The sequence below is a fragment of the Periplaneta americana genome, chromosome 9, assembly GCF_040183065.1.
Source record: "Periplaneta americana isolate PAMFEO1 chromosome 9, P.americana_PAMFEO1_priV1, whole genome shotgun sequence".
In the NCBI taxonomy this organism is placed as follows: domain Eukaryota; kingdom Metazoa; phylum Arthropoda; class Insecta; order Blattodea; family Blattidae; genus Periplaneta; species Periplaneta americana.
In genome coordinates, this window is record NC_091125.1 from 64,206,244 (window position 1) to 64,267,191 (window position 60,948).

Consider the following 60,948-nt stretch of genomic DNA (forward strand, 5'->3'; position numbering starts at 1 on the left):
TGCAATCGAAAGACGAAGGAAATGTCACGGAGGCTGGAAATCCAATACTGTCGCAGAAGGTTATGTTCTGTTACTATAATAATTAGCGTTAATTGTAAATAATATTCAAATAAATTCAATTTGTCATCTCGTTTTTCAATTCTAAATCAATTTCCAGGTTATACATTCTCTGAATTACATCAAGGTCAATGACATTATTGTTCCTCGAAAAAAATCAATACTTTCGCGTCTGCGCACATCTCACAATTTCGAGCTATGAACAAGGTCACTTCCGATCTTCTGTCAGATACAAACATAAAATGAATATTTCTGAATAATTTCAAGTTAGAAATATGATCGAGCATAAAAAGTCGTATGAAACTTGCCCATAATGGTAATTAAGACGCTCGTATGAAAATTATGAAACTCGCTTGCGCTCGTTTCATAAACAAACATACTTGCGTCTTAATTACTATAATTATAGGCTCGTTGCATAATATACCATTATAAAATCGTTTGATATAATATAAAATGAATGGTCATTTTGGAATATAATTCAAATGAAAGTGCATTACTTTTATACTAAACATTATTTCGTGTTCAGCGTTATTATCTTTTACTTGTAAATGCTCAATATGAATAAACATCGTTGGTTTAGGAACAATCTCTGTATGTACACATACAAATTTCTTTTATTAAGAATACTGAGACAAATGCAGTTCCGTGAAAATCTTCAACCATTTTTTTTTTCAATATCTCGACAAATTACATTTCCTTTATATTTCGCATAGTACAGCATAGAACAAGCAAAGCATTAATTTATGTTAGATGCTAGATATGTGGAGTTGAAAATAGGTTGAGACAGTAAAATTATTTTTTTTTAATTTCGAACTATATTTCCAAATCTAATCACAGGCCTACTAAAAAAAAACCAAGAGTATACAAAATTTTAATAAATTCGGAAATACTACATGGCAATGAAATTTGAATTTTCCGATGACAAAACTACAGTGATGAAATAGAATAGAGATTATATTTCTCAGAACAGCTAAACACGAGTGTTATATTAGGAGAGAAAGTAAGCAATTATTTTTTATAAAACTAGAAATTATATTTAGAATAATTATTGGATACAACACTTATTTGTATAAGAATGAATACATATTATTTAAACGAATTATTCCAGGTAGATATAGAACGTTTAGCAAACAAATATATTATCTGCTATTAACATTCGTGATTATAGTTTTATAGACTAGAATGTCAAATTAAAAATATCTCTTCATTCTCAAAGGAAGTAACTACATTAGCAAGAATTTTTAAGTGAAATATGTTATAAATTGAAGTCTTCTATAAATCTTTACTATAAAGAGCTACTAAAAAGTAGCAAACGGATATTAACATTAATACATAACGATAGATCTGCATTATTTTAATACAAATTCAATATTTGAAAACTTATTCGTTCAAACTAAGACCATTTTGCTAATTCCTTACCAAGAAAAGGACGCTCCGAGCAGTGCAAACAGCTGTTGAAAGCAAACCAACTGAAATGTCCTATCAGTACCCTTGATACTTTCTACCTTGTGGCAGAGCAGAATGCCGAATGGGGTGTGTTCATATTAATGCACGTATCCAATATGCATTTCAATTTGAAACAACACGGGTAAGAATTTGATTTAGAACGCTCTTCATATAATCTTCATCAGCGTCATAATATTTATTTATTGAATATAAAATTTCTTAATTCCTATTTTACCCTAAAGCACAGTATAGTTACAGAATGATACTTATAATTATTATAACACAGTGACATTTAACGTCGATAACCCAGTCTGTGCTAAAAAGTAACATTCCTACTGTAGGGGAACTGATTATACGTCCTTAATACACAATATATAAAATTAATTGAGAAAACTGTACCTCCAGATGAGGAAATTAATAGAGAAGAACGCCACGATGTTATTTTGCAGTTATTATTTTTTTTTCTTTTCTGCTTTGTTCCTATATTCTGCAACACTAAACCAATACGTATTTTTTCTGTCTCGCAAATTAAATCTTCTCTATTTATCGTATTTACTGATGAATTCATTTTCAAAACTAGAGGTGACGGAAATAACATTCTACACTAACGCTCTCTTTAGCCGAATTGACTTTAGGATTGAAAGTCGCATGAAACAATAGCTCAGTGTGAATTTAATCTACATTTTCAACAATGCTTCGCTCCATTCGTTTCAACTGTAGTTGTTGCTATAGTGAGCGACTGTCGGTGATATCCACCGCAGTCGTCTCGTCTGGGCCGATTTACGTGGTTGTGGTTTTACGTAGAACTACGTCTTTCTCCTCAGCAGGAGTGGGGGGATAAATTGGGAATTGACCGTCATAAGAAAATGCAACCCTTTCTCGCCTTGTTCTACTAGTATTCCCATTGTTCTCCTTGTCGCTCAATTGTCCTCCTTGTATTCCCCGTGTTGTCATTATATTCCCCTCGTTATCCTTGTATTTTCTTTTCCACCTTGTCTTCCCCTTGTTCTTCTTGTCTTCTCTTTTTCTCCTTGTCTTCGACCTGTTCTCTTTATCTTCCCGTTATCTTTGTATGCCACTTATTCTTCTTGTATTCGTCTTGTACTCGTAGTCCCCTTGTTCTCCATGTCCTTTTATTCTTCTTATATTGCCTTTATTTTCCATGCTTTCCCCTCATTCTCCTTGTATTCCCATTGTCCTCCTTGTCTTCTTTTTATCCTTATCTTTCCCTTATTCTTCTTCTATTTCCCTTGTTCTCCTGTCTTCCCGTTACTCTTGTATTCCCGTTCCCCTTGTATTCCACTTGTTCTTGTATTACCCTTGTTCTCCTTGTATTCCCCTTGTCCTCCTTGTCTTCTTTTTATCCTTATCTTTCCCTTATTCTTCTTCTATTCCCCTTGTTCTCCTGTCTTCCCGTTACTCTTGTATTCCACTTGTTCTTGTATTACCCTTGTTCTCCTTGTATTCCTCTTGTTCTCCTTGTCCTCCCCTTGTTTTCATTGTATTCCCTTGTTATCCTTTTTCCTGGGGTTTTCCTAATTATAGAGATATAGAGCCTAAAGAAGCTTTTTGTGTACCCGTGATAGAATAAGTTGCGTGTCAATTGTGTTGTCCGGTTAAGTGGGCTCCATCATCCGCCACACTACTCATTTCTCTCTAGCCATGAAATCAATATATAAAATCTCTGGTGGCGGTCTACCGTACCTCACAGATCTACATGAGTCGTCATGTCCGCATCAGGCAAGCAAAAACTGGAAGGCTCTGGTGTCTAAGGGTACGTACAAGTTGGAGCGACGATAAACGATAAAAGAAGCAGCGATGCTATATCAGAGAGAATTGAAGCATGCATTGTCATTGAGATGTGCATATTGGAGTAACGATAAAAGCGAAGATACACGATAAAAGCGACGAAAAAGGTAAGTTCCATTTTCTTCGCTCTTGTCGTTCATATAATCTCTGATTAAGATAATATTGATCTGTATAATGACCGGTGGTTATCAATATATCAGAATATTAATAGATTTATTATTATTTCGGCATATTAAATTAATTGTTGTGGATATTGGCAAATTGGTCAGTTGTGTATTTATTCGTGATACATTATGTGATCACAATAACCAATCACAGCACAACGAATTTATACTACCTTTGGAATGAGAAACGGGTTCAATTTCGTACGTATTTAAGTTATATTAAACTTGAACCTAGCAGCTGCTATTTCCTATATATCTTCTTTCATTAAGTGAATGTATAGAATATCTTCTACTGATAAATCAAAATGTTCGCTTCCCGCGTCCTCGTGGTTCCGATATGAACATTTGATTCTTTGATAATACCAATGCGTCGCTAGGTCATTTCTTTTATCGTTTATCGTTGCTCCAACGTGTACCTACCCTAATGCAGTCATCTAGAATCCACAACCACTGCCACCTACCGATCTTTGAACAAACCGCGAAGAGAATCTTCGAACGATTCGGTGAGACGATGATAATGAAATGGTTATTATGGAAAGAGTTAATCATTAACTGTTAATGGAATGACTAGGAAAAAGTAAGAACTCTGGCGTTTTCCACCACAAATACAACACCGCCGTCGCTGAAATTTGAACTCGGATCCGCGTTCGTCTTAAGACAGCGCTCTGTCAATCGAACAGGTAAGCTAGATACTAATATCGCTTATGTTTACTGAATTAATTGAACTCGCCCTCTGTTATGAAGGAATGCGGCTCCAAACTGTGATTAGTTGCGTTTCCTCCACTAGAAGAGCAGTTAACGTCCGTTTTCATTTAGTTGCAACATTGACAGCGGTCATGGACAGTCATTTGGAGGTAGGACTTAGTTCATAGTGCAAGATACGATGTTAATTTTCTTTGTGTATATAGACGAAGTGATAGTTAAATATAGTACATGACAAACATCATTTACAGTTCATATTCTGTAAATCTACTCACGAGGTGACTTTTCAGATTTCATCTACTACTGACGTTAATTTGGAGAGAGAGTTACACATTTCTACTTTCTCTATGTAAACGGGGAGAATTATCTTTAAGTGGAGTATTCAGTAAGTTACCTAGCGATTTATAGGCAAAATAACTGAGTTTAGACTATTATTAATTTTGCTGCGATTATTCTGATGGAAAGGTAGAGCTTTGGATTAGATTTTTTGTTAACTTGTTTTTCTTATTATTTAAACTCCATCACTGCATATTATCGTGATAATACACGTATAATCTCCGCAAATGTCATTACTCAATAGCTTAAAATGTTAGTTTAATAAAATTTACTTAATATCTAAATATAAGAATATGCTTACATGTTTTGATAATTTTATGCAATCCGTCACTAAAAAGTTAAGTTGACCCATTATCACGTCTCATTAATATAATTTCAGGCTTTCTTCGTCGTCCATTGCTATAGTGCTTTATTTTAAGACGCTGTATCAACTGCTATGGTTATGATTTGAAGGTGATAGTGCCAGCGAAATGAGTCCAGCGTCGAAAGCATTTGCTCGTAATGAGTTGAGGGAAAAACCCGGAAAAAAACTCAGCTAGGTAACTTGTCCCTACCAGGATTTGAACCCTGCCCGCTCGTTTTACAGTCAGGCATGCTAACCATTACTTCTCAGCGGTAGACTCCATCGCTATTAAAACAGAGTTAGAAATACGCACATAATAGTACGGAAAGTATTAGTAGAAGTCTGTACTAAAAATGAATAAAAAGTTTATTCTATACCTAATCAAATTAAAATTGCCACTCTTGGAACTTAAAACTTCGATTTATTGGAAATTGTTTTTGCAGCTCTCTGACAATGTACTCTTTAACTTCGTTCTGAAGAAACTGAAATTAAATAATGTTCAAAAAGTAATATTCCATATTATTAAAATGTAAAATCTTTTATTGTAGTTACTGGGGTTTAGAAAGACGCGTCAGCTACTCTGGCTATTTGCGCCCTTATCTAAAATTCAATAAAAGAAAAACAAACAATACAAGCTGAATACTAACACGAAACTAGAACACGTTGTCACAGTAAAAACGAGATACACAAATGCAGTATCCACACTATGATTCGTAAAAACTTTTATTGTGTAATTAATTTTAATTAATATATGAACAGTTTTATTTATGTAATGAAAATTCATCTTTCGGAGTGCATGCTGTTAGCACAGTCGTCATATAACATAATACGTATAAGATTACAGTAAAGTGTTCATTATTTTTTTTTCGTGCAGAGACATCTGATAGTTAAGATAACTTAAATTTCTGAATACACAGTGGTATGGTAATAAATGTATGTCATTGATTATAGGTGTAATTTACAATTATAATGTAATTGATAAAATGAGGGTAATTATTTAGCCCGTCATTACCCTATATACACCAAAAGTGTTTTTTTTGTCATTAATTTATTTGTTTAGTATATTTGTATTTAATAAGTGGCGCAAAAACTGTTGGAATTGTTTGTTATTACTGTATGTTTAACTTACAGCATTTAGAGAACCCGGAGGTTCATTGCCGTCCTCCTGTAAGTCAGTCATCGGTCCCTATCCTGAGCAACATTAATCCAGTCTCTATCATATTCCACTCTCCATTTTAATATTATCCTCCCATCTATGTCTCGGCCTCCTCAAAGGTCTTTTTTCCCCTCCGGCCTCCCAACTAACACTCTATATGCGTTTCTAGATTCGCCCATACGTGCTACATGCCCTGCCCATCTCAAACGTCTGGATTTAATGTTCCTAATTATCTCGGGTGCAGAATACGGTACTTGCAGTTCTGCGTTGTGTAACTTTCTCCGTTCTCCTATAACTTCATCTCTTAGCCCCAAAATTTTCCTAAACTCCTTATTCTAAAACGCCCTAGACCTCTGTTCTTCTCTCAATGTGAAAATACAAGTTTCACAACCGTACAGAACAACCTGTAATATGAATGTTTTATAAATTCTAACTTTCAGCTTTTTTTGAGAGCAAACCGGATGACAAAAGCTTCTCAACCGATTAATAACGGAGTATTTCTAATATGTTTCGAGTAATTTCCGACAAGACTCCGGTCTTTTACAATGTATGTGACAAGGTTAATGGGTTAGTTGAGTGGATATCTAAGTGATGTGAATTCAGTGATTTAAGATCATTGAATTTTTTTTTTTTTTTTCACATATTTCTCGGTCTCACGTCACTTACATATTCCCTCAACCAACTCACTAACCTCGTCACATACTTTGTAAAAGACCGGCGTCTTCTCGGAAATTACCTACCCGAAATAATAATTTCAACAATTTTTCCGTCATTTATTAAACATAAGTATGCTCAGCAAATAAAAAAATGACTATGAAACGCTTTTTGGGGTATGTATGTAGGGCCATGACGGGCTAAATAATTACAAAAATGAGATGACGAAAAGGAGAACCAAGGAGTTTTGGAAGAGCACAGTAAGGCTAGAAAAATTAATGTAATTCGTACATTTTAATGATTTCTTAGCCAAGAAAGATAACAAAGTTACTTGTGCCATACCTCTCCATTATATAGTAGTAAAAATATTATTATTATTATTTTTACATAAAGATTACAATGCTTCTAAAACAAATGGGGGGGGGGGGATTGGAGATGGACTATTACGCAGTAGGCTACATCTAATTTAATAACTGAAATTTTCGAGAATTTCGGTGACAAAATTTAAATGGCTTATAGGCCGTGTTTGTTTCAATAAAAATTTACAGAATTAGTTGGCCTACTAAAGAATTTCTTACATGACTTTCCCATAATCTGAACGAAGATATGGATCAAATCTTCTTCACCACCCAAATTGTACTTAATTTTTCAGTCTTCCTAATAAATACTAGAATACAAGAGAGCGAATGACGTAAACTACTCATCACTAGATACTAATAAACTAATATTAAAAGATTAGTTTATTTATTAGATATTAAAATATCTCGCCCAAAACACCATATTACCAGCGATATCCCGTTAATGTTAAGTGGCATAGGTATAGTGACGGATTGTATCAAGTTATAGAAAAACTTATTTTTCAATCGTTTTGCTAGCTTATTTAAATTGTATAAATAGTTCGATGAATAATTAATTCAGTAAATTTAATCCAATGACTTATAACATGTTAAACGAAGTAGTCAGACTGCTTCAATAGGTTTAACGTGAACAGATATGTTGCTGTGTAAACAGGATACAAAAAAAAAAATCCTAAACCAGTAATACTGATGGGCAGGCATATATACAGAGTGGAAGTGAAATAACCTGCACCTTGAAAGGGACGATAGGGTATACTTATATGAAGAGAAAACCTATATTACATTTTGTGATTCAATGCACGGTTAATTAGAAAATTAAGTTGGAAGTTTCAGCACTCTGACAACATCGCCTCTAACACAATGGTCTTTCTTCTCGTAAGAGGTCAACGAACTAAGGTCTGTCTCACTAGGTCAATCATGTCGAAGTAAACCATAGGTGGTATTTACCATACCCGTGGTTAGACTTTCCTAGTGACCCGGTGATTGACAACTCAGTTGAGAATTCGATTGCTCGAAAGTTAGTTGCTAGTGTCTTGTCATAGTAAACATATCTACTGAAAGCATTGGCTGTAATCTGTTTCAAAAGATATAAAGTTTTTTTTTTTTTCTGTTTTACTATTGATTGAGTTTACTTTTTTATAGTGTATCATTATTGCAGTATTATAAGACAGTTTTCAGTGGAACCAAGAAGTAAAACATTGATATAATTTGTGAACATCGAAAGTTTTTTTTTTTCAAGTACAGTTATGTGCTGTACAATATCTACGACCGAAGTAGATATTTTCTTGTGCAATATTTGAAGTGTGAGATAATATAATTTCAGTGACTTTAAAAATCGAATGTTTATAAACCTGTTTTCCATACTTCAAAATATTAAAAATATCACTAGTTTAGAATGCATTATTCGTTACGTGAGGGAGGGGGGGGTGGGAATATATTATGTCATTAGCTAATTAGATATTTTTCAATACGCATGTTTAATATTGCAGTTTCGGAGTAAACTGCTTGTATTCGTCTATTTCAATACGAACATACTGTACACAGAGTTCTGGATTTTACGTATAGTATCTTAAATGTAACATTGAACGTAAGAACATCGTACATATGTAAGTATCCCAAAGTTGTAGTTCGTAATAAATTATATTTTATAGGCGACAGCTGCTACGGGAGCCACCACCCTCTCGTACTGCTGACCTTGACAAGACACCGCTATACATATATATCTCTCAAGCACTGCAGTGTTGCAATCTGTTTCGCAGCGTTCAGAGGCTTGAAATTAGGTTTTAAATTAAATTTATACACGAAAACCGTCCACGCTATGGAAATACGCCAGAGGAATAAATAATTTATTAGATTTTCTGTCGATATGGATAAAAATCACGATCCTATTCGCAATAATTACTGAATAAGTGTGTGTTAAATATTAGGGAGAGAAAAAAAAAACATTTTTTTTTCTTAGAAAACTATGAACTTTCCACCAATATGGTATTAAACTTTTTTGTTACATACAATATGAGCTATTCGCTCTGAAAAGCTGCGGAGTTATTTCACTTCTACTCTGTATAAATGTAGAAAGGAAGTACGGCGCACTCTTCAAGAATAAATTGCATAAATACGGAAGCCGCACAGGGATGCAGTCTCACAAGCCTACTTTTTAATTTTTTATATTGAAACTGCTGTACGGTAGTGCAAATAAAATTTTCAAAATTAGGTATTAATTGGCAATTGCAATAAAACTAAGAACGTATTATGATTTCAAAATTAAAAAAAAATATATACAGTATATATAATATTATATATATATATATATATATACACAATTACACAACCAGGTTAACGTTTAACTTGTTAAATTTTGTTCCAAACTCTTAAGTTGCTTTGTCATATAAGAGGGATATTTATATAAAGAATTTAATTGAAAAAAAAGTATATTTGGTGCTACAAAGAGAATTCTAAAATGTGTAAGAAATATATTTCATAAAAGATAGTTACAGCATAGTCTAGGCCAGTGGTACGCGCATACCCAGGAGTACGCGGGGTTGTCTCAAGGGGTACGTATCCCACTGATTACGTATGTAAAATGCGGACATATTTATTTTATTATACTTGTTGATAATTATTATTGCATTATATTATAGTTTCTTTTGCAATATCAACTCTAGTTTTCCTTGATTGAATACCAATTTACGTAGGTACATCTTTTACTATTATTATTTCATCAATAAGTAATAATAATAATAATAATAATAATAATAATAATAATAATAATAATAATAATAATAATTTATTTTAGTAGCTACAACATCATAGTTTCTTGTTGATTCTTATATAGGTTAATTGCAATACAATTTGGGGAAACAAATATGTTTTGGGAGTACGCTAGCAAGAAAGATTGAATACCACTGGTCTAGGCGATGGCAAAATTTGGGGACTAAAATATACAGACTCAAAAATTATATTTAAAAAAAATTCGTTGTGAATGTTGCAAAAAAAAAAAAAAAAAAAAAAAAAAGTAGACTAAGAAATAAAGATGCACAGACATTATATTAATTCAAAATATTTATAAAGTATTACATGAAAAATAACGACCAGCTCATGTAAAAACTAGGAGATAAATGTGTAACGACCGAAAAGAGATAGTTCTGAATAATTTCACAATGAACTTCAGTTTGATGTTTGAAGGAAGATCTTCACACTCGTGCCTATTCGGTTACTTTTAAGATCTCCAATACACACCGATATACTCATTTACAATAGATGTAATAAAGCATATGGCCTCAAAGCACAACACACGGCCAGGGCGTGATGTTGATTACTTAACTCACCTTTTATTCCTCTTCTCTGCCTATGTATATGCGAAGAATTTCATCTTTTCTGTCTCTGTAGTGGCATATGAAACCTTTCTGTGATGTTTCATTTAATTGTTCTATTTTCTCCATAATTTACTTTTCCGGAATGTATATTAGTAGTATGTTGATTGTTTAGTTTCTGAGAGTACTACAAACATTGCTACACTAGTGTACCCGATAACGATGTCTGTTATCTAAAACTCTCTGTTAAATAAGAACTATTGTTTCTCAATATTTAAGTCTGAGTTTAACTTCTTTAAAAATATATTTGGTAATTGTGGAGATCCACTCCACCATCGATTTTCGAATGTTTTTTTCTGAAAATTCCCAATTTTTACTCTCTTTTTTAAAAGAACTTGAAAAAAACTAGCGAGATGACTTAATCTAACCTAAATTTGGACTTGGGCATCAATTTGACAAACACACAAATCTCTTATTTTGTTTGTCAGATTGATATCCTAAGTCGAAATTTAGGTTAGGTCAGGTCAGGTCAGGTCAGGTCAGGTCAGGTCAGGTCAGGTCAGGTCATCTCGCTACTTTTTTCCATGTTCTTTTGAAATGGGGATAAAAAATGAGATTTTCAGAAAAATTCGAAAATCGATGGTGGAGAGTGGATCTCACAATTGCCATAATTTTCCTCGGCGGTAATGCTTCTGTTATGAAGACTAATCTTGAATATTTTAAACTCCTGCTTTACTGTATAATACCAAGCGAATTGAACACAATCTTGCATTGCAACTTCTGCTCATAAATTTTATGAATTTCAAATGTCACTTTGGAATTATATTTCCAAATTTATGTAATTTGTGGAAGTTGCAATTACATACAGTGCCAGAAAAATGTAATGGGCCGTTGTAAAGTCCCACATAAAAGACGCTGCGCATGCTCAGATCTAGAGCACAGATACACATAGCCTACATATCGCTAACGGAGTTACTGGAATTCGCCCGATTTCGAGTGTTGTAACCCGTTCTGAAACGCATTGGAAAAAGTTGCAAAGAAAGTGGATTTGCTGTAAGTAATATGCATGTATATATAAATCGTGCAGTAAAATCGAAATATGGACGTTCGTAAGGATATTGTCATGCCGCGTAAAAACTACCTTCGGTCTCGTCTCATTTGCTCAGACGACCAAGACATCTGCGTGTCTTGTGTAGGGGAGCGGGTTCGAGCCTCGTCTGTATGAACTTTTTCTATTTTCTAATTAACGTTAAAATGTAGTTTTACCGATGTTTTAGTTTAACAAAAAATGGAATAATTACTGTCCAGTTTCTATCAGTTATTATTAGGCTTGACCTTGCCCAAAAACAAACTTCTTACTAATTGGAAGATTGTCTTCCTCAAACAAAACGAAGGTAAAGACACAATTATGCAGGGGCGTATTTTGCGGGCTACCGGGGCTACCGGCGGTAGCCCAAGGAAATTACAAAAGAAAAAGTTTATAATATAACATAATGTAATAATTTTGTATTATCAGTTTTACCATAGTAATTAAAATTAAAGTAATTGTTAGATATATTTTGTGTAATAATAGGGTCAGCGGTAGCCCAAACCCTTTAACCAGTATACGCCTCTGCAATTATGAAACATTTTTTCTAAAACTTAATTGTGACGTTGTTCCTTCGTGAAGTAATTTGATCAGCGTAAGTTAGTCTACTCGTTAATAATTCTCCCACCTTTAATTTTGGATTTCTTGCTGCTCTCCTCAAACAGTTTCCTAGGACGTTCCTGTTCTGGGACCAGGTATCAATTCAGGACAAGATACTGATGTTACACAAGATCTATTTGCATTTAAGACATTTTTCGAGAAGGTTACAGTAAGCCTGCAATATTAAACTACTGACTGTTCATAGCTAAAACTTTACTAAGAGTTCCATTGCTTCTAATCCATCTAGCTTTTTCAGAATGTAGCCGAGAACTTGTTCTCGCCAGCCATGTACTGTAATAACTCCCTCTACGTAATGTGCACCCCTAAATCTGAAATCTGCGATAAGATGCAGCTGAATTTTATACCGCTAACCCTTGTAATATTACTTAAAGGTCAGTCCTAATAATAACCAATAGGAGTTGGGCAGTAATTATTCCACTTTTTTTTTTTAAACTAGAACATCGGTTCCAAGACTGTAATACTCCATTTTAAGGTTATTCAGGAAAAAGGAAAGAAACTCGCTGGGATTGAAGCTTGATCTCGCTTCCTTCCTCACGACAAGCAGACGGCGAGTCATCTAACCTACTTCGACGAGACGACGAAAGGCCACTTTTTTAATCGACATTTCAATCTTCTTATGAATGTTATCGTGTGAATCGCTCTCTCAAACCACATCCAAAAGTTGGATCATGATTTTTTTGTGGTACTGTTGGTACACAATGTATGTTTTCGTCATAGTATAAAAATATTTCGCCTAGTTTTTGTAATCTACTGTTTTGTCATTACTCGTTTATTGGAATTTTGTATGACTGCTGTTTTCAGTAATCGGAAGATTATTGTACTATTTCTAGTGTGGTCGGAATTTAAGTTTCTGTTAACTCGTCACTAAGGACCTGATACTTTGGTGGAATAAGTCCTGCTTTTTATGCTACACATGCTTCTATTTCGATTGCTGTTTCGTGGAATAATAGCCATTTTAATGCATGCCGGTACCAGTATTTCTCATTATCAAATTTTATTTAAGATGAATATTGGCCAAAAATTTTACGCAATAAACATAATACAACTTTCTCAGCATTGAAATACCAGTACATCCCCAAAACGCACACCTAACAGTTTCAACATTATCTAAACGAAAGGTTGTGGGAGAGTCGGAAAGTAGATCTTTTGGTGTATGCAGTTTGTAAAATAAGACTTCCAAATACAGAGCAAATCTAGAGTACCTCTATGCAAATCAGAAAAATAGAAACTAGAACAGCACTGAATCGCATTTTCGGAGTACATTCCGTAATTTTCGTGGTAAAGGTGTATTTCGCGCCAACAGACACTCGCACAAACCAACGAAATTTAGTGATATTTCGTGGCTTTATTTAACTTAATATATTATACCTATCTAAAGGACAGAAGCCCTTTCAAAATTGGCATTTGGAATGTTTTCATGTTTATAGTTTTATCAAAAAATTTATCAAAAACTCGTCACACGCTAACTTTTTTATAATTTTGTCATAATTATTATTATTATTATCTTTATTATTATTATTATTATTATTATCTTTATTATTATTATTATCTTTATTATCTTTATTATTATTATCATCTTTATTATTATTATTATTATTATTATTATTATTATTATTATTATTATTATTATTATTATTATTATTATTATTATTATTATATATGCGTGTTTTTGTAGCTTCACTTGTTTAGTTTTTATTGCGGATTCTACTTGTTGAATTTGATATGCATGAAAATGTGAGTTGATCAGTGATGGAATAAAGTCAGGAAAAACCTAGGCCTATATACCTGGAGAAACTTTGTCGCATATTGTAAATATTTGTCCTACTGTTCCATAGGTAATTCCTCCAAATCATATCGCAAGGGAAGAGATCTTCCGTGAAGTTGTACGAGCGGGTTCCGGATGGATTCGCAGATTATACAGAGCTGGAACCATAGGACGTGATGCGTGGTTGATGGAAGTGAGTGCAGTGGACAGGGAGTGTAGGAACCTTCGAAATTTTCTGTTATCATTCGAAAGTAATGAAACCACGAAAACGGCTATAACAGAATCCGTAAAAACTTTTATAGATATAATCACAGCGTACAACTCTAATGTTGGTAGGCCTTGCCTCTGCATGCTGCTATGCGACAGGGACATCCATAAGCAGATCTGTCTCACAATGCTACGTTCCGTTCTGGTACCATGCGTATCTGTCTACAACATCAGGGATGTCCGGTCTGATTTTGTGAGGGAGCTTATGTTTGAATGCATCCCATGCATTGCTGCGGAAGTCTCCTCTCTTCTGATGCCCAGAGAATACAAGATAAAGTACTCCAACGTGCTTCTCAACAGGATAGAGACATTTAAGAACCTTCTTGAATTCGAATTTGAATTTGGTTGCTCCAATGAATTGGCAGTAGAATTAGCCAAAAATTGCACTAAGCTAAAAACACTTATTTTGCGATCATCCAGGCGTGTCGATGACAGCTGTATTAGATACTTGTACAAACTGAAGAACCTAACATTTCTAGATATTTCGGGTACTTCAGTATCGTTTAAAGGCTATGCAGTACTTCTTTCTTTTTTACATCTCCTTCAGAATATAATTTGGCATAAAGAAGTAGTTGACAATGTACTTCGAAGTGTTACAAAAGGTAGTTTACCTGAAGTGAAGATGTTTACAGGTGGTATATCAAATGCTAAGTTATTCTGCAAGTTTTGTAAAAATGTAACTCTCCTGGAACTTATAGGAGTTACAGATGATATGAGAGACCTTTCAGCATTAGAACATGTAACAGACTTACACATTGTGTCTTGTAACTATAAGATGGCGAAGTTTGTTGCAGTAATACAGTCAATAGGTAGAAATCTCAAGACAATAAAGCTGAAATGCGTTAAGAAATTGAATTATAGCAGTATCATACAAAACTGTCGAATTTTGAAGTCCGTTAAGATTGTCAATTCAGAAATAGTCCCACTCGTAAGCAGCTGTCTGATGTCAGTGCTCCCTCATTTCAAAAGCGTCACTGCAATCAAGCTTGTTAATACCACTGGCAGCAGCGATGTTATCAGTCTTCTTCACTATTATGTCAATCTGAAAGTGTTTAATGCCTATCGCATTGAAAGTCTCAATGATGAAGCTATAAGATCTGTCTTGCAGCGCGATGGATTCAGGCAGCTCAAGGAGTTTGTCGCAGAGAACTGTGAAGGTCTGGACACCGTGACGATATGGATGCTGGTGAGAAATTGTTCTATGTTGGAATTACTGGGGAATGTTGGCACCTGGAATTCTGTAACAAAGGGAGACTTGATGAGTATTGAACAATATAAAAGAAGAAATTGTCTTAGTGTGTGCATAAGGGAGTAAGATCTTAGGGTTTTAAAACAAATGGAAATTAAAATGAAAAATGAACTTCACAAAACCATCCAAATTATAGAACATAATAGGAGGTAGGAAGATTCATAATTTTATTAATAAAATGCAAGCACTTTTACTATATTCTGGACGATTTTAAGTCTCAATATTCACTGCTTTATAAGTAGTTTACGCAATTTTTAATGTGCAAGCAACTTTTATATCTGTGGAGCTATGTCTGATTTTTCTCATTAATTGCAACTTTGGATTTTAAAAATTTAAACGTTAAAGAATATTTAGCTGTAGTCACTGAATTAAAAATCGTATTACTATTACATAAAATTTTTTCTTATGTACTGTAATTGAATAAAGATAGAATTGGCATTTATATAATGTAACGGAACACAATAATAGAGACGTATTTAACTTCCATGCATGAAGCGTAATAAAATACTTTGTCAGAATGGGATCTAAAGCAATGCATGCTTCTTAAAGAATTAGATACCAAGGACATTCTATCATATATACGTATAGCTTTGTCTCTCACAAAATGTGAGAGTTTAATACAGAAGAATTGTTTTAAGTAAACATGTATAAACTTCAATTTCCTTAGAAACTGAGATAAATGTTATAAAATAAACTTAAAATTTCCTTCTATGTGGTCATTTAACTCATTTTCTTTGTATTGATAAAATTTTGAGCCAATTTGTAGAGGAAACTATTGATAACTTTAAGCAAATACATGTATAATTTTAAATTTACCTTCTTCAAAATAATTGTATTTGTCCCACTTCGACGAAGAGAACAGGATTCAGATTAATTCCTTTTTTCATAAACGAACTACTAGTTTTAGTAGGTATTTATTTTCCAAGTTTCCAGACATATTTTAAATATCTCAGTAATTTGACGAAAGTCCTTAAAATCAGGTTAGTTATCATAAGGGCTTTATTTATATGCCTATAAGATACCCATATTTTATGAACTAATAAACAACTTACCGGTATTTTTATTGTACTAACGATTTTTGATAAACTATTCCCAACTTCTTAATTTTATATGATTTATACTTCAGGGAATCATTGACGTGATGCAACATGAAAAGAAATGTTTATATTCAAACTAGGCTATATAACCTGGTAAATGAATCTCATTTTTGTAATTAGAAAAGTTGCACGACTGTTGTGATTTAAATAAAAAATGGTTACAGAAACGTGTTTTTATTTTCTAACATCCTCTCATTCGTTAGGTCTATCTTCTAGGAGTACTTTCTCTTTGCACCTTGCTCCTATTGTACTGTATGTAAAACCTTTTCGCGAACTATCTGAAGTTGATGTCTTAACTGAATGTCTGTACCGTGCAAAACTATTGTTGTTGTTTATAAAGGATTGTTGGCATGACAGAAGGAAGTCTGACCTACCCTACAGGCTGTCTGCAAATTTCTCTCAATGACAGTCTATTTAATGTGATAAATCTTCTTTTCCTGGAACTCCAGTTCTTGACCTGTAAACGTTCTTTTGCAGTAAATTCAAATTGTGTTTGTCACTATTATTACTTTATGTTGATTAAATTTGAATATAAATTATATTACCGGTTACTTCCGAATTCCTGTCGATAGTCTGTTTAATGTAGGCTATGTAGGAGAGCAATTTTGAAATAATTTAAACTTTAGCTAAATGCCACTATAAACTAGTTAACTTTTTAAAAACAATAAATCACATTTGTTTTATACAGATAAATTGTACTTCATTACTTAAGACAATTATAATGACATCTCTGTAGGCCAGGTTTTACATTAAGCGTGGTCCTTTAACGAAGTTCAACCTAAGTCATCCTTATTCTTCCTCAACATAAACATGTAGCGAATGTTTTATGTCGTATGAGTAATGTTTATACTCGTATTGACTTAAACGTTTCACTTAACATAGCAAGTTTTTATGTAAATTGGTAGAACACGGGGATCCTGGATGTAACTACAGCATTGTTTTTGAGAATGGAGGGTTCTTTGTGTGACAAAAAGGTCACTGCAATGCAATCATGTTGTTCTTCCATCATTATTCATGATGAAAATTAAGTAACCGATAAAAAAAATTTGATATAATCCTAGGGCTAGATTACGAATAAGAATAATTGAGAATACATTAATTCCAAATAAATACATTAACACAGTAAAGTAATTATTACATACTCAGTGATTATACAAGTGTTAAAAGAGAGAATCCAAGCTAAACATTTATTTTTGTATTACAAAAGAAAGCTACCAATATGAGGTCTATGACAGGTGTGCATAAAAGGACACCATGTAAAAAGATTTTCGAAAATTTAGAAATATTGACCTTACCTAGTAAGTACATTCTTTCCCTGATTGTTTTATATTAAAAACCAAGATAATTTAATAGATACCATACTAACAACGTTCATAATTTTAATGCACGACTCAAATCAGATCTCCAACTACAGAGAATTCCCAGATAGTAATGTCCTGTTGGCTTTGTGACTGAGTGCGGAGTGCCTGTCCTGGGAAGCTAAGCAGTAAAGGGTGGAGTGGGACCAGTCTGCGTAGGGCAGTGTGCACAGATTTGTTCATATGCTGGTGGATGATGGTCAGTCACTGCCCGGCAACAAATTTTGTTAGTAGATGTTGGAGTGGGACTAGTCTGCCTAGGAACCCACTGTACTCTGTTAGTTTCAGCTATTATTAAAAAAAGGAATTCACTGTTCATGTATTACAGTCTTCAATGCACTGTCTAATTTTCTTAAAGCTTTGCAGGACCAAGAGAAAAGATTCAGAACAAAATTAACATTTTTGCATACCTCCTATCAACTGATGAAATTGTTAATAATAATAATAATAATAATAATAATAATAATAATAATAATAATTAATCAGAAACCAGTGTACAAAGCTTGGATATGACATTGTTAGGTTGATAATATATGCATGCACACATGCACAAACAGATATATCGGTACATAAATAAACAATGACTTCGAAATATGTATGATAAGACTTTCCTGTAATCAAGATATATAAACAATATGATGTAGAGTAACACATTTATACAAAAACAAAAAGGAAAATTAAAATACAAAGAGAAAAATTAAAATATAATGGGTTACATTCTAAAATATAATATTTACAACATACTCCATGAGTTCATTTATTGAGTAGAAAGATCTATTCAGGAGCTATATATTCACACAGGATTAAATAAAAACCTATTTGTTGGTACCAACGAGTTGCTATTATATAGCTTATTAAATACCGGTGCTATGTTGATGCCATTAAAAAAAAGAAAGTTTTGAATCTGCACCTTCTGTAATCTAATTTATCTTCATTTCTAGCGTTAAAGGAATGTATTTCTGATCTAAGTTGATAAAGATCTATAGCAGCGGTCGTCAGCACAGAGCATCCTGAGCTAGCGTCTCTTACCTGCGGAGAATGCAGTGCACCATGGTGCACTCGTAGTTGATAGTGGGTATGCTCCCTACCTCTTCCTGTTGCATGACTGGGCACACAGGACAGCTCCGCTTACCCTTTGCACATTTCAGAGAGTGCTGATGACCACTGATCTATGGGCTTATTAAATCTAAGGAAGGTCAAGGTTCTATATATGAATAGACTGTAAACTGACCTTACCATATACTTGTAAATTCAATTAATCTGCTTATTAGATTAGATTAGATTAGATTAGATTAGATCTTTATTAGCCGAATAGAATTACAAGCATTCATGGCGTCGTCAGTACACAAGAAAAATGACATAACATACAATATAATACAAAAATAGACTTAATTCTAAATAAATTTAACAGTTTAATATTAAGTGACATGCAAAAAAAAAAAAAGAGAGAAAAAAAAAAAAATATATATATAGGACAAGCTTGATCTTCAGTCTCCACTGTTCTACCTAGTATCTTCTCTTTTTGCTTTCCCCTGTCTTTTCTTCAACTCTGAGTTACCTGAAACATAAATGGTCAAGGGCAGTATCAAGAAACGTGAAATTCTAAAATTTTAAATTTAGGTATTCATTTGTGCAAAATGGCATATGTGTTAATAAAATGTTCTTTACCTCTTTTTTTAATTTTCTTATGTTAAGTTCTTTGATTTTCTGTGGAAGTTTATTATATAAATTGCTGCCTCTATGTGATATGCTGTTAAGACTTCTGGTAAGCCTGTGGTAATTCAGATGTATGTTTTGGGATGTTCTGGTGTTATACTCATGATAGGTTGAATTTGTTTTAAAGGAATCTATGTTTTGATGAATAAAGCACACTGTTTCTAAAATATATATGCAGGGTACAGGTAAGATTTTTAGTTCTCTGAAAATTGTTATACTTTCAGTCCGAATAGGAACTTTTTTAATGATTTTGAGTATTCTTTTCTGCAATTTGAGGACTTGTGTCACTTTTGGTGAAGATCCCCAGGTAATAATGCCATATGATAGTATTGAATGAACATATCCAAAATAGACTGATATTAAAAGTTCCGTGGATGATATCTTCGCAAGGACATGAAAGCATAACATAAGCGACTCAGCTTCTCAGTTAAATGTTGTATATGCTTTTCCCATGTTAGACTGGAATCTATCCATATACCTAAAAATTTAGAGCATTCTACTTCCTTAATTATGGTATTACTAAGAACTATGTGAATCTGGTCAATTGGATATTGATTGAAAGATACATATACAGTTTTATTTACATTTAATTTAAGCTTATTATTTGCTAGCCACTTGTCTAGTTTCGTTGATGTTGCATTAATTTTCATTTGCAAGTTCTCTTCCTTATTATCACTCAGTATTATGTTTGTGTCATCTGCAAATAAGACAGTTTTCCCTTCAGTTATATTTAACGGGAGATCATTTATGTATAGGAGAAATAATATTGGACCAAGAATTGAGCCTTGAGGGACACCATGGGGCATAGGAACGGATTTTGATTTTACTGAGCCAATTTGTACAACCTGTTCCCTATTGCTTAAGTACGAGATGAACCAGTTCCCTGCTAATCCCCTTATGCCAAATTGTTGTAGTTTCCAGATTAGAATTTCATGATTAACCATGTCAAATGCTTTGCTAAGGTCCAGGAAAAGTCCAACGGTTTGTTCTTTATTGTTTTTAGCATTGAGGATTGATTCGATAAACGATATTACAGCATTATTGATTCCTTTACCTTTTCTAAAACCAAACTGAGAATTTGACAGTATATTATTATATTCTAGGAATGAGACTAATCTGTTGTACATAACCTTTTCAAGGACTTTCGAGAACCCAGATAATAGGGATATAGGCCTATAGTTCTCAATATTTTGTTTAACTCCCTTTTTAAAAATTGGGCAAACTTTTGCTACTTTAAAGATCTCTGGAAATTTACCAGTGACTAAGGATAAATTACAGATGTCTGTCATTGGCAGAGCTAGAAGATGATTACAAGCTTTTATTACTGCATCTGGGATTTCGTCAATTCCAGATGCCAGGATACATTTTAGGTTTCCCATTATATTGTGAATTTCTTCTGTGGTTACTGGTTTTTAAAAAAATTGTACTTTTATTCCCTGTATGTTGAAAGGTTGGCTGTGGATTCCTTGTTGGTGCAGGTTCTAAAGTTTTCGTAACATTTGCAAAGTAGTTTTTAAACACTTCAGCTAATTTATGTGGACTCTTAATTAAGCTACCATTGTTTAATAATTCAATATTGACTTTTGCTGTGTCTGATTTTTTCCCGGTTTCCCTTTTTACCACATCCCAAATTGCTTTACTTTTATTTTCTGCTCTCAAAATGAAGTCCTGATTGTAATTTAATTTTGCCTTATGGATTACTTTTTTTAGGATGTTACAACATGTTTTGTAATATAGTTTGAGATTTAAATCATTTGTATATTGACATATATTGTGCAATTGTCTTTTCCTTTTACAAGAAATTATGATTACTTTCGTTATCCAATTTTTTTATTTATTCATTTTGTTTGAAAGAATAATTTTTTTAATTGGAAATGCGATATTGAAATAATGTGTTACAGTGTTAATGAATTCCACTGATTTTTCATTTACATCTGGTTTGTTAAACACATCAGACCAGTCTTCTTTTAGGAGCATAGATTTAAAGTATTCTATATTTGACTCATTAAATGATCTTTTATAGCTGACGGACTTATTACTAGCTTTAGGTTCAGCATTTGCTTCTAATTTTATATGTAAAAATGTAGCATTATGGTCTGAAATTCCCATTTTTATATTTTCTGCTGAGAATGGGTAGAAATCATTATCAATAACTATTTGAGCCAGGCATGTCTGTGATGTAGGAGTTATACGTGTGGGGGAATCTATAGTTTCTATTAAGTTAAATGAATGAATCAGTGATTATTTAGTCCATTGTATATTTTTTGTGTAACTTTTGACTTGTTTCTCATCTCAAAACTACAGTGCTGATGGAAGATCAATGAAATAGGCCTACAATAAATGAAATGGAAAAAAATGAGAACTTACACAGAAAAGTAGCTAAGTAAACTACCTTTCATTTGAGAATTGGGCCAACAACAAAGGAGAAATGAATAAATGACATTTCTTTTGAAGAATATTAATTAATGCACACAATTTTCGATAATTTCCGAGAAAGGTTGTTCTCTCTTCCTCATCAAACAAAACCTAACCTAAAATAGCAACTCTAACTTACAGTAACATACCAGTACCGGTAATGTAATTTAGTTTAGTTTAACACAGATAAGGTTAGTCGACTATTTAGACATTCTGTTGCCCAGAGCAGTTCATATTTTGCCACCCCTCACCCCTTTCTTTAATCGATTAATTGCAATGCAAACAGTTAACAGGGTCATTACTTCGAAGTCGTAAATCTTACGTAGGTAGGCTACTCAGTTTCAAAGAGGGGTTATTCTCTTGGAAGAATTGATGACAAATTTACAGTCATACAGCATAACTTAAAAAGTGTTTTTAAGAAGCTTTAAATCTTTAAATGACTATAAAAGTAAGTTTTTAAAATAAGAGTGAAATAATGTTTTTGATAAATTAATTTAACGTAGTATATCCAGCTCTGAAATGATGGGATCCACTCATAAACTTATTTTCGTCTTCCTTAGGGACGAATCTACTTTTTTGGGGTAGAATGCGGATATATGGGTTAATATGAAGTTGATTCTCATGCTGTGAGGTTGCCTCTCAAGCTGTGTTAATACCCCCGACCGAAATAATTATGTTACCTAGCTTTCTAGTATTATGTTGTATTAATACCGGTATGATTTTGTAATTATCAGTTATTGCTCTTTTATTATTTATTTCATTTCATTAATGCTACATGCGTGAAACAAAATAAATATTACAATTTGAAACTATGAACTGGCCACCCTACCCTATTATCTCCTGGCTTAGTTGATTCATAAGTGGTGCCCTGTTGGTATCACTTGTAAGGTTCAGACGTGTCTTCGGACAAAATAGCAACAACATCAGGTTTAGGGAACTATGTTTTCTGTCATAACATAAGGCTTTGGATCGGTGAAAATAACAAAAAAAATAAATAAATAAATAAAAATAATAAATAAAAATAAGCGAAAGTTTGTTTTTAACTCAAAAAAATAAAATGTTTCAGTTTTCTAAATCCATGCTTATTTTGACCTTATGACAATTTAAAGCCTCTCAGGATGAATTTGAACGAACCAGCGTGTGTGGGGAGCTGGTGATTCAAAGACATTCATAAAAAAAAAAAAATAAAAAAAAAAGTAGATGATCTTATCAAGAAAGATGAGTGTCCCAACCATGTTGCCGAGAGATTAGGAACTGGTGTGAGAAACATTATAAAGGAATTGAAAGTGAAAGATATGACAATGGGGTGGGGGGGGGAGAAAGGTTGGAAACTTGACAGATGAAATGGTAACAGAACTAACTAAAAACTGTAGAAGTGCTGTAAAGAAAAATTTTCTAGATGTAGAATATATGAAGACTGCAGTGTATGCTACTTTAAATCATTGCATGTTCACAGATGAACCTCCATGACACTCTCGGTGCCCTGGTGGAGAAGTGTCATGGTGTTTTTTCAATCGAGCCATTGCTCAAGGTAGGTTCCTCCAAAACCTAACAGCTGCACAATGAAGACTGTGCTTTCTGAATCTGTGGTAACCAAAATATTATCATTATATCAAAAGCTTGCTTCCAATGAACTGTTACAAAGATGTACCACTGGAAAAACCCAGAATGCGAATGAATGTTTGCATAGTCTTGTATGGAAAAGGCTTACAAAGGGGATGTTTGATCATTGGAAAAGATTGATACAGCAGCTACTTCAGTTAGTGTATTAAATATGGGGTAGTAACTGTAAAAGTGAAGGAAGATGTGACAGTGCTAAGGAATTAAGCCAGCCAAGGGACAAGCGTTGAATTCAACACAGTGAATTCTCCAATAAAGCAGCACATAGGTCAGCACGTAAGAGACTCAGTCTGACCAAAATATATGGGGAAAAACAAAAGAAGAAGAAAGAAGGTCCTATATATATGGAGCTGGGTAGTTAAAGGCACAGAATTTTCTGTACATGCATGCTGTACTTTGATACTCGTTTTCTCGATTTTCCAATTTTCAACATTTTGTAACATTCAAAATGCTGTAATGAATGCAGTTTTTTCTCTAATATCAGTGAAATTTTGCACAAAGTCCACAAAAGCATGTGAAGTAAAGTGACACATGTGTTTTCTTTTGCTATTGGAAGTATTGAAATCACCATGTGTTGAGGATGTCATAAGTTTTAAAAAGTTGAAAAATTAACAGCTAACAGCATAAATAATTTTTTTCTCAAAAAGTAATTGGAAAAATATGAAAAGCGTGTGTCATATTTTACAGACATCTATCAGGAATAAATTAAATATAAATTTAAAGAACAATTAAGTAAACTTCGAAAATTGTGATGATTATAATTCAGTATTAAAAAAATTACAAAAATTAATTAAAAGTAAAGTAATTAGAATATGAAAGTGAAAATTTGTGTATCTCACGTCCTTATTGTAAGCAATATGTGTTAAAGTTTCAGATTAATTGGTGTAAAAATGTAGAAGTTAGAAATTTCACAGATCCATAACCTTAAGAAAGCTCCCAACCCACCCCACTTCCTTCCGAACGTCTTCTGTTACGACATGAGGACTACCCTCACCTCTAACCATTCCTTCTTGCCAGTTTACTTGTTCCACGCAAGCGAGTGCCATCAGTTTAACGCTGTTAAATACTTTTACTACGTTGTACTTTCAGAGGAAATAAAATGTTCCTGTCAATTTCTGGAAAAGAAATGTTGTCCGTACCATCTGCTGTATCTGTATTATTTGAATCAACAATTTTATCACTTAAGTGAGAAGTAGTAGTGGGCACAGACGTAGGTGGGCCGAACTTTTCGAATCGAATTTCTTAAAAAATAAGTAATTTTAATTTTGGAATTTCTTTGACTAAATCATTGTTCCAAAAAAACCTTCCTTTTGATTGTTTTTGCACTGTGTACCACTCAATTTAATCCTACGGTCAGGGTCTGATTTAGGCAGGAGCCTATAGTGCCACTGCTCAGGGCCTCAAAATTCAGGAACAAGATTTTTCTGAAAGTGATTTATAAATAATTGAAATAGATATCAGCTCTGACAGCAGAAAGTCATAGTGTAGAAAAAAAGTAATTAACAACAGGTGATGTGATTGCGTATTTAATTGTTATTTTATAAAAAGTAATGATTTAAAATCAGTGTACCAGTATTGTTTTAAGTTTAGAGTGATAAGTTGACTGTAGTGATTAATGTGTTCAACTTGCATCAGTTTGCTACCGTGTACAGTTTCTTCAAATTGTAACATTGTAGCAATATTTAAATTAATAATGAATGCAGTAGGCAGCAGTCAATAGATAACAGCATAGTCAATTTGTCAGATCACTCTGTAATGACTCATTGACTGTTAAACGAAGTAGTACATAGGTCTACTCGTATATTTCCAAATGTTGACATATTGTTTCAGTTGTATCTTACTTTACTATGCACCAACTGTTGAAGTGAAAGATAATTTTCAGTTCTAAAAAGAGTAAAAAATCGATTTCGAAGTAGCATCTCACAGGAGAAACTGGACTCTTTTAGTGTTCTGTCAATTGAAAATTATATAACGAGAGCTCTGGACTTATAGGATATAATTGATGAATTTTTCCAAAATGAAATCGAGGAAAAAATAATTTTAGGCCAGTTCATGTTATTTTTATTGTTGTTTTTGTTGTTAATATTATTGTTCGTAGTATTGGTCGTGATGGTGGGGCCGGTGGGGGTAATATTGTGGCTTCATTCTGTTTGCTCTTTAGTTACATTTAAACAAAATAAGATCATTTTTCAAATACAGGTATGTGAAAAGGAGCCTTATGAAGAAAATTATGCTCTGAGCCTGTGAAACAGTAAATCAGGCTCTGCCTACGGTCACTCATTCTATAATAATTAACTAATCACTAAATTACATACCAACTGACTAATCTACCAGACTACCATCACTCCACATAAATATGCAACTGCAAACAAATGTAATGAAAATAACTTAACAGTGAGCACTGCTAACGACAGCTCAGTGCAGTTTGAAAAATGAGTAACCGTAAAAAAAATTGGTCAACATTCAATCTTCACCTATCGTTTATAACCCTATTATCCTCATGTAAATATGTAAAAACAGTTTTATGCAAAAAAGACTTAAGACTAAGCAAGATGAAGGAAAAATCTGGTTAATTTTGGGTGTGTTGAGAGCATTTATAAGTTAGAAATTCAGACAGACTTATGCTCTTTTTTTATTATATGACAGTTTTTTTCGTATGTTATTTCTAATAATAATGATTTCATAAATTTGGTTTGGACAAATAGTAGGCTATGTAGTAGTTCATGGTGTGCGTGTGCGTGTGCGTGTGCGCGTGCGTGTGCGCGTGCGCGTGCGCGTGTGTGTGGTTTTTTTTTTTTAGTCAACAGTCCGAAGACTGGTTGGAGCTTCATAAGTGACACGAATAAGTCATTATGCATGATGCAACTAAGCCAGGAGATAATGGGGTAGGTTGATTAGCTCCTTTCCCTCGCTGACTAATTGGGTAAAGGTATAATTCTCGTATAATTCCAAGAAATGTTTGCATTCTCTCAGAATGTTATTAATAAACTTAACAAATAAAATGACGAAGCATTTAATGTTTTCAAGTCTTGCTTCAGTAAAGTATCATTTTATAAACCTGTGGATCAACAATTGGCTCTCTTCTGACGAAGGAAAAATTTTACAGTCCGTACAAAAGAAACCAAATGACCTGGAAATGTACAAAAATTTGCCCAGACATGTTCAAACATTTTTAACAAAAGCCAGAACAGGTCACATTGTCACACAATAATTGTACCTACACTGATTTCACCTTTCTGATAATCCTACTTGTCTGTGGTGTAATAATCATGATGAAGATTTGGAACACATTCTTCTATACTGTCTATCCATAAACCACAAAAGAAGTAAATTAAAATCATCAGTATCAGTTGCAGAAGACACAGTCCTGCAGTATATTGACTACACCCCAACTCTGGCGACTAGCAACAGGCATCTACAATGAACACCGATCAAAATACCCCTCATTTCTCATGAAAAACAACTGAATAGACTACGGTGGAATATAGTGGACTATATGTTGTCAGCAAACAGCTCGATACATTAAGTTGGTTGATTGATTGATTGATTGATTGATTGGTTGATTCATGAACCATATTTTGTGCTAGAACGTGTGAAATGCTTTGTTAAATTAGTAAAATACTGTCATAATCAAAATAACATATTCAGTCTTCATCTATCGTGAATTTTTATATTAATAGGGCTTAAATAAATAGTAAAAAAAACAACAAATGAACAGGTGAAGATACAGTAATATTAGTGCAGAGCTTATAAAAAATAGAGGTAGGTACCTAACAAATTAAGAAAAGTAAATCCATGGCTCTACAGTCCGTGAAGGGCCAAGATTGACCAGCCGGCTGCTGGCCTCACGTCCACATGCCAAAGCAGAGGTGAACGATCAACTTAACAAATAAGTGGATGGAATTAATAATGTAATTGAAACGATATGGGCAAACGAGGAAATACCATTGGGATGACACACAGCAGTTACATGCCATATATACAAAAAAAAAAAAAAAAAAAAAAAAAAAAAAAAAAAAAAAAAGATAAAATTGAATGTTCAAATTATAGAGAAATTTTACTTTTAAATATAGGTTATAAAATATTAACAAATATAAGTATTGCATGAAAGACTGGTTTCTTATGCATAAAAAAAAGCTTAGACGAATACCGGTATCAAAATGGATTTAGAAGTGGCCACTCTGCAACAGACAACATATACATATTGAGAAATATTTTTAGAGAAATTTTACAAATTTAATACACAACTGCATTTACTATTTATTGACTTCAAGCAAGCATATGACTCAATAAACAGAGCTTATCTATATGAAGTTCTAAAAGAGTTTGGTATTCCTTTTAAACTAACCCATTTAATTAAGATGACATTAGAAGATACCATGTGCAAATTCGAAATACTAGGATGTGTATCAGAGCCTTTTAAGGTAGGAAGAGGTGTAGGACAATGAGATTCGTTATCAGCATTAGCCTATTGTTTAATATCATACTAGACAAAGTAGAAATGTTACCTTGAATCTAAATGAAACAATTTCAATAGGTCAAAACAATGCATACACTGATGATGTGTTGATACTAAGATGATCGGTGAGAGCAATTGAAGAAGTAACAATGCAGTATTAAAAGAAGCAACAACAAAAGCTGGTCTAAAAATAAGCGACTTTAAAACAAAATATATTAACGTTAGTGGAATAATGAGTATGGTAGGTACTAAGAAAAGTTAAAATTGATAGAATGGGATTTGATGAAGTTAATAGCTTTAAATATTTGGGAGCCTTAATAACAACAAATAATGACATAGGAGAGGAAGTAGTCAAGAATAGCTGCTGGAAATCGGTGTTATTATGGCCTGTAACATATTTTCAGATCTAGAACTGTAAGGAAGAAAGTTAAACTAAGAAATTTAAAATTATGGTAATGGCAATCCTAACTTATGGAAATGAAGCATGGACTGTTACCCAAAGGAATGCTTTGAGATTGAACACTTGGAAAAGGAAGATTTTGCGTTAAATATATGGACCTGTAATGCAGTATGGAACATGGAGAGTAAGATCAAATGATGAATTAGGAAAGCTCTATGAAGAACTGGATTTAGTTGCAAACATTAAGAGGAAGAAATTGGAATAAGTGGGACATGTTGTAGGGATGAAAAGGGCAAATTGGTGAAGAGGATTAAATGGGAAAATGGGAGGAAAAAGGAAGAGAGGGCGACCAGGAACCAGATGAATTGATGAAATAGAACAGGATTTGAGAAGTCTTAAAGTTAAGAGGTGGAAAAAGAAGGCCGAGGATAGGAAAGAATGGACTACAGTTATAAACGAAGCAAAGGTTCTCAAAGAACCATAATGTCCAGGAGTAAGTAAGTAAGTAATTAAGTAAATAGTCATGTTTTAAATGAAAAAAAATATTAACCAAATATTTGTTAGATGCAATTCCTAAAAGAGTTCACCTTTTCTTTCTCAATTTAATTTTGAGAGATTGATATTAGAAATGAAGGACAATTTAAGTACAGTACCGGTAATACATTTTACACGTAGACACTATCAAGGTAGAAAATACGATATGCCTGCAACCTTGAAACCCATCAGATTATTTCGGTAGTCATCTACCCTTTCCCTTTCCAATGCTAATAAGCTACCTCATACACAACAATGATATAATAGTTTTCAAAAACATAAAAAATTTAAATACTGGTAAATAAAACAGACTATCAATTACAAAATACACTAGTAAGCACATTAATAAGACAGATTCAGGTACTTCGTTTTCCTCTTTTAATACTTCTCCTATAATTTGTTATTCCATTTGAATGAAATGAATTATTTTTTCATTAAGAATCTTGATAATTGAAGACTTTGGGTGGTAAATAATGATAACACAGATAGGAAAATTGCATACATTTTAATTTTTACTGCAAAAACAAGAGACTTGCCATATTTTTCAAGCAGCATAATCCAGTCATTTGTTAACATATTTACATAATTATTTAACCAAATCAAAATAATGTGGCTTATAGGCTGTTAACTAGAAAACTGTCAATCTCAATTTTGAGGGTTATCACTATTTACCCCCGAGGTCTTCATTATTCTAATTTCATTATTGATCATTGTGCTGGTATCATTTAGAGCTGCACTTATGTTTGAATCTAATTCATAGACAGCAATCAATGTGGTGCAATGAAGCGTTAAAGAATTTGATCAATTTTGTTTAGTAGTACTGGTAGTGGTAGCAGTACTTTAAGAAAAGTAAAATAGATTATGTATAGTTGTAGATGTTATAGAAAGTGGAAATTTAAATTGGTAAATATTCAGAACATTATCACCATTTCGTAACAATGCCATAGTGTGTTTTTGATCCAGGGAAAATATTACTCTTTTACAAAACTACTCCTATTTTTACGAGTGTTTCTGTAAAAAAAAAAAAAAAAAAAAAAAAAAAAACTAGTAGGCCTATTTTCTCAGATCCAAAAATATAATATGGCGTTGCTGCTAAGTGACACTGATGTGCTAAACATTTAATATTAAATTAACTTGATGTAGGCCTAACAGTAGGTGGTAGACCCACATATTACTTTACTATATCTAAGGTACTGTAAATTCATTATACTATTTAGTTATAAAAATTTTTTCCTCAAAAGTGTGCACAAAAAGGGAGTGCATATTATATGCTGGTGCAGCATATATACTGTACTGACAATACGTATATAGCCTATACATATATTTGAGATAAATTTATGTTTCAAATTTTGTAATTTTGTCTTAATTCATTTTTAGCGGAGAATCATGTGAAAGGAATCACAGAGAGTGCTCTAAATGAACATTTTGATGAACTATGATTTCCTGTCACTAAACAAGCACGATTAAAATTTTATTACTGATAGTAATATCCTTTCTGCTGTAACGAAGCAAGGAACTCGAATAATGACAGAAAATTTCGACTTGTTCCACATCTTAAAGCTCCAATGCTTATGTAAGATCCAAAGATCCATGGAATACAATAAATGAAATGAAAGAATGAAATACAGAACCAATTTTAAGTATTTGCTTTCAGAATAAGATACATTATTATTCAAAACAATGCCTAAACTACACATAGAGATTGGATATAATATGCTATAAAAAATTAGTTACCGGTATTGTTTATGTTGATTGGCAGAATGCAAATGTATGGGATGACTATGAGAAGATAGTATGACAAATTAAACCTGCAATGAACGTAAGATTTCAGTAGTCGCATACGAGTAATAATGACAAAGATGATAAGAAAGAAGTTCGTCTGGTAGATGTGTTTTAATTAATTTTTATATAATATAAGTATGTTATATTGCACACATGTGACATGTACGCACGCACACACACACATACACACACAAGTTAACATTTGTAAAATTAGGACCAATGGCATATTTCCTTCCATGTTCAAGTTCAAATTTATTCAAATTCAAATTTATTCACAATTTACAATTGAAATGGTACATATGAATAGATATCCGAAATGAGCATATGCTCGTGCTTGGGTACAGTCCAGTAGAGTCTACTTTGTTAAAGAATATTAAAATTGTGATGCACATTTGTGTATTAAAAATTTAATACAAATGAGACTGCTCCTTCTATTCCACCTCTTCCTTCTCAATCTTATTTTTTTGTGTGATAGCAAATTAAAAATTTCAAAACTCACTAACTGTCTGAGGTTACCATTCTTCATATTTCTCTAGACTAATCAAGTTATTATTTTGTACAGTTAAACGTTACAAAACTACATTATCTGAACTATTAAATGACACCGAAAACAGAAGATCGATAATTTTGGACTTCGGATTTTTCACTTGGACTCTTCAACAAATAAATTTATCTGACAAATGCACTTGAATTTAAATGAATTGGCATGGGAGAGGGGGATTTTGACAACCTTTACCTGCGACCTAAAAGAACTAAACATACATCTGAATTGAAATGTAGGCATATTTTTTCCTTCAGGAATAATATTATTTCGTTTGAAACTCTCATGCGAAAATTACACAGAAATGGTTACTAATTCAGAATTGGTTGAGATGAGTTTCCTCTTGATATTCTTAATGCGAATATGAAAGAATTTCAAATGAACAGAGGCTATTAGGGTTGCCAGATGTCCTAATATGGCAGGACATTCCCGATTTTCAGGAAATTTTCCCGTGTACTGCTCATACCCATTACGGAATGCAGAATGTCCCGCTTTTCAAGATATTACCAATTCCTAATCTGAATTGAAATTCGCACATGACGCGAAACAAATGCATCACATACCGTGTTCAGACTTGAGGGATATGCAAATTTAATAGAATACTCTCCTACCACTTCAAGTTCTTATTTTGATAGGCTATGTATATTCATTCATTCATTTGGTGTTCTGCCCAAGAGCAGGTTTTTCATTGCAAACCCAGCTTTCTCCAATATTTCATATTTTCTGCCTTCCTCTTTGTTTCCTCATATAATCCATATCTTAATGTCATTTATCATCTGATATCTGCTTCTATCCCGAACTCTTCTTCCATTCACCATTCCTCCAGTGCATGCTTCAGTAGGCAGCCATTGACCCAACCAAATCCTTTTCCTTTTCTTGATCAGTTTCAGCATCATTCTTTCTTCACTCACTCTTTCCAACACAGCTTCATTTCTTATTCTGTCTGTCCACTTCACACGTTCAATTCTTCTCCATATCCACATATTCTTTAAATTGTCCTATACATACATAGGCTACACTCTATTAATTTTCCGTTATTATTATTATTATTATTATTATTATTATTATTATTATTATTATTATTATTATTAAGTAGCTTGTACATCAACTGCAGTAAAATGTCCCTCTTTGATATTTTAAAAAAATCTGACAATTCTAGTGGCTATATCCACACAAATGTTTCATACCATTAATTTTTATCTATGAAAGTTACACAGAAGTTTCGAAACGAAATATATATAACAAAAGCCATAAAGTTAACTATTTAGAAGGTACCAGTAGAGAAAAGAGTAGCACGTGTCTTACAAGTTGATTTACTCGAAGTATCAGCATTTTGGTAGATAAGTAATTTTCACAACTCTTAATTCTAAGTTTGTTGGTTCAATTTCTGTCATTTTTTTTTTTTCCTATATTTTTCTTTTTTAGTATATGAAATATTTCTCTTCTATTCGGTAGTCCTACCGAAATTTGGATTTTGCAAGTAAGTTTATACGATTAAAAATATAATTAGGCCTACGTATATCGTAGGTCGATATAGTGTATCACACTGTGAAACATGTTGATTTCACGATATTATTTTGTACTTTATTACTTTTATGAGGTCGCTCATAGCGTTATGGTTGAAGTATAACGCTGCGGGTTCGTTTCCAAATGGTGTCATGGATTTTCTTAATTCCTTTCGACCACACTATGACCCGGGGTTTAATAAACCTCTAACAGGAGTACGAGTGGAGGGGTATTTCGTGAGGGTAAAAGTGGCGGACACGTAGGACTGACATCCTTACTGCCATTAGTACCGTTTGTCTGTAAAGATGAGAGCCTTAACCTCCTGCCAACCTCTGGGCCGATTTGATCTCTAATGGTGTTGACTTTTTATTACTTTATAGCATGAATAATTAACTCATGTATGGCATAGATATAGTGATAAAATATTTGTTATGTTTAAACATGTTTTATAGCAATCTGCAATTATTGTTCAATTCACTCAAATATACGTAACTTGTATATTGAGCTTCAAATTATTTCTGTTACGTCAGTGACAGATCTTGAAGGATTAGGTTGGATGTAAGATAAGTAGTAGCTGCCACCAAATAATTATCTGAAAGAGTTCAAGAGTTTGCGAAAGCATTCTTATGGTTGTCTCGCCATCTTCCCAGAGGATAGGTCTAGTCAGAAAAGAAAAAAAAATGTAGTCATTTTATTTGCTGCATAAGTTATATAATGACTTGTTTCTTTCTCATAAGGGTCTCCCCACCATTCAGTTGGACGTCCTGGATTTTTACTTCATCTAGGGTATTTTAAATCTTGTTTTGGAATTCTTCATAGGTGACCCATTGCGCGAAAAGGGACCTAAAGTCGTAAAAGGAAATTTTACAGGTGAACAAAATAACGAATTTGCAGTGTAAAAACTGCATTTTTATGTTTCGACTTCTTGCGCTACCTGCAGGCTTTTTTTTTTTCATACTAAACTAGGACGTAGTTTTACACAGTGCTTCTTAAATACTTAAATCTTTCTTATAGCTGCTAAGAAAACTAATGAAAACTTTAATAATTGTATTTTTCTCGAAAAGTACATAATGTAATATCAACATTCAATAAGTAATATATTAAAAACTATAGCACCTAGAACCATGAATTTTTTTAATGCTCAGTATGTCATCCTCTTTTTGAAAATTTAAATTTGGAAATTGAAAAATCCGACTTTAGGTCCCATTTCCTGCAGTTAGTCATACATTTAAAATTCGCTTGATTTTGTTCTAATTTATTTTACCTGATATGATATTAAGATCATATTTGGTTTTTATTATACAGAGCGCTCAACTCAGCTCTAGGCCGGAAACAGGTGCATCAGACATATACTTGCATGGCCGATAAAGACTTCGTCATTATCGATCAGTAACCTCCCGAGTATTTTTACTCATATAACTTTGATTAATAATATGTATTCAAGAAGTTATTCAAAATGGTATCCATCTGCATTCACACATTCTTGACATTTTTTGATAAAACTATTACTTATACCTTAAAAACCTTAAAATATAGCATACACAGGATTAATCTCTCGCACTATAGGCGAAATTAGAGACAATAGCCTATAATAAGAGAAATTTCAAGTGTTACTGAAATAGAATAACGATTACATCAAAAGATGTTTTACCTCTGATTCAGTTTCTGGTTGACATGTGCATATGTTATCATGTAGTAAGCTTATATTTCACTTCACGATATATGTCAGAGGAAGAACATTAATTGTTTGTATAAATCTGAAGTGTGAATAGTGTAATATATTATATACTAGTCAGCGATGTGTGCAATGAAGAGGGTAAGGAACTGGCCGCCCTACCTCATAATCTCCTGACTTAGTTGCCTAATGAGTGATTCTTATTGGTATCACATATAAGGTTCGAACCTGTCTTCGGACAGTTGACTAAATAACAACAAACGATGTCGAAAATGTGTGGAAGCAGACCATTTTCAACAACACGGGTTAGTATTCATTATGAAAGAAAGGTATAATTATTGTGTGCATGTTTTTAATAATCGAAGTTATATGAGTAAAAATATGTTGGAAGTTATGGACCAATAATGACTCAATCTACTGTACGTCGGCCATACAAACATGTTTGATGCGAGCTTTCTCGGACGAAAGCTGAGCTGAACGCTCTGTATCATTCCGTAGGTCTACTTTAAGAATGTTATTTGAATTCTACTTAGGTCTCTTTTTAGTTTTGGTTATTATGTGTTTTTTAGCCTTGCGTTAATGTACGAGTAACTTATTACAATAATATGTTGTCTTAACTTCACAAAATCTTAATCAAGTTTCTTTGCTTGTTCTTTTCTTAAGGTGTTCGGAATAGTGCCTCCATTATTCATTGTTTTTATACTGTATATATTTTGAGATACAACATTGTTTCGTTCATCATAAATCATAAACCAGATATCGAAAATGAAATACTTGTTATAGATACTCATTTTATACAGGGTGATTCACGAGGATTTACCTCCACTTACGGAGCTTATTTCCGAAGACATTTTGAACAAAAAGTGTCATATAAACATGTGTCCTAATCTAAATCTTTTCAGAGTTACACTAATTTGAAGTTGTTAGTAAAATGCCATTTTTTTTAGTTTTAAGGATAAAAGTATATTACAAATAGAGAATGAACTATTCAGAAGTATCATTTCTTTAATTGGCTAGTGTTCTGAAGCTAAAAATGTATTGTTAATTGCTTTGCACAGATTTTGTTTGTCAATTTTTAACTAAAAATGACATCATTCTTACGCACTTATCACAAAAATTGTTACAAATCATACGACTTTAAGAACTTGATTCTTTACAGTTTATGCATCCCAATGTACAGTCTTGAAGAATTTACAAGAGTGGCGTGATTTATAACAATTATTGTGATAAATGCGCAAGAAAAATGTAATTTTGTAGTTAAAATCGGAAAAAAAATTCTGTACGAAGCAACTATGAAATTCACAACACATGTTTAGTTTCAGAATACTAGTTAATTAAAGAAATTACACTCCTGAATAGTTCATTCTTTATCTGTAATATTTTTTACCCTTAAAATTATATAGGCCTAATAATGGTATTTGATAAACAACTTCAAATTTTTGTAACTGAAAATATTGAGATTAGGACACATGTTTATATGACTTTTTTGCTCAGAATGTCTTCAGAAAAAAGTTCCGTAAGTAACGGCAAATCCTTGTGAATCATCCTATATAACAATCTTCGTTTTCATAGGATATTTTTCTTTAATTGTCATTTTGGTTTCTGTAGGCAAAATATACTCGAACATTTTGTAATTTGTATAATATACATATTATTCGTATTTCACTTAACTGAGTAAAGTTCTACACAAAAATGAACGATCACGATAGTGAACTCATGTGTTGTCTTCGGTTACCTTTTAATATCCAGGCTTGGTAGTAATACTGACCTTGTGTATGTATTCTTATACGAGTCACTTATCGTTTGTAAGTCATTAAATTCTATAGAGAATCTTTCATCGACAAATGGCTACAAATCTGCAAGCAACAAGCTTCGAATTTTAAGATAATGGAAGCTCAAGATTTGATGCCTATAGAGGAAACATGTTTACGTGCTTTCGATTTGTTACCTTTCCTGCCAACACACAAGGGTTATATTTTATGGCCTTTTCTAGGAGAATGGAAACTTCAAAACTATTAAATTAATTCTTCTCTGTTTGAAGTTGGACCGAGTCTGACAGCAATACAATTTATTTGTTTAAGTATCAATTAAAACTGCCGGCTTCACATTACGAAAGAATATAAGAAGCAACATACAATGAACTTAGTTCGTATTCCTGACACGAAGCGTTGCTAGTCCTGTACAACCACGACTTGATTCACCTTCAATTGTTTCGCCGCCGACTTAGAAACTCATGAAAGCTCCCATCCGCCGGATAATAATTATTATCTGGATATTCTTGATGTGGTGACATCGTTTGATAATTTTACCGCTGCGCTGGTTAGATGGTCTCTTATTATGATCGTTTATTTTCATATATATATAACCGAGAAGTACGAAATATAGGCAGAGAAAATTAAAATTGAGTCAATAAATGTGTTACAGATAGTTCTTACAGTGAGATTATAATATAATAAAAAGAGATAAAATGTATGTTGTATTTTTCGGTATAAAATATCATCATCATCATCATCATCATCATCATCATCATCATCATCATCATCATCATCATCATCATCATCATCATCATTCTGTCAAGTACTAGTCCCAAAAGAACTGTTACGGCCTGAAAAAGCGATTTTCTTGCCATCTTTTCATAGGTCGATCAAGTGACCGTTTCCCATTTGAACGATACTTCATTATTGCCTTAGGGATCCTGGATGAAACCATTCTTGAGACGTGTTCCTTCCAGTTTAACTGATATCTGGAGATATGGTCCAGCATTGATGACACATTAAGTTCTTGAAGGATATCTTCATTTTTCTTTCGATCCCATTTAGTGTAGCCAGCTGTTCGGCGCATGAATCTCAACTCGCAAGCTGTTAGTCTGCTTTCATTCGGTATGAAATATAACTACTATATCTCTCAGTTTTCCTTTTCTCTTTGAAGCTACTGAATACATTTTTATTAAATATTTGTCAATGGGTCATTTTAGTTGATAGTGTATACAAATTACATTTTAGAACTTCATTTGAAGACTAGTGGTGCAGCTGGAGCCAGCAGTCTCTATAAACTTTATAAAAACAGAAAATTCCTTCGGAATATGACAGGTCACTAACAACACAAACAATAAAAACAACTTTACATTTTGGGCTTTCTGGAACCTATTACATCTCTTTTTCATTCTTTTATCTTCTCCTGGGTCATCCCAACTTTTTTTCAACCTGACTCTATGTTGCTCATTATTTTCTTCAGTAGACACCGTAATTCTAGTTTTAATGTAATTTTATTTTTTTATATTATTGAAGTAATTATGAAAATTAGTAAAAAGATTTCTGATTTACGAGTAAATTGCAATAAAATCTTGTATTGAAACATTTTCGGAAAACTGTTGTAGATTGTAACAGATCTACGCCAAAATGAATGAATGAATTATTTTAGAATAGCAAAATATCTTCAGCTCTGAAAAAATACAGTGCAAATCTCAGATCCTAAATTTCTTGGGATAAATATTGTAAAATGTAAAATACTTACATACAAATTAATGTTATCTATCTATATATGAGGTGTCTAGAACCAAAGTCAGCTATCTCCAATTTGGAAAATTTTGGAGTATAAGCAAAAAGTATTAGAGACGTTTAAGGAACGAAAATTTGAACAATAACTATTTGTATGTGTATATTGAACACCAGAAAAATAGTTTTGAATAATATTTATACTTTAAAGCTACTGTGGAACAAGGTAATAAAACTTTTCATTTGGAGATTTCTGTTTTTGTATCTCCTATGTGGATTTTGCTGTTCTTGTATTTGAGATGAGGAAGATTGCCAGGTTTATAGCAGAGTTCTAAATTTATTTCTAGGCCTGAAATTTAAATTTGGATTACAGAAATAATATTATTGACATAACAAGATATACTCGCAAATTAGTTTTTCATTTCTGGCAAGCTTAAGGAATTACAGATATGAAGAAACTGATAGAGATGAGTTATAAGGTCGTAACAGGTCAACAGTGGCCTAAAAACTTTATAATGATAATAATGATGATGATGATGATTATGATGATGATTCATTTTATTTTAGTTGGTTATTTAATGACGCTGTATCAACTACTAGGTTATTTAGCGTCGATGAGATTGGTGATAGCGAGATGATGCCGAGGATTCGCCAGAGATTACCTTGTATTCACATTACGGTGGAGGAAAACCTCGGAAAAAACCCAACCAGGTAATCAGCCCAAGCGGGAATCGAACCCGCGCCCGAATGCAACTTCAGACCGGCAGGCAAGCGCCTTAACCGACTGAGCCACGCCGGTGGCTGCTGCTGCTGCTGCTGCTGCTGCTGCTGCTGCTGCTGCTGCTGCTGCTGCTGCTGCTGATGATGATGATGATGATGATGCATGAAGCCTGACCATATAATAATCATAATAAAGTACTTAGCCTATACTGTATGTTTAAGTGGTGCATAACATGTTAATTAAATTATCACTGATTATTATTATTCCATTTCTTCTTCGCCTACTGAATACTGGTACCTAATTTTGTACTATTTTGCGTCATATTTCAGTATATATATATACTGTATATGTGTGTGTGTTTTAAGCACTAAATCTTTTTTATTAAGAAGTTTTCGTTAGGCTATGGAATACTGTATATCGATGATGTTCGGGTAAAAGGGATGAAGTCATTTTTTGTGTAAATGGAGTTTTTTTTACCAGGTGAATGTGAATACACAAGTTAAATTCTACAAGTTGATGTGAAAAAAAAACAAGAGAATACTAGAATTTGATATGTTTTATTTGTGTAGAAAATTATTTGCAATAAGAATCAGAAGTTTAATGTATTTGTCTATATAGAAATTATTGCAAGAAAAAAAGAGTTTTTGGAACAATTTTGATTATTAGTCAATTTAACCAAGAAATCAATGTAACGAATATAACGCATAAAAACGTTTCTGTATACTTTTGCTTGTGGTATTTCTGATTGTGTTTTATTTGATTGAATTGGCATTAAAAACAACAGGAATAGTATTGATATGAGCAATATGAGAAAGGATGAGCCGCCGATTAACAAGGTTGATATTTTCTTACAAAATACCGGTAAGCAATGTATGTATAAAGAACAATATTAACTCAACAATAATTTCTAAAGTTGAATTCTACAACTGTGAAATGTTCATTCATTCATTCATTCATTGTGCTGTGTCCAAGGGCAGGTCTTTCATTGCAAACCCAGCATTCTCCAGTCTTTCATATTTTCTGCCTTCCTCTTAGTTTCCGAATATGCTCCATATGAATTCTCTAGATCCAAAACTCCCTAAAGAGCATTTTGTTCATAATTACCCACATATTGCTTGCTAAGAATGAATTCTAATAGTTGGAGGGTCTGATGCCAGAGTGAACCAACTACAAAATTCGAGTTTTTCTATTTTCTGTTGAATTACATTGTCATATGCCAGAAAAGACTATTGTACATAGTAAACTCATTGGAGAAGGGAATATTGTTATGTTAGCATTCTTACAAATTAAGTAAGTTCACTTTTTTGTATTGCCAAAGTGAACCAAGTCTGAAAGAAAATGATGTCGTCATCTGACATAGTTCCCGCCAAGAGAAGATTGTTACTTGAAAATAATAGTGACACAGACTTTGAAGGTGGTTCAAATGATGAATATGTTCCAGAAAGTAGTGTATCAAGCAATGGAGATATGTATTTCACTTCATCTTTTCAAAACAAAATTGCAATTTTATCTCATATAAAAGTTAGTCATATTAATGAGTGTTTTGTATGTCAGATTGAACTACATTTTTCTGTGAGTGGCTCTATATGTTGAGCCAACTTCAAACTATCACAGTTTTTGACTCCAAGCCTTTTCCATATTGAGGTATGTTATTTTTAATACATAGGCCTATAATTAATACCAGGAGGCTAGGTAGATGTACTTCGTTCACTCTGTCGTCGATATAGATATTCAGGCTTCATGCTTTCATAATAAAAACGACATTTGCGATGGCCGGGAATCGAACCAAAATGAACTGCTTAGAAGACAACTATGTTTACATTTGCACCACTATCGCACGTTACTTCCAGCTGTTTTATGCTCAGTGCTGGATGAATGGAAGAGAAGGCCTTACGGCCTTAACTCTGCCAGATAAAATAAATAAATAAATAAATAATAATAATAATAATAATAATAATAATAATTATTATTATTATTATTATAGATATTCAGCCTTGATGCTTCCATAATAAAAACGACACTTGCGATGGCCGGGAATCGAACCCGGATCAACTGCTTGGAAGGCAACTATGCTTACCATTACACCACCATCGCATGTTGAGCATCAGCTGTCGATATACGACGTAGATGTGTAGGATTTATGCATTCATAATAAAAACAACACTTGCGATGGCCGGGAACCGAACCCGGATCAACTGCTTGGAAGGTAACTATGCTTACCATTACACCACCATCGCATGTTGAACACCAGCCGTCGATATCCGAAGTAGATGTTTAGGATTTATGCTTTCATAATAAAAACGACACTTGCGATGGGCGGGAATCGAACCCGGATCAACTGCTTGGAAGGCAACTTTGCTTACTATTACACCACCATCGCGCGTTGAGTATTAACTGTCGACACCCGATGTCGATGTTTAGGATTTATGCATTCATAATAAAAACGACACTTGCGATGGCCGGGAATCGAACCCGGATCAACTGCTTGGAAGGCAACTATGCTTACCATTACACCACCATCGCATGTTGAGAACCAGCCGTCGATATCCGAAGTAGATGTTTAGGATTTATGCTTTCATAATAAAAACGACACTTGCGATGGGCGGGAATCGAACCCGGATCAACTGCTTGGAAGGCAACTTTGCTTACTATTACACCACCATCGCGCGTTGAGTATTAACTGTCGATACCCGATGTAGATGTTTAGGATTTATGCATTCATAATAAAAACGACACTTGCGATGGCCGGGAATCGAACCCGGATCAACTGCTTGGAAGGCAACTATGCTTACCATTACACCACCGTCGCATGTTGAGCATCAACCGTCGATATCCGACGTAGATGTTTAGGATTTATGTTTTCATAATAAAAAACGACACTTGCGATGTCCGCGAATCGAACCCGGATCAACTGCTTGGAAGGTAACTATGCTTACCATTACACCACCATCGCATGTTGAGCACCAGCCATCGATACCCGCTGTAGATGTTTAGGATTTATGCTTTCATAATAAAAATGAGACTTGCGATGACCGGTTATCGAACCCGGATTAACTGCTTGGAAGGCAACTTTGCTTACCATTACACCACCATTGCGCGTTGAGTATTAACTGTCGATACCCGATGCAGATGTTTAGGATTTATGCTTTCATAATAAAAACGACACTTGTGATGGCCGGGAATCGAACCCGGATCAACTGCTCGGAAGGCAACTATGCTTACCATTACACCACCATCGCATATTGAGCATCAGCCGTCGATATCCGACGTAGATGTTTAGGATTTATGCTTTCATAATAAAAACAACACTTGCGATGGCCGGGAATCGAACCCGGATCAACTGCTCGGAAGGCAACTTTGCTTACTATTACACCACCATCGCGCGTTGAGTATTAACTGTCGATACCCGATGTAGATGTTTAGGATTTATGCATTCATAATAAAAACGACACTTGCGATGGCCGGGAATCGAACCCGGATCAACTGCTTGGAAGGCAACTATGCTTACCATTACACCACCGTCGCATGTTGAGCATCAACCGTCGATATCCGACGTAGATGTTTAGGATTTATGTTTTCATAATAAAAAACGACACTTGCGATGTCCGCGAATCGAACCCGGATCAACTGCTTGGAAGGTAACTATGCTTACCATTACACCACCATCGCATGTTGAGCACCAGCCATCGATACCCGCTGTAGATGTTTAGGATTTATGCTTTCATAATAAAAATGAGACTTGCGATGACCGGTTATCGAACCCGGATTAACTGCTTGGAAGGCAACTTTGCTTACCATTACACCACCATTGCGCGTTGAGTATTAACTGTCGATACCCGATGCAGATGTTTAGGATTTATGCTTTCATAATAAAAACGACACTTGTGATGGCCGGGAATCGAACCCGGATCAACTGCTCGGAAGGCAACTATGCTTACCATTACACCACCATCGCATATTGAGCATCAGCCGTCGATATCCGACGTAGATGTTTAGGATTTATGCTTTCATAATAAAAACAACACTTGCGATGGCCGGGAATCGAACCCGGATCAACTGCTTGGAAGACAACTATGCTTACCATTACATCACCATCGCACGTTAAGTGTTAACTGTCGATACCCGATGTAGATGTTTAGGATTTATGCTTTCATAACAAAAACGACACTTGCGATGGCCGGGAATCGAACCCGGATCAATTGCTTGGAAGGCAACTATGCTTACCATTACACCACCATCGCATGTTGAGGAGTAGCCGTCGATACCCGCTGTAGATGTTTAGGATTTATGCTTACTTACTTACTTACAAATGGCCTTTAAGGAACCCGAAGGTTCATTGCCGCCCTCACATAAGCCCGCCATCGGTCCCTATCCTGTGCAAGATTAATCCAGTCTCTATCATCATACCCCACCTCCCTCAAATCCATTTTAATAGTATCCTCCCATCTACGTCTCGGCCTCCCTAAAGGTCTTTTTCCCTCCGGTCTCCCAACTAACACTCTATATGCATTTCTGGATTCGCCCCTTCGTGCTACATGCCCTGCCCATCTCAAACGTCTGGATTTTAAGTTCCTAATTATGTCAGGTAAAGAATACAATGCGTGCAGTTCTGTAACTTTCTCCATTCTCCTGTAACTTCATCCCTCTTAGCCCCAAATATTTTCCTAAGCACCTTATTCTCAAACACCCTTAACCTATGTTCCTCTCTCAGAGTGAGAGTCCAAGTTTCACAACCATACAGAAGAACCGGTAATATAACTGTTTTATAAATTCTAACTTTCAGATTTTTGGACAGCAGACTGGATGATAAGAGCTTTTCAACCGAATAATAACACGCATTTCCCATATTTATTCTGCGTTTAATTTCCTCCCGAGGATTTATGCTTTCATAATAAAAGCGACATTTGCGATGGCCGAGAATCGAACCCGGATCAACTGCTTGGAAGGCAACTATGCTTACCATTACACCACCATCGCATCTTGAGTAGAAGCCGTCGATACCCGATGTATATGTTCAGGATTGATGCTTTCATAGTAAAAACGACACTTGCGATGGCCGGGAATCGAACGCGAATCAACTGTTTGGAAGGCAAATATGCTTAACCTTACACCACCATTACATGTTAGGTATCCTACGTCGATACTCAATGTAGATGTTCAGGCTTGATCACTGCCATCGTGATCTAGACCAGGCCGTAATGCAGGTTGTGTGACGTCACTCGATGAGTCGGGCTTTTCTATTTGAGTATACGGAGCTGAGTGAAATATATTACTTTATAGCGTGTCGGCGCTCAATTTTATTTAGTGTAATGTGTCTATAAGACCCCTTCACACTTCTTATTGCATAATATGTTGCAGAAATAATTACAAAACTGTGTTATTTTAATGTGAACGGAGTTTTACATGGTAACATAACCTGGTTGCATCAACATTTTAAGTTTGGAATGGAAGCTATTTTGAGATTTAATAAAGAAGAATTATTTATATTGTGATTTTAATTTAGCACGTCTACCTTCCTTACTTGTAGGTACAAAATTTACCACAGTCCCTCCTATGAAATTAGTGTATGTACAGTTGTGTGTTAATCTGGTAGGTTAGATAAATACAATTCATTACAACCCAGTAAAGTAGGGAACAAATAAATAATACAATTAAATTTTTATTCAATGTAATATGTGCATAAGTTCCATTTATGTGTTGCATAATGTGGCAGGAATAATAAATAAAACTGTGTTATTTTTATGTGAAGAGAATTTACCATGTTAACATAACCTATCTGCGTCAACATTTTAGGCTTAAGTTGAGAACGAAAACGGTTTTGAGATTTAATAAAGAAGAATATATTTTTAGGATAAACTTCAGAACACGGTTACCGTCCTTACTTATAGGTAGAAAATTCACCACAGTCCCTCATATGAAATGTACATACGTTATATTACTTAGTAGCGCTGAGGTATAGTTCCGGTAATTTCTGAACTGAAGACAGTTGAATTTATTTTTTGTGGAGATGCATTTGATCCTATAAGCAAGGCATATTAAAATCCTGAACGAACCGAACTAATTTGTATATGCAAGATGTATGAATACGAAGGGAACTACCTCAGCGCTAATTTAGCCCTAGTAACATATTAAACTAATCAGACTTCAGACTGGAGTACCGTCTGAAACGAATAAATACAATTTAAGTGTAGACAAATTGCATTTATAAGTTATACGTAGCGTTATGCTTAATTATAATGCATAATTGCGAATATGGAAATAAGGCAAGTATTCATAGAATAAACATAACCTATAACTTCAACACATTAAAATATGCGTGCGATGCAACTGAAAATTGTTGAAACGTGCATAAATGAATGTGCAAGAATTTCGTTATGAAGCATGAGTGCTTTATTTCAACTAATTACAATTCTAGATACTGTAACAGTAATGAAAACTATAGGGTATAATTTTTCGTAATATACTATATGTATCTCGTTTTTAGTTCAAATTGTGTATATTATCAAATGTCGTATTATTTACTCGTATAATGTAGGTTATTCACAAATAAAAAGGGCGCAATAATTTAAATTTAATAAGACAAATACGGTAAACTAACAATAATGGATTAGACAAGAGTAACATCGGTAACGCTGCACTTAGGCCTAATCACAACTTACTTTACATGCCAGTCAATGTTTCACTTTCACGTATATATTATTACACATATTTAGCCTACTGTTTATAAGACCAAAATTTCACTTAACCACATAAGGGCGCAATATTTAATCGAAATAAAGGCAGGTATTACACATACGAACTTTGCCTGCAACAACGTAATTTTCACACCAAAAATAATATTATACCTTAAATTGCAAGTAAATTGTGTCTAAAGTGTCTCACAATCACTGTTTAAAATTTTACTGACGCAATTACACTGCATTTCAGAAAAATATATGTTATTCTTCATGCACTGCAACTAATTCATATGGTTGAAAGACCGCCTTTCGCGATCAGCTGTTAAGCGAGTCACGTGGTCTGCCTTACGGCCTGTATTAGATCACGATGGCAGTGGCTTGATGCTTTCATAATGAAAACGACACTTGCGATAGTAGATAATCGAACTAGAATCAACTGCTTGGAAGATAAATATGCTTATCCTGACACCACCAACGCATGTTAAGTATCGGCCCTCGATATACCCGACGTAGATGTTCAGGCTTGATGAGTTGCCTATCATTTGACACATTGCGTTTTTCCTACAACCATTTTGCAAACTTCAATTTTGTACGCTTAGTTATACTTCTTCATTCGTGACCTAATGCATTTAAATATACTGCAATTTTGCAGACACTCTTTTACATACAATGTTTGGTATATAGGTAGGTTACTTTCATTCACTATAATTTTGACATAACACGCAGTTGCTTACATTATAAGAGAATCAGACTTCTTCATTGCTTTCATTATTACTATGCATAAATTTTTGGTGGTGAAAATCTTACTTTCAAATCCATGGCCTCGCAGTTAGTAACTATGCATTTAAAATATCAGGGTCACTTATATCGTAAACAACGAACTAACCCAAATAATGTCCGCACATATTGGTTATGCGTCAGAAGAAACACATGTAGAGGAAGATCTGTTACTGAAGGTGAGCCTCCCAGGGTAGTGAAATGCACAGAACACGTTCATGCTGCAAATGTAGAAGTTATAGAGGCGAAAAGAATTGGTAATAATATGAAAAGTGCCGCGGAAGCGCATCCACAAGAACCACCTGTAAGAATTATAAGAGACGATTTGGCACGAGGAGACGAAGGTATACTGTATTATCACAACTATCCGAAACAATTGTCATATCTCATACACTGAATAGACACGCCAGTTAACTCTTCCACCTAACCCCACTACACTCGCAGACCTTACTGAAATTGCAGTGGAATATACCATAACAGTGAGGGGTGAAAGGTTTCTTTTATTTGAAAACCTTAGGGAAGAAACAGAATATAATGTGGTAATATTTGCTTCCGACAGACAGCTTCATTGTCTTAGCCAATGCGATGTGTGGTTTATGGATGACACCTTTAATATCTCGCCACCTATAACGGCTCAAGTATTTACCATTCATGGCATATATCGAGGAAACGCTTTTCCTTTTCTTTATGCACTATTAGTATCTAAAAAACAGAAGCATCGTACACTAAAGTCCTAAACGAGTGTCGAAACTATTGCCGACAAAGACAAATTGATCTTCATCCTACTACCATTATTTCTGATTTTGAATTAGGCATTATCAATTCACATCAAGCATTGTTTCCAGGAGAATCTACAAGGCTCTGTTTTTTTCTATTTATCGAAAAGTAGCCTATATTTTGAACTCATAGGCGGAGTTATGGTGACATGGGGAGGGAGGCACTCCCCCCCCCCCCAAACTTGTCTCAACTTTTTTTTTTCTATTAACGTTAGAAAATATTGAATTCAAAAGATCTTTTTTGCTTTTGTTTATGATTAAGTTTCTATGCTTCAGTTGTTGAATTAATTAATGTCTTCAAATCATGTGTCTGGACTATAATATTTATTTTAAATTTCTGAATGTATAAGAATTGGTATACCTCATTTGAGGAATGGAAGCACTGTAATGTTTCTTTCGTAACAGCCTGTACTCATGTGTTAGAAGTCTACGGGTGTTCAGGCCGCCACTTGGAGAAATATGAGTAAAATTGCATTATAATGCAGAAAAATGAAAAGTGATCTTGGTATAATGTGTAAACTTAAAGACGAGTTTAATAAAATAATTAGAGTTTACATTTCATGAAGATAAACTTCATATAAAAAATTTTCTGTTAGCACTGTTACGTAGTTTTATTGATGTATCCATGTGTTTCTGTACGAGAGAGAAAAAGAGGGAGATTGTTTTAAGTTATGCCCTATTATAATTTGTAGTAGGCTCACAGTTCAAGTCCTATACAACTCGGTCCGAAACATCGCGGATATGGATGTACAGTAACACTGTAAGAAACATGGCCCCGAAAACATCTTTATTAAAGGATCATGTCTGATATACTGTACCACGATCAAGCTATAAAGGAGGGAGGAGGTAAATGTTGTCCCCCATAACCCCGTTATATGGGGATTCTATTGTTTTTCTTTGCCCCCCCCCCCACCAAGGAAACGGTTATACCTTCGCCTATATTCAAACAAGAGGTCTTCAATGTTACTATGATGATCAAGAAGAGAGAAATTTTAGGAACTATGTCTATCATTTGCTGATCTTGGCGTTTGTGCCCATACCTGATGCCCCGAAAACATTTGATCAGCTGTGTAATGCGGTTTCTGAAACAACATTGGATATTATGGATTACTTTGACACCACGTATATTAGAGGAAGAGCAGGTCGTGGAAAGAGGAGAGCTGTAGCTGCACGGTACAGTCCACCATTATGGAATCAGCATTTGGCTGCAATAATTAATAACGATCCGAGAACCAATAATGTAACTGAAGCCTGGCGTAACCGATTTCAGGTAATGGTAGAAAAATATCACCCATCCTTACGTATACACTCTCCTTATGGAACTTAAGAAAGAGCTAGAGGACGTGCAATAAATGATAATAGAAGGTGATGCCGGAAGAGGGATACGACGTAAAGAGCGGGCAAGATGTCAAAGGGTAAACATCAGGCTTCAGGGAATAACACAAAGATATCAAATTGGTAGCCTAAGGAAGAAAGTAGTGTATTATATTACCTACAAACTTGCGGACGTAACTTCTATATGTGAAATTAAGAAGTAAAGTGTGCCAAATGTGACTTGCTTAAATTAGAAGTAGGCTAAATGAACAGTATGAAAATTATTATATTATGTCTAATATCCATTGTACTAACGGCCGTCTGCCATTAAACAGTATGCCAATAAACCGATGTAAAAAGTGAGTATGTTTCCTGGTTTTATGTCACATATGTCTAACTTCGCATGCGAAACGTCGTGCCATGTGCTTTCATAATAAAAAAGTCACTTGCGATGGCCGGTAATCGAACCCGGATCAATTGCTTGGAAGGCAACTATGCTCACCATTACACCACCATCGCACGTTAAATACCAGCTGTCGATACCCGATGTAGATATTCAGGATTTATGCTTTCATAATAAAGACAACGGACACGCTTTCGAACAGGAGCAGCGGCATTTCCTCTAAGGTTAGAGCCTAGTTTAGGTGTGTGTATGTATTAATCGAAGATTAGGGGCTAGAAAATATTGAGAATAGGACGCATGATTATATGACATTTTTTTCCGATTAATACACACACACACACACACACACACACACACACATACACACACACACACACACACACACACACACACACACACACACACACACACACACACACCTAAGCCGGGTTCTAACCTTAGGGGAAATGCCGCTGCCCCTGTTCGGAAGAGAGCCCAAAACGACAGTTGCGATGGCTGCGAATCGAACCCGTATCAATTGCTTGAAAGGCAACTATGCCTGGTATAGCGCTGGCCTTCTATGCCCAGGATTGCGGGTTCGATCCCGGGTCAGGTCGATGGTACTTAAGTGTGCTTAAATGCGACAGGCTCATGTCAGTAGATTTACTGGCATGCAAAAGAACTCCTGCGGGACAAAATTCCCGCACATCCGGCGACGTTGATATAACCTCTGCAGTTGCGAGCGTCGTTAAATAAAACATGACATTTTTTTCACCCGTCTACACCCGATGTAGATGTTTGAATTTATGCTGTCATAATAAAAAACATTTGCAATGGCCGGGAATCGAACCCAGATCAACTGCTTGGAAGGCAATTATGCTTACCATTACACCACCATCGCGTTTTAAGCTCTAAATGTCGATACCCGATGTCATAGACGGTCAGGCTGAAGGAATCGAACATGCCCTGAGCTTGGTGGTCAAGTACTGGACAGTTGTTGCTCTTAATATGAGGCAATAGGAGTTCAGTGGCGGCCACCCAATCGTTGGCACCCGATGTAGATTTTGAGGCTTTATGTTCTCATAATAAAAGCAACGTTTACGACGGTCGAGAATCAAACCCGGAATTGCCTGGAATACAACTGTGCTTAACAACTATCCATTGTATTAAACGTCCTTCTGCCATTAAACGGTATGTAAAAAGTGAGTATGTCTATTGGTTTTGTGTCAAATATGTCTAACTTCGTATGCGAAACATTGTGCCATATGCTTTCATAATAAAAATGACACTTGCGATGGCCGGGAATCGAACCCGGATCAACTGCTTGGAAGGCAACTATGCTTACCATTACACCACCATCGCATGTTGAGCACCGGCCGTCGATACCCGATGTAGATGTTTAGGATTTATGCTTTCAAAATAAAAATGACACTTGCGATGGCTGGGAATCGAACCCGGATCAACTGCTTGGACGGCAACTATGCTTACCATTACACCACCACCGCATGTTCAGTAGTAGCCGTCGATACCCGATGTAGATGTTTAGGATTTATGCTTTCATAATAAAAATGACACTTGCGATGGCCGGGAATCGAACCCGGATCAACTGCTTGGAAGGCAACTATGCTTACCATTACACCACCATCGCATGCTGAGCAGCATGCCGTCGATACCCTATGTAGATGTTTAGGATTTATGCTTTCATAATAAAAATGACACTTGCGATGGCCGGAAATCGAACCCGGCTCAACTGCTTGGATGGCAACTATGCTTACCATTACACCACCATCGCATGCTGAGCAGCATGCCGTCGATACCCTATGTAGATGTTTAGGATTTATGCTTTCATAATAAAAATGACACTTGCGATGGCCGGGAATCGAACCCGGATCAACTGCTTGGAAGGCAACTATGCTTACCATTACACCACCATCGCATGCTGAGCAGCATGCCGTCGATACCCTATGTAGATGTTTAGGATTTATGCTTTCATAATAAAAACTACACTTGCGATGGCCGGAAATCGAACCCGGCTCAACTGCTTGGATGGCAACTATGCTTACCATTACATCACCATCGCGTCTTGAGTTCCGACCTTCGATACGCGATGTCATAGACGGTCAAGCTGGCAGGAATCGGGCATGCCCTGAGTTTTGTGGGCAAGTACTGGGCAGTTGTTGCTCTTAATATGAGGCAATAGGAGTTCAGTGGCGGCCATTCAATCGTCGGCACCCGATGTAGATTTTGAGGCTTTGTGTTCTCATAACAAAAGCGACGTTTACGACGGCCGTGAATCAAACCCGGATTGCCTGGAATGCAGCTGTGCTTAACATTACACCTACATAGCATTTTTTTAAAATGTTTGAGAATGGATGTGTATGTTCAGAATCTTATTGCTGCGTTTCTGTTCCCATAATATCTTTATATTTTTTGCTCGTAACTATCTTAAAACCCACAGTTTGAAACTGTAAGAATCAAATAAAAATAACTTTCAAAATATACTTCCAAATATATTTATATGCCAATTGGCATTTGGAGTAAATATTTTAACTCAATGATTTTAATGACATTTTGAATACACACTTTTTCATGAACCACCATCATCTCACGTATCTTTGTCTTGTCTGTAAAGTCTTTACAATGTATTCCATCATTGAAACACATCTTAAAATAGGGCGTTGCATGTGAACGCATGGAAAAATCTTTATCTATACTGAAACTGCAAATGTACTTAATGTTGCAGTCATAATTATTAAGTGTAATTTTTTAAGCATTTTAATGAATCATTTATAAATATTCTAAGGACTGAGTGCTAATCTGCAGTCCCGCTCTGGCGTGGGTTCGATTCCTGCTTGGGCTGATTAGCTGGATGGGATTTTTCCGATCTTTCCCCCAACGATAAGGCGAATGGCTTCATACACTTCATTGTAGAGAACGTTTCACAAGCATATGTACAGTAGTGGCAAAAAAACCGGACCGACCCTTGTAGCTGATTTCAGAGCCCTGTTCACTCCAGAGCACGATAGACTGGTAACTAAGACTTTCGTGGTTCGAATCCTACCTGGCAAGGAAACTTTTTTTTGTTCCTTATTCAAATTTATTCCCAATACTTTTCGATTGCAGCGATATTTTACTACTTAATTAACTTATTATTCCCAGAAAATGAATTTTACCAGCAATCGAAAAGTATTGGGAATAAATTTGAATAAGGAACAAAAAAACGTTTCCTTGCCAGGCAGGATTCGAACCACGAAAGTCTTAGTTACCAGTCTATCGTGCTCTGGAGTGAACAAGGCTCTGAAACCAGCTATAAGGGTCGGTCCGGTTTTTTCTGCCACTACTGTACACTACAAACATGAACAGTGCATAGGCTGCAAATATACAGCACAACACGTCATGCGCATAGACAAGCAGCTGATGTAACTCGTTCAATTCCAAACCCTGTCTGTTATCCTGGACTTTCCTAATGGCATATTTGAGAGCAAATTAAAAAAGTAAAGTAGATAGTGCATCTCCTTACTTTAGCCCGCATTGAATTGGAAAAGCATCATACAGAAACTGACATATACGGACTCTGCTGTACGTTTCACTGAGGCACATTTTAATTAATCGAACTAGTTTCTTGGAAATATCAAATTCAATAACAATATATCATATAAAACTTCTCTCTTAATCAAGTCATATTCCTTTTTGAAATCTATGAGTAACTGATGTATTGTACCCTTATACTCCCATTTTTCTTCAATATCTGTCGAATACAAAAAAAAACTGACCAATAGTCTATCTATTACGCCTAAAACCACACTGATGATCCCTTATCTACATAGGGAGTTAATCTTCTCAAAAAAATATTGGACAAAATTTTGTACGACGTCAACAAAAGCGATATTCTTCGAAAGTTACTACAGTTAACTATTAATTATTTTATTTAACTATTGTTTTATTTTTACCATTATTTTCAAATCTACTTCATTAATAGGCCTACAGCTACGTTCAGACCTGTTATAATGAGAATTTACACTGTATAATCACTGATCTTCTGTCAAGTCCAGAAGGTTCAGAGTGTAAGTAAAAGCTAAAGTTTTCTGCTATCGCTGTGGTTGGTGGTATTCACGACTGAACGAAGACTTTTAAGTATTGGTTTTTCTGAACCGACGCATACGAGGTACGTACAGGTTAGGCCTCGCACCTCGCATGCGTCGGTCCAGAAAAATCAAGACTTAAGAACTCAAGTTTGTATTACTATACTTCGTTCCACAATGTCTGACAGAAGAAGTAAACATTGCCGGCAGAGGAGGAGAAAAGTATTAACTGCTATTCAACCAATGGCAAAGGTCTCATTCCACGCTTTCTTAAAGTAAGGATGGGGTAGAACGCTTCAGATAGCTCAACTTCAAGACAAACGTGGAATGAGACCTCTGCCATTGCTGAATAGCAATTATATACAGTCTAGTATACTTCGCACGAAAACATGACGACCTTCTCTCATACCCTTCACCAGTTAACTGCAGGCACGCGCAAGGGATAAACCCTTAGCCGAGTTGCCAATTCTTGAAGTCATTGTGATTTGCGAACGTTTTTCAAACTGTGTTCCGTGAAACCGCGATTTTCAGCGAGACTATAATTATTATCTTTGTAAATATACCTTAATTTATAATTACTAAAACAAAATTGGTATAAAAATGAACAAACTTATTTTAAAAACACTTTATATTTATATTTTCACTAACATGTTTTGCCTAAATAAATAAAGAAATGCAGAATTATATAATAAGTGTTAAATTCTCATGTTATTGAAGTTCCAGAATTTTATACTTAATTAAGGATGTTGCGCTGGTAAAATTTTCGGAAACTGTGATCATTGATGAATAGCAATTTATAGTACAAGAGAGTAAAGTCAGATTTTATCCGCTTCGCCTTGGGTGATAATTTCCACAAGCGCATAAAATCTGTTTACTCTAGTGTGCTATACAATATTTTATTCATTACTGGTATTTTATTTTAAATTGTAGGTCTTTTCTTTGTAATGTGTTGTTGGCGAAGACGTTCATATATATTCATTTTGTTATTGCTAATATGTTGGTTGTCATGTAGAGAGTGATTTAAAAACATTTAATTTACTGCTGTATGTTAGAAAACTTTTAAGCACTGCTGTGAATAATTTCATTATTTAGGTTGCTAAGGACGGTGAAATAAAGACCAGTTTAGATACCAGTCATGGATAAATTTATTCCTTTTACATCATTTTTTCATAACACGAAAATCATATTAAAGCACAAAAGAATATATTTGTTTCTCTGCCAGTTTAGTTGCTGATTCGATGCAAATTTTCTGTAGGCCTAAGGAACGTTATAAGATACGAAATATGATTGAATTAATTAAGGGGGCGTGTACACTTCTTATACCTTAAAATTCTGTTATGTAAAATATAGGCCTAATATAAAATTTAAATTTCTACACCAACTATTGAAGTTCATTCAGGTAAAACAACCTGTATTCGTTTTTTTTTAGTTATTTAACAACACTGTATCAATTATTAGGTTATTTAGTGTCGATGGGATTGGTGATAGCAAAATGATATTTGGTGAGATGGGGCCGAGGATTCGCTATAGATTACCTGACATTCGCCTTACTGTTGAGAAAAGCCTCGGAAAACCCCAAATCAGATAAATCAGCCAAAGCGGGAACTGAACCCACGTCCGAGTACAACTTCGGATCGGCAGTCAACTCAGCCAACTGAGCTACCCCAGTGGATCTGTATTAGTTCTGAAGTTATGATTTTTAATGTAAAGTGCGGCATTCGCTATAATAGCTGTTAAGTGGAAAGCGGCATGAGCTTTTTTTTTCTTCTTCGCAAACTATATTCCTTAAAAAACATTTTCCTGGTAATTCCGAAAGTACTGGATGGAATCTAATGACATTTTTTCTGCATTCTTAAACATAATGTACAAATCAGGCCAGAATATTTCCGCAAGTTTATTTGCTGTTGGTAATATCTCTTTCGAGTACTGTTCACATACTGTTCGACGAAGTAAATCACGCATAAAATCGTCTATCTTACCGAATTCTGTTTTAGTTTATTTTATCTTTAGTTGGTGAACCGTAATTCTTAATTTCTATATATTTTTTTTTACCAACTCCGCCGGTTGCGTCCGATGTTAAGTGATTAAGATTTGTACTTATCAAACTGCCTCAGCTTTAGATTACTCTATGGATAGAATTTCTAACCTTAGATACAATTTTAACACTTTGTTTTCTTAGCTACGCTCCTCTGCAAATAAGATATTCTGTTTTCTTCGACGGTGTTATTTGTTCTTGTCGTGATTTTCAGGTGAATCAGGAGGCCTGACTGCGGATCATCTGCTCCAACACTCATTAATCATGGCCGGAATAAATTAGACATATTGAAGCGCACAACGGTATAAAACAACACGTCGACAAATGTCTAAAAAGATACTGAGAATGGGTGAAACCCAGTAGGTAGAAGCAATGACTTAAATTTGGAAATGCTGGGATCTATTGCATTTCTTCCACGCGGCTAGGGGTTGAGAAGAGGATGGGGGTTTATGAGAGATTACCAATTCCAAGAAGAGAGGCCGTCATGTTTCCGAGGCAAGTCACGAAGCTCAATACGTATAATCTTTTCGCTGTAAGAAAAATCCTAATGTAAACAATAGCACGTGACTGAAGTGAGGCTTCATTGGCCACTGTTTGGCGCCATAGATTCTCAGTACATGTTCCCGCCTACTGTTGTACATTCTGTTTCTTGTTAAACATTTCCCGTTACTCATCCAGTAGGCCTAACCTCTCTACTATGCATTCGTTTGCTTAGGAAACATTTACTTTATAATTACTGCAATTAAATTATCACATAACTTATTATATACCTTTAAGACTATTTGTTTTTCCGCTTTTGAGAGGGTTTCCATTCTTATGATTAATAACCACACACACCGAGGATACAGAAGCCATACTATGACAACTACGAGCTCAAGTGACGCCAGCTTGTTACAAGAACAGACTACCGCGGTGTTACTTTTGGTATTCATCCGCGTTCATTGTACATAATAATATATAAAAATAGTTTTTCTTTTACATAGCATTTTACATATGAGTGAAGTTATATGTTTCATCGTATTTAACAACTAGAATTCAATTTTTTATTTTTAAATAATACGAGATTATGGTTTCGAAATACGAACTATATTTTCCTGCGTCATGTGAGTGTTTCGACTAGGAGCCAATCACGGGTATGACAACAACGTGCTTATGTTTACATTAGGATTTTTCTTACAGCGAAAACAGTATAGTAAATATGCATCCATAGATAGTTGCTAACCACAAGGATCGCTAATATCGCCTCATTACAGACAATGCGAAATAGTACCGGCACAGTCTATTGTTCCTAGCACCCTCACAACTCAAGCTTCGTGACCGTATATACTAGACTGTGATTATACTTCTCTCCTCCTCTGCCGGCAACGTTTACATCTCCTATCAGACATTATGGAACGAAGTATAGGTCCGGGAGTTGACATGGTGCGGGAATCGGCTAGAGAAGGAGTATCTATTTGAGCCTATGCAGACAGGTTCTTTGTTATAGGCCTCTGGTAACTCGGGTAGGGATTGGTAGCTGCAGGTACTTCAGGGTATCGGTGTGAATTATTTTTTCTGTTTGCTTTCATTTAAATTTCGTTTTTTTTATCATTTCATTACATTGTATTTGTTGTATATTTCCTTACATTTCCGCTCTTAACCATGTGTACTAATTGATTTACATAATTTTTGTATGCAAATCTACAGATATTATATTTTATTGTATTTCATTATGGTATTCTTTTGATTTTGTGTAGTCTGAATTTTATTCTTATTTTGTAATGTGTTAGTATTTTATAAATATAAATAAATGCATAAATAAATAAATATCAATAAGTAGAGGAATTAATAAAAATGCATACATAAATAAATACGTGAATAAATAAATTAGTGAACAAGTAAATAAGTGAATAAATAAATAACTTAATAAATAAATAAGTGAATAAATAAATGAGTGAATGAATAAGTAAGTGAGTGAATCTGTAAGTGGATAAATAAATAAATAAACAAATAAATAAATAAGCGAATAAATATGTGAATAAATGAATAGACAAATAAGTGAATAAATGAATAAATGATAGAGTAAATGAATGAATAAATAAATACATTAGCAAATAAATACGTGAATAAGTTAATAAATAAATATGTGAATAAGTAAATAAATAAGCAAATGAATAAATAAGTAAATAAATACGTAAATAAGTAAATAAATAAATACGTAAATAAGTAAATTAATTAATTCTGTTTTCTTCGCTTCTGCGTGAAGCCTATGAAAGTAGGATTTGAAACTTTTAATTTTGTTTGCTGTTTTTCTAATTCCCAGCTGATACTTTTCTGCTAAAAATCGATGAGCATTCCCCCTTTTCTGACGGTCCTTATACAGTATTTCGGTTCTGAGGTTCGCCAAAGACAAGGATAATTCTTCATCCTTCAGTTAACTCTACACTTTTCTCATTAGACCAGTTCATCACACTCCCACATACAGATAACTTATGAAAAAATATTCCACAAACTAGTCGCACTGCACCGAAACTATACAAATATTCGCAATTAAAACAACAGCTCAGTAAGACCTCAAATCAGCTGGTGCAGAAGCACAGCGGGAGACTAGCACATACTTGCCCCATGCTTGTGCGCACACATTTTATATGTTAGACCCTTAACTCTGATTTCACAATTTGAGATATTAATTCATTTTACATTAGAGTTAATTAAAAATGATGCTTATAATGTCATGTTTTGTGCTAACAAATCTTGGTCTATCTTACCTACTGTCAATTTCATTCAAGCTTATTGCAGTAAAAAATGAATAACTATAACTTACATTTATTTGTTTTTATGAAAGCCTGTAGCTTTAAGAAGTGAAAATAAAATTCTAGGTTACAACAAATAATTTTCACAATGATTGTTTTAAAACGATTTACTTTGCATGTTACATGATGTAAGTAAATTTAAATCACTAACATAGTCTCGTAACAGCGTTGCCAAGGATTCAATGACACGGTTTATAGATTAAAGAAGCATTGGTTCTAATCGTTAATGTCTGTTGCTGATATTGACGCTTGATATTTTAATAAAAGCAACGTATGTGAAGACTGGGAATCGAACCCGTTTTAACTGCTTAGAAAGCAACTATGCTTACCACTACATCACCATCACACGTTTGTTTGCATTTCTTGACACCTGCAATAGGGTTCATGCTCGGTGCTTTCATAATAAAAGTAATGCATGCAATGACCAGGAATTGAATCCACATCAACTTTAACTACGCTTACCGTGTACTAACTTGAAATAGTTGGCATCTGCTATAGATGTTCAAAGCTCATGCTTCCATAATGAAAATAACGTATACCATGGTCGAAATCGAACGCATATCATCTCTTTAAAGTGAAATAAATGTGTATCATTGCTTCACCATCGCTTTTCGATTCAGATTGTCTGATAATTATGATGTTTTTCATTAAAAAAGTAACTGCCGTGAATTATTCAGGAAACAACAATGCTCACAATTTCACCACTGGGGCTTCATGCTTTGGTAAAACGAAGAAGGAATGCAAGGGCGGGGAACGAACCTGGGTCAACTGTTGGGAGAGGTATTATATTCACTGCTCTTCCTTCATTTACTGTTTATATTGCACAATAGCATCCTGATAAAGCCGTTTCCCCTATTAAGGCACAGATTCAACTTCATTACACACTATTGCAATGCTGTATAGAAATGTCTTTGGGAATGATACACGACAAATCATTTGGCGGCATTGTAATGCAACATGAGAATAACAATTTGAAACGATCCGACCTAAACGCGCATCTCGCAGTTTAAGTTTCGAGGCCTCTACAAACGTCCATGGTTACTCAATTTCATAAATACCTACTCTAAAATGTGAAATTACATATCTATAAAATGTATTCCTATCTTGTTTTGGGAATACGTTCATATAATAATGATGATAATAGTAATAATAATAATAATAATAAAAATGCGTCATGCCACTATTATAACTAGGCACTTTCAGGCATTGTCTTAAGTGTAAACTCTTATTAAAAGTGTGAGAGTTTCCGTAATCCTCTTTGCTCCAAAATTCACAACATCCCTTTATGTATTGTCTTTATCCGTCGCTGTCATTTCCGGCGTGGCTCCTCCTCTTTGTTTATATCTTAGGCTGGCTGCGTTGTTGTACATTCGACACCTGCTTGCCACCGAAAAAGGAAAATATATTAATAATCGACAGCTGACTGTTAGCTAATTAAATGTGGTGACATTGGAAGTACATAACGTCATCAGTAGCCATTGACAAGATGCGCACTTTAAATGTAGCCGACCTGCAACGTGAGTGGTTTGCCGGAAATAAGAGCGACGCGGCTATAGTTTCGTTCCTTGCTCTTTCAATCGGTTAATGATGAGACGACAGTCCCGATGATAAAAAAGCGTATAGCTCCTTCAGAAAAAAAATAAATGTATTAACTTGATGTAATCGTGGTCAATAATGTTTGTTTCATTTTAAGTTCCACATTTGGTGCACATGAAGCAGTTCATGTAGAGCAGTGGTTCCCGAACTTTTTGAAGGCGCGATCGACCTTCGGGCGAGAATTTTGTTTGCGACCACCTACTGCAGTGAACCGTGTTGGGTCGCCGTAAACTCTAGAATAATGATGATAACCTCGTTGGAAAGGAAGGACTTAACAATACCAAAAGATTAAACATTTACCTTAACAACAATTTATTACAATAAAACAAGGTAATAACAATAAATAATATCTTTAAAAATATAAATATTAAAATTATATATAATGTATAATTATATATAAACAGATAGAAAGAGAACACAGCAATGGGACTATATAATTAATAACAACAGTTGGAGTGAAGCTCCTGGAAAAGAATATATGGCCGGAAGGCAACTAATAGTGATGCGAAAACAGCAAATGACCAAAAGAGAGAGAAAGAGAAAAAGCAAACTCATTCACTCTCATTCGCTATTACAAAGGAAAATCTTTAATAACCAAAGTGAATTAGCTAGTCGAGACATGAGATGATAGCACAAAAACTTACTGAAGTCCAGCAAATCGATAACGTATGCCCATATCAACCACAATCACCAAAAATTGCAAATCAGTCCACGCATACATACTCACTATGCCACATTACTTCCAAGTATATATATATATATAATACCAAAGTAGCGGATGAGGGTGAATACGTAATTACGTCAAATACCCAAAACAGTTAACTAAACCTGTAATAAGACTCTTGAAAAATCAAATAGTCAAATAAAAAAGATAATCACAAACTAGAATAGATATCTCTCTCTCTTTAAGTCACAATTCACATCTCACAAAATCTCAACCTGACCAAACCACCCGGCCATCGCCAAACCAGCAGAATCAATCATCTCAAACAGTCCCTGATCACGGTCGCTCGAGGCAGAGCACTCCTACAACCAGTCCATCTCGCTGTCACTAATTACCCCACTGACTAACCCCTTGGTCGTCCTGTCACTCCACGCCAGGTCAGCGCAGACCGCCAACTCGCCAACCCACATAATATATTAATGCAATGGATTATTCCACATTGTTCAGTTTATTGGATAAGACGTAAGAATTTCCATGGCAACCGAAGTGAATTTCCGTCCTACAACATGTTTTAATTTTTTTTTCTGTTAGTGTAGGTCGAATATAGAATCTGATGTTACATATCAGAAAACATTTTACGATGATTATATGGTACCGGTATAAAGAAAGACTTTCAATAATAAAATTGAATATCTAATATTCTAAATGTGCTAAGTACCAATTTTTCAAATTGCATTTTATCCAATCTAAGGGAAGAACATCCATATGAGAATGTCATACTAAATTGTCTTTGTAGTAGCTAAACTGTAACTCATTCGTACGCCAAAAGACGTGTTGTAGGTATCTCAACATACATTTCGCAGTGTTTTTTGTTTTTTTCGTAAATATAATACCTAAAAGTTGTTCTTGGCACTTAGCACATTTAGAATGTTAGGTCTTCAATTGCATTGCTGATATAGCCTATTGCTGGTTACATTGTATTGAAATAATTTTATCTGTGCAGACTTTGAAGTCCATGCCCACTGCTGTACAATAATTCTATGTCGTGTGTAGCGGCCTTGCGCACCGCATCATCTCTGACACAACAATGGGACGCCTGCGAGCGTTCACCCCACTGGCGTGTCTCGATGCACTGCGACAGAAAATACACATTCGATAACCGACGGCGCTATCGTCCACTTCCATATCAGAAACGACCTTGGAACACATAAC

The 60,948-nt window shown here is 34.6% G+C and overlaps 1 protein-coding gene and 14 non-coding genes across 16 annotated transcripts in view; all 15 read right to left on the reverse strand.

Annotated features, from left to right (window-relative positions):
• Positions 1–10,434, reverse strand: part of LOC138706026 (uncharacterized) — an 18,026-nt gene extending 7,592 nt beyond the window's left edge. The window contains exon 1 of one of the 2 annotated variants that reach the window (XM_069834920.1): positions 10,350–10,434. The gene's annotated coding sequence lies outside the window, so the exon portion shown is untranslated. Of the gene's footprint in view, positions 1–1,476; positions 1,580–10,349 lie in introns of those variants that run through there. The other variant, XM_069834918.1, reaches the window with a different exon arrangement.
• A 30,229-nt stretch (positions 10,435–40,663) lies between these two features.
• On the reverse strand, positions 40,664–40,735 carry TRNAG-UCC (transfer RNA glycine (anticodon UCC)). Its single transcript has one exon. It is a non-coding gene; the product is annotated as a tRNA-Gly (tRNA).
• Positions 40,736–41,092: 357 nt separating this feature from the next.
• On the reverse strand, positions 41,093–41,164 carry TRNAG-UCC (transfer RNA glycine (anticodon UCC)). Its single transcript has one exon. It is a non-coding gene; the product is annotated as a tRNA-Gly (tRNA).
• Positions 41,165–41,378: 214 nt separating this feature from the next.
• On the reverse strand, positions 41,379–41,450 carry TRNAG-UCC (transfer RNA glycine (anticodon UCC)). Its single transcript has one exon. It is a non-coding gene; the product is annotated as a tRNA-Gly (tRNA).
• A 358-nt stretch (positions 41,451–41,808) lies between these two features.
• TRNAG-UCC (transfer RNA glycine (anticodon UCC)) lies at positions 41,809–41,880 on the reverse strand. The gene has a single exon. It is a non-coding gene; the product is annotated as a tRNA-Gly (tRNA).
• A 214-nt stretch (positions 41,881–42,094) lies between these two features.
• On the reverse strand, positions 42,095–42,166 carry TRNAG-UCC (transfer RNA glycine (anticodon UCC)). Its single transcript has one exon. It is a non-coding gene; the product is annotated as a tRNA-Gly (tRNA).
• Positions 42,167–42,524: 358 nt separating this feature from the next.
• On the reverse strand, positions 42,525–42,596 carry TRNAG-UCC (transfer RNA glycine (anticodon UCC)). Its single transcript has one exon. It is a non-coding gene; the product is annotated as a tRNA-Gly (tRNA).
• Positions 42,597–42,667: 71 nt separating this feature from the next.
• Positions 42,668–42,739, reverse strand: TRNAG-UCC (transfer RNA glycine (anticodon UCC)). The gene has a single exon. It is a non-coding gene; the product is annotated as a tRNA-Gly (tRNA).
• Positions 42,740–42,810: 71 nt separating this feature from the next.
• On the reverse strand, positions 42,811–42,882 carry TRNAG-UCC (transfer RNA glycine (anticodon UCC)). Its single transcript has one exon. It is a non-coding gene; the product is annotated as a tRNA-Gly (tRNA).
• Positions 42,883–43,546: 664 nt separating this feature from the next.
• TRNAG-UCC (transfer RNA glycine (anticodon UCC)) lies at positions 43,547–43,618 on the reverse strand. The gene has a single exon. It is a non-coding gene; the product is annotated as a tRNA-Gly (tRNA).
• Positions 43,619–48,632: 5,014 nt separating this feature from the next.
• On the reverse strand, positions 48,633–48,704 carry TRNAG-UCC (transfer RNA glycine (anticodon UCC)). The gene has a single exon. It is a non-coding gene; the product is annotated as a tRNA-Gly (tRNA).
• A 692-nt stretch (positions 48,705–49,396) lies between these two features.
• Positions 49,397–49,468, reverse strand: TRNAG-UCC (transfer RNA glycine (anticodon UCC)). Its single transcript has one exon. It is a non-coding gene; the product is annotated as a tRNA-Gly (tRNA).
• A 389-nt stretch (positions 49,469–49,857) lies between these two features.
• On the reverse strand, positions 49,858–49,929 carry TRNAG-UCC (transfer RNA glycine (anticodon UCC)). Its single transcript has one exon. It is a non-coding gene; the product is annotated as a tRNA-Gly (tRNA).
• A 214-nt stretch (positions 49,930–50,143) lies between these two features.
• TRNAG-UCC (transfer RNA glycine (anticodon UCC)) lies at positions 50,144–50,215 on the reverse strand. The gene has a single exon. It is a non-coding gene; the product is annotated as a tRNA-Gly (tRNA).
• Positions 50,216–50,431: 216 nt separating this feature from the next.
• TRNAG-UCC (transfer RNA glycine (anticodon UCC)) lies at positions 50,432–50,503 on the reverse strand. The gene has a single exon. It is a non-coding gene; the product is annotated as a tRNA-Gly (tRNA).
• Between the last annotated feature and the right edge of the window lie 10,445 nt (positions 50,504–60,948).